The sequence below is a fragment of the Etheostoma spectabile genome, chromosome 11, assembly GCF_008692095.1.
Source record: "Etheostoma spectabile isolate EspeVRDwgs_2016 chromosome 11, UIUC_Espe_1.0, whole genome shotgun sequence".
Lineage (NCBI taxonomy): Eukaryota > Metazoa > Chordata > Actinopteri > Perciformes > Percidae > Etheostoma > Etheostoma spectabile.
In genome coordinates, this window is record NC_045743.1 from 4,077,190 (window position 1) to 4,149,278 (window position 72,089).

Below are 72,089 nucleotides of genomic sequence, written 5' to 3' on the forward strand. Positions count from 1 at the left end.
GGCCGCTGCAGATGGAAAATATATTGCTGGGGACACACCAGACCCAGCAGAGAAAAAAAAGAGAAGAGAAAAAAAGACTGAGGAGGGTGGGAAGCTTGGAGAAAACATTAACTAATTTTCCAGAGAAAAAGAGTGTGAGATGGAGAGTGAAAGAAAAAGAGAGCTGTGGGAGGGTAATGAGAGTGGGTGTGTCCAGCTCTGTCTGTTCCCGCCCTCCATCATAGAGAGGTATAGATGGTGCCCGGGCAGCTAGAAGTCCAGTCCGGTGAGCTGCACTAGTCCTGAGAGCCACAAGCTCAGAGAAGTAGTCCAGCAATCCCAGAAACACCCAGCCTGACTCCTGCAGCTACGGCACATATTAACTCAACCTGTTAGCAATTCAATCAGCGAGTTGACACTATTGACAGTAGCCTCCTATTTCTGTGTCTCACGCTGAACTGAGCTTATTTAGATCACGGCAGCTTGTTACACCTAAACTCAGAGCCGACCACAGCAGAGATGATGATTGGGATGCAGCAACACTCACACAGCTTTCTGGTCCTTTTCCTTGTGGTCTTCATTGCTGGGATAGTTCTCTCTGGCCCCTCAACTCCCCGCAGAAGCAGAGGTAGGTAATGTTTGCATCAGTTTTAATGTCTTTCACTGAGAAATTCACATCAGGAGACACTATTGAATGCATGTATTGTATTTGTTGTTCATCGTGGTCTTCTCCCTTTGTGGGTACCCTCCCACAGTCGAAAATCCATGCAAGTAAAAGTGAATTTTATGTGATTGTCTTTCTAGGTTAGCCATTTGATGCACTGATGGCTTTTCTATGGTATTTTTCTGCCTCCTGCCAAATGCATGCTGGGATATGCTTGGAATAACCATATCATATGTCCTAGTTAGGATGAGAAAGGAAGAAAAAGGGGTTTGTAACCATATTGAGACAAGCATTTACTGCAAAGTATGTTGATTGATGGATACAGTTTGACACATTGTTTGTGACATCTTAAAGAAAGTTGGGAGCTTCTGATGTGCAGAAATCCCCAAATACACACATACAGAGCAAAAGTGGCTGAAATATTCAGTTAATTAATATGTTTCAAGTGCTTATCCTTAGAGGAGATTCCTCCTTTTATGTTGATATCTGCTTAACATACCATCATTACTAGTGGCATGTGTTTATCATATTTGGCTTTTAATATAGAGAATGAGGGAGTTAGTTCCAGTTTCTGATTTTATTTTTAACTCCTGTTCCAAGGTTTTGTTTAAAGAGCAATGCAGAATATTTTTTTATTTTTGTCAGATTGTAAAGAAATTAACCCCATTATGTATTTTAATTCTATGAATGTCATTCTTATTGTTCTTAAGTATATTAAATTAGTCATATATTTTGACTTCAAGTTAGTGAAGCTATTTTGTTCCTGCACTGATGCAATAAAAGCAGTACACATTATACACATGGCACCTAAATAGATTCAGTAGGGGATTTGAAAGGGTTCATATTCAAATAAGTGGATTTGATTCTGACTATTAAACCTAAAACCTGAAAGGAAAACCAGCTTTCCTCTCTTGAGCCACCTGTCAGGCTTTCAAACTGCCTTGATTAGAAGCACTGTTATTATGATCCCTGTGGTTTATCCATATTTCCTTGAAATGAGCTGAGCAGACACGGTGAAATAGGTCAGTTACTGCTCAGGTTTTATAAAAGTGTTTCCAGGCTGGGAGTCGGAGGTTAGACTAGTAGACTACCTGATGGGATGGCTTTCTTGGAAATGTGCCCACCAAGCAGATGACCTGGGAATCATTTGTGTTCATTGCCTCAGGCATAAGTATTTTATTGTTTCTTTTTCCCCGCAAACTTATTACAGGTCTTTATTATGGGTGGTTGTAAAACCACCAGCAAAGATTATTTAAGATTAAACACAGACAGTGCAGTAGACACATCATTTCATTAGTCCAAAATGTACACTGTATCTCTGCAACTTTGTGTCATATAAAACATTAACAAACAAAACATGGTTTCAAGATTACCAATACCCGCATGTACAGTGTTTTCTTCTCCAACGTTCACAAAGGAAAGACACGCTCACTTCAATAAGTAGGTTCCATCATATTAAGCCTGTCTGATTACTATTCTCATGACATTCTTGAAAAACAGCGAATTTCCCCAATTGTTTTCCATAGTATCTCACTGCACACACACACACAACACACACACACACACACACACACACACACACACACACACACACACAACACACACACACACACACACACCCCACACACACACACACACACACACACACACACACCTTTGCATAGACACTGAACTCTGTCTTTCATTTCTGATTCTATGCTTCGCCACCATGCTCTATTTTGTGAGTTAAACTTGGGAATCCCTTTGAAGACCTTTTGATGGTATGAGGTGAGGTGATCAGACTGGAGTCGATACAAAGAGGTAAGCACAGTGGAGAAAAGACTGCTTGTAACTTGCTGGCTGAACTTGGCTTGCAGACAAATCTCAGTGTGCAGCTTTGGCAGCCAGATGAAAGGAAACTCTGTGTTTTTACTTTGGGAGGAAAGTTGAACGTCTGTATCTCTGTTCTTCTTGGACCAAGACCCTGGTTTTAGAGTAAAACATGTTATGCAACAAGGTGTGTTTTCTTTCTTGTATCATAGATACTATAGCAAAAGACACATGTGTCAGAATTGACAGCTCTAAGATTGTTAAATGATCTGTACTTCTCAAGGCTTTTAATTCCCATTTACAAGTACTCATACTCTTTATAATACAAGAAATTATTTGCTACCCCACTCAGGACAATATATGGCCTGGAAACTGCTGCTGAGCAAGACAAAACATGGCCACATGTCATGTACAGATTAATGAGACGGAAATATGGAACCAGAGAGAGATTAGAGGACGTTCAAAGCACTCTAGGAAATTGAACAAGGATCAGGTTTTTTGGAAAGATGGTCGGTGATGCAGTGGTGCTCATGAGTTTATGAACCCATGCTAAAGTTGACTAAAAAGAGGAATAAAATAAATCGTCTTTTGGAAATTGATCTTAATGCCTTAATTAAATTCAGCAATTAATGTGGGACAATTTTAATTCCAAAGGCCAAGGGAACTTTGTCAGGATGCATAGTATCCTGGATACATGAAATAACTGGCCTTTAAAAATAAAAATCTGCCTGCTTCTATGGGAATTTCATTTTTTGTATACTTTTGCCCCCTTTATTTTAAGGAAGAGTATTTATTCATTTACAACATATTATTCATTCACAAAGAAAATTGTTGTCCTTAAAGGTTGGATTTTTAATGAAGGCAGTACGATCAATTTCCAATAGATGATTTTTTTATTCCTCTTTTTAGTCAACTTTAGCCTGGGTTCATAAACTCATGAGCACAACTGCATAGGACGGCAAAGATTGAGTGAAGGAAGAGAAGGATGGGATGGAGCAGCGCCACAGAGGAGGGGAAAACAGCTGTTGCTCCATCGAATTTGACAGGTTGGATATATAGTGTGAGAGCGGAGGGACCAGCATGGTCTCTGCCAAGGTGGGAGGGAAATGACGGAATACGATCCAAGGCATGGCTGTCTCCTGCTGGGCTGCAATATGAGGCCAGAAAAGGACGGGATCAAAGAGGCTCCTGCTGAATGACAGTAGGCATTCAGAGGGCTGAGTAAACCCGGTCTTCAGACTTGGGATATTCCCATTAAAGCTAATATAGTATGTCATTTCAATCATTTGTTCACCAGCTAAATTATTTCAAACCCTCTGTGCTCTGGCTGGCACAGGGTTTAGAGACATTGTCACACTTCATTATCTTATCTGATCTCATCTTTAATAAAGTTGACTGTTTCACCAAGGGGCCATAAAACATCCGTCTTTGTCTATACGGAGCTGGAAGCAAAGTTTTCTCTCACACCTTTCCGGTTCCAGGACAAAACCTGAGAGGCTAAAATACTGTTCACCAGAACTGCGTAAATCACCCAGGAAGGGTATATCTACAGTTATTTTAATTGATTCTATAGACGTGAAAGTGTGTGATACATTTTTGTATAGCAAGTTGTATAGCAACATATATTGCACCAATATTAAGAGTATACCCTCATTTTGTCAGGGGTATTACCAGTCTCTAGCCCAGCTGTGATGTTCAGCTGCTCAAGACAAACTGACAAGACTTTTTGTGTTACTGCCATCCACATAAACTACCACATTTAATTATATAAGGAGCGGAAAAGTTCTTTTCCATAGCACGTTTTGAAAACAAAACAAGCGTTGTAGTCTTGATCCAATGTTTTTTTTCCCTCTTTTTTAGGCTTTCAGATATTCATAGTTCATTAGATCGAACATCGGAATTAGTGAGAAAGTCTTGAGATGACCTCAGTGTATTTCTTCTCTGAGTGTTTGCTTTAATGCAGTCCTCCTCATCTAGACCAAGAAAGGAGAGAGACAGTGGAGCACGAGAGAGCTGCCAATGGTGGAAATCTGTGGTTTGATAATCAGACAGTAAATCAGGACTCGTTGATGTCTAAACGTGTTTGCACATTCACAATGCACGTTATTTTCAAACCACCAAACACATATTGCTTATGTTGCACAGCAGTTCAAAGTAAAGTGAGTGTGTTATGATGAGTACCCCATTAAAATACTCCCTTTCCCGAAGGATGATCCATCACTGCTGATGATCCAAGATAGCAGCTCTGCTGAGACATGATTGAATTTCCAGTTTAAGGGTGTTTCTGCTTTTCAGGCCAGCAGGATTACATCCTCTGGCTATTAGTCCAAAACAGGATGAATACAACGATGAATTGTTTATTGCATAATCTGACATGTTTATTGGTGGACTTCCAGTGTTTTGATGGATTTCGATTATCGTTGATGAATTGGTTATGTTCTCTGCATGACTGTGGCAGACTGCTTATGTCATGAGTTTTAAATAACAGGATTAGTCTTCACTGTGAGATGTACAGTATATTATCTGAAAGGGTAACTATCTGTCTTTTTTAGCCTGGATTTTCCTACAGTTTTGTGTGTAAGTGACTGATAGGAACAACAATCTTTGAAATTGGTCCAGTATCAAGCGTGAGCGCTGTAACCGGCAGCCACAGACCGGCTGCAATGTAACCCTATTGGTCAAATGTTTGGAGTCCGTTCGGGGCACTAATAGTGCTGTTTTTTTGCCACTAAATGGCTCAGATTATCATTCTAAGTGTCTGACAACATTATGAAAGGTATCCCTACAGAGATAGACCTTTTTAAAACTTCTTTAAGACCTTTCCGTTTAACCAGAAACAGCTCTGAGGTCGCCAGCGCTAAACGTACCAGACTCCATTTCAAAAAAACATACTAAACACTATAAACTATGTTTTTATTTCAACCAAAACTAGAGTTGTGATGGTTGGTAAAATTTGAAAGATGACCCAAAACAGCTTTTCATATTTTTGTTTTGTTTCTGTCAACTTTGAGTGAAGTGCATTTTACGATGCTAAAATTACTGTTTATTTAGTCTGGTGGCTTTAGCCTGTCTGAGCCTGTCAATGGCAAAACTAACACTTTTGTGAAGATAAATACAAGCTAGCAATTGCCAGCAATTGCAATTACAATTGCCCTATTAACATTGTAGCTTGTTTTGCTGCTGCCAACTGCAGCGATCTCACTTAAAACTAGACCAATGTCAAAGATTGTTGTTCCCATCAGTCACTTAGGCACAAAAACACAGGAAACTAGGGTTTTAAAAAAAAACGGTATTTACCCTTTAAAGACCATGTAATTATGTGAGTGGAAATGACATTCAAGAAGCTGTCTCCAGAATCTGTCCCTATCTCTCCATGACATACATATTAAATTATTTTGAGACACAGATTCATTGTTGGCTATGTCATTGCATAGTTGGCATGTTTACTGCTCTAAGCATTTCCCTATAATTGGTTATGAACACAGACAGATTATGAGACGATTGGCCCCTGAGCATTGACATGTAAATGGGGACCTGCCCCTCCGACATAAGAGCAAGACCCATAGATTGAAATAGGTTGTTTTGCATCTGTTTGTGGTCATTTTGTGTATCTTTTTGGTTGTTTTTTGTTTTTCTTTGTGGTTGTTTTTTTTTGTCTAAGTGTGGTTGTTTACACCTCTTTGTGGTTTCTTTACATCTCTAAATGGTCATGTTGCGTCTCTTGGTGGTTGTTTCATCAAGTTTATGACAGAAATGTTAACAGTCACCTTAAACAGAGACTCTGTTTCTGTCTGGTAGCCGTGTTCAGTAATCCATCTATGGTTAGTGAGGGTAAGATTATGGATTCAATTATACTTTAGTTACATATCTTTTGATGAGGTTGTAAATCTTTAATGATCTAATGTATTTGACTGTGTCAGAGAGTCATTGGCAGAGCTGCGCTCTGGAATAATTTGGATTTAATTTTCCTCACTATTTATCCACACAAACACACACAAGATGGCTTCACAGATTCATTTTATTCTGGAAAGCTAAATGTCAATAGTTTTCCTTTGTACTGTAGTTGATTGATTATCAGGGCTGTGACTGGATTTGTTCCTAAAGCTTCATTCATTTTACTCTGGAAATACTGATAAGTCTTAACAGTTGCTTAACAGTGTGTGAGCCAAATGGCCAAGCTTTGGACGGGTTGTTGTAGGACCGAGCCAATGCTTGCTTGTACTGGAGTTTTAAATGTGCTGCCAGAAGTTTCCTAATGTTTCATACGCTCTGAGCGTCTCTCACTCTGAACCAATCTCCCTTGTGTTTTATTGGAAATATTGATGGAAGAAACAAAACAAATGCAGTTTTGATAGGAAACACATAGCTGGAAAAGCCTGAGGATATTTTTCACATCCAGGGCTTCCCCCTCTTTCACTGTCAGTGTCTGTTTTGTCCTCTGGCAGTTTTCCTCATGCAACGTTCCACTATTTCATGCTGAAATATTAGCCAAGGACATGCTGTGGAGACTATCAAGTACAAGCCATAATCCAGGCAGAAAGTTGAGTGTTTTAATCCTCAAAGACTAAGACGGGTGTAGGTTTAGGCCCCCATATACTCATTAGTGATTTTTACTGCATAAACATGATGTAAACAGAAAATGGAATATAATTGAATCTATGAATGTGACCTTAAATCTGTTTGGATTTAAAAAGGGCTTGTATTTATTAATGTATTAAATCTTGCTTTATATGATAAAAACAGAACTACCATGTAGTAAAAAAACAGCTTTTAATAAACAAAACTGTATATCTTTCTTTTACCACTGTTCACCATCTATCAGCCAAGTCTGCACTGATGTGGTTGTTGTTTCACATGTGCATTGGCCAACTGTCATTAATCAAACTTCTGGCCCAGCTACACTCATCTGAGTTTTGTGATGTTTATTAGCACACCTGTCAGAAACTGGCTATTTATTTAATGCCCCAGTTCTTGGATAATTCCAAAGACCATATAGCAGAGGCAAGTGATTAAAAAAAAGCATTTATTCTTTGTACTTGCAGAGTTAAAAGTTAATATAAGCAAGCAATACTGACAGACAATAATGTTTGAGTTTGTTTGGAAGGTGGCAATGTCTAATTACATTCAAAGTTTCTTCCAACTCGAATACACAGTTAATACATCCATCATATGCAACATAGAGTCTTTTTCATGGGATTTACAGACACTAAAAGGTGCCTCTACTGCACCATGCAAATACCTGACAATAATATACAAGCTTTATGTTTTATTAGGTTTCCCCACTATTATTTGCCTGAGTGTTCTCCTTGACCTTTGCACTTTCAGTGACCTCCGCAAGCTCACACTCTCCAATACGACCAGTAACTTAACATAGATTTTTAGACATGAGCTTTCTCTCTCTCTCTCTCTCTCTCTCTCTGTCTGTCTGTCCGTCTCTCTCTGGCTCACACACAACACACACACACACACACACACACACACACACACACACACACACACACACACACACACACACACACTTGTTCACAGATTTGGATTTACAATAACTGTATATATGTTTCAAAAGGCATTTCTGAGCACAGGCACATATTAAACACACTAACACCCCTAAAAGCTTCACTGTATGCCGCTTATGATGCTTGTAAGTGGCAGGTTGTTAATATGTATACTCACTTCAAAAATTTGAGCTTTTTGAGAATTTTCTTATCCAGTTATAAACCCATTGAAGAGTTTTTTATGTTCTTCTTCTTCAATTGTTGTGCTAGCTCATTAAAATCCCTATTATTAGCTTCCACTTAGCATCAACTTATACCGTAGCAGAATTTTAACCAGCAGCAAGTCTGCTTTGACTGCATGGACTCCCTGAGTGCACTTCTGAAGCGATGGAGGACAGAAGTGTTATAAACTAGACGTAACTCTGTGAAGTCTTCCTCACAAACTTTACATTCTGCTAAAAAATAAAATGGAAAGCAATTTTTTTAGGGTTGTCTGTACTGCAATTTCCCTATTTTTGTACTTTATTTATTTCCTGGTTGCCATCTGTATGGATTAAGTCTCACTTTTTGTGACATTCTTGTATTTGTGGCTGTTGATATACACTCACCGGCCACTTTATTAGGTACACCTGTCCAACTGCTCGTTAACACTTAATTTCTAAGCAGCCAATCACATGGCGGCAACTCAGTGCATTTAGGCATGTAGACATGGTCAAGAGAATCTCCTGCAGTTCAAACCGAGCATCAGTATGGGGAAGAAAGGTGATTTGAGTGACTTTGAACGTGGCATGATTGTTGGTGCCAGAAGGGCTGGTCTGAGTATTTCAGAAACTGCTAATCTACTGGGATTTTCACGCACAACCATCTCTAGGGTTTACAGAGAATGGTCCGAAAAAGAAAAAACATCCAGTGAGCGGCAGTTCTGTGGGCGGAAATGCCTTGTTGATGCCAGAGGTCAGAGGAGAATGGCCAGACTGGTTCGAGCTGATAGAAGGGCAACAGTGACTCAAATAACCACCCGTTACAACCAAGGTGGGCAGAAGAGCATCTCTGAATGCACAGTACGTCAAACTTTGAGGCAGATGGGCTACAGCAGCAGAAGACCACATCGGGTGCCACTCCTTTCAGCTAAGAACAGGAAACTGAGACTACAATTTGCACAAGCTCATCGAAATTGGACAATAGAAGATTGGAAAAACGTTGCCTGGTCTGATGAGTCTCGATTTCTGCTGCGACAGTCGGATGGTAGGGTCAGAATTTGGCGTCTACAACATGAAAGCATTGATCCATCCTGCCTTGTATTAACGGTTCAGGCTGGTGGTGGTGGTGTCATGGTGTGGGGAATATTTTCTTGGCACTCTTTGGGCCCCTTGGTACCAATTGAGCATCGTTGCAACGCCACAGCCTACCTGAGTATTGTTGCTGACCATGTCCATCCCTTTATGACCATAATGTACCCAACTTCTGATGGCTACTTTCAGCAGGATAATGCGCCATGTCATAAAGCTGAAATCATCACAGACTGGTTTCTTGAACATGACAATGAGTTGGCTGTACTCAAATGGCCTCCACAGTCACCAGATCTCAATCCAATAGAGCATCTTTGGGATGTGGTGGAACGGGAGATTCGCATCATGGATGTGCAGCCGACAAATCTGCGGCAACTGTGTGATGCCATCATGTCAATATGGACCAAACTCCCTGAGGAATGCTTCCAGCACCTTGTTGAATCTATGCCACGAAGAATTGAGGCAGTTCTGAAGGCAAAAGGGGGTCCAACCCGTTACTAGCATGGGGTACCTAATAGTATGTATATCATATAAGTTCTAAAATATAAACTCCATTTCCTATGCATACTTGCATGAAAAAGCACAGGTGTGCTCTATTTCATGTCATTAGAAGCGCTGAGACTCCTTTTGTAAAACGTTTGCCTTTGTCTATGATCTTGTAATGCTTTGTTCAATCTTAAAATACTTGCATTGGACTAAAGTGTGTAGAGACCTTTACAGGGCCTTCTTGCAACTTACTGTTTCCTATACAATGTGATGGGATAATTACAAAATCTGTATTTAATGGAACAGTGGTGTCTTCTCCTGTCTCCTCAGTGCGACGTCAGAACATGAAAGTGCGTATCAACGCCACAGGAGACACCATCGTGATGACGTTTTTGCGTCCCAACCCTGACACCAAGCTTGAGGGTTACATCCTGGGCTACGGCAGCAGCATGTTCTCCAAACAGTTCATTCAGCTGCCAGAGAACGGACAGCCGTATGAGACTGAGTTTGGTAAGAAAGGCTGTTGATATGTCCACCTAGAGATGAGGAACAGACTATTATGCACATGTGAATTGTATTTTGACCTTTTTAGTCATGCATAAACAAATGTATTTAGAAAACCAAGGAGATGTAATCATGTCTTGTTACTAGCTAGATACTAGCTAGCTACTAAGGTTAGCCTGCAGTCATTGACATCAACAGTCAACAGCAATGTCCATTATAACACTTAACTTTGGCATGTGATAATTAGTAATGCTCATCAAAATAAGCGTTGGATGTGTTTAGACAACCCAGAAGATGTAATCATGTCATGCTACTAGCTAGCTAGATACTTGCTATTGCACTATTGTTTGTTGGATTTGCAAGAACTTGCAAATAAAACTCAATATCTCACTAAACAAGGTCAAGATCTCGCAAAAGTGTTTGCCCCCAATACGTGTTTTTTTGTAATTTTTTTTCCCCTCCATGTCACCTTGGGGGTTTCGGGGGTTTCGTATATGACCTCCAGTTTTCTCCTCTGCTGTGTTTAGATGCTGAACCCAAGTACCTTATCGCGGTGCAGCCCATCCCAACCAATGAAGTGAAAAAGCAGTGCACAGGTAATTCTTCTACAGCAATGTTATGAAAAGAAATCATCATCAAGGTGACGTGATAAAAATTTGCACTTGGGATTGAGGTGAACATGGAGGTAAAAGTATTATTTGTTCCCAGGTAAAGTGGAACTGCAGAAGCCGCTACACCTAGTCATCGGGTCAGTGACCCCCACCTCAGTTATCTTGTCTTGGGGAACCCTTCTGAAAACTCCCTATGAAGGCAACATCATGAATGACTGTCTAGAGGATGGGTGAGATGCACTAACACATACATTTTAAGAACTTAATTGTCATGCAACAGAGCAGGGGTTTTTGTCTGACACTGTGGACCCCTTCCCCCCCCAGACAAAATTACAACAACTGCCATTGAGTCAGTTACAGGAGCTAGCTAGCTATAAGATACAACTGAGCCCTTGTATAGGTTTTATATTTTGGCAATTTACCACCATTAAAAGTAGGCTGAAGCTATTAGCTATTAATATGTCATGTTTTCAATGTATCCGTGTATGTACATACAACTATCAATCGATTACTGTGATACCAAAGAACATTTTAAAACGTGGTCCCAGCCCCGACTTGGATTCTCAGACAATTCTCTGAGAAGGAGTGACATTATTATGACGATTTTTTTGCGCCAATCTAATTTAGTATTTTTTCCATAATTTCTAATTGGATGTGACATTTATTTGAGATAGACCTGCGATAGGTTGGATGTTATAATATCCTGAAAAAGTGTAAGTTGCACTGAATGTAAAAATATGTATAAAGTTGTGTTAATGTTTGTGTGCATAGTTATGACTCAGAGCGGGAACAGGAATTTTGCTGCAGTTATTTTGCGGCAAACTGGGTGCTGAGGGTTTTAAAGGTTTGCCTCCACAATACAGAGTTAGCAGAATTGGAATGTTTCTGTGGCTTTAGCAGTCTTTTCATATGCATCTTTTCACCATTGTTGAACATACACTGAACTAAATACCTCTAATGCCACAGAGCAAAGATGGTGAGACAGTAGTCCAGCCTGTGTACACAGGTGTGCACCCACACAACATGTGAACCCAGTTTTTCCAATTTCGAATGATTTGATAAAAACAATTCCTAGTCTGCCTTTTGGAACAAATCTCTTCTTGATTTTATGTCTATGTCTATGTATTAGTTTCACATATGTCTTCTGAATAAAGGGATAGAAGCATGCATTTATTTTGTAGCCAGAATAGCAAATTTCTGTCATAGTATTAAAACACTGTATCCTGATTGTGCAGTTCATGCCAGAATATACAGTGTTAAACTGCACTGGAAAACTTGAGGTAGACATTTTTTTTGCAAGAAGTGCATAAATTTTTTTTAAATATGAGCTTAAACTAAGATCAGACCCTAGCAGTTGTTAACTTAAGTTCTACTGTGACATTTAAGTATTTATAGTACTAGATACTCTATAATCTGGATGTCTGAGTTTTGTAATAGATGGATTTACTGTTTTACCGTAGTTTTCTGTTTCTGCTCTGTCTTTGGCTCAGACACTACACAGTGCGTTATCGTGAGAGAAACAGGAAGTGGAATTACCAGACCTGCCCAACTAGCGACACGGTCATTGATAACCTGAGGCCCAACACGGTCTATGAATTTGGTGTCCAGCCCAACTCTAAGGATGGCACTGGAGTGTGGAGCAAACCAGTCATTCACAACAGCTCAGGGGGCATTGAGGGTATGTCTGATGTTGGTTTTTCACATGATGTTGTCGCTCACACCACAACTAAAACTGTTCTCTTGCTACGGCTGTTGCGAATAGAAAAAAAGTAATCCAATGCAATATTAGTCACCCAGAAATAGTTTTTGTGTTTAAATATGTATCTTCAAGTAAGAAAAAAGCCAGATGCTTCTTCAAGGATGTGCCTCTGGCCTTCATAATAAGTGGGAACATGTTAAGCAGAATTTGTCACCAGGATTTCTTTGGACAAAATTATAGTTGATTGATGTTTAATTTAGAAAAAACTGTTTTGTTGTTCAATGTTACACAGCCCCTAAGAAAGTATTTCTTCATGTTGTTTCTGTTCTTTTTTAGTCTTGATAGTCTAAACATTTGACACTTTGTGTATTAAATCTGTTTCATCATTATCTCATTTAGGAAACAGCTCTTTTGCTAATTTAGCAGTGTTTTCATGTGACTACGTGATGGCAGCAGGGGAAACAAACCAGTCTTACGAAATCAAAACCATCTTGTAGTTGTGAAGCATGTGGTTTTGTTTAGTTATTTCACTTTAGATTCCTTTTGTTGTGACTGCTTTCCGTACTGATTTTTATCTTGTGCCATATTTTCTAGAGAAGGCCATCAGGAGAATCTTTGAACGTCCTGTCAAGCCTGTGGTATGTACTGGACACACTTAATTTCTAAGCTAAGCATAACTAAAGCATTATAAATAATATTATGAAGCTGTATTGTTTAAGATTTTCTTACATGAATGTTGTATTGTAATAACATGTGAAACTAAATAAATATGAGTGTACTGAGACTGCATAGGTACACCTCCTCAGCGCAGAATAAATACTTTTGGGAACAGGGTGTATATTTGGAAACGGCAACAGGATTTAGAGTCTGTGTTGTGCACTTTAGTGAGCTTATGCTATTCTCAGGGTTGTTTGCCTCATAAGTTTTCCATCCAACTGCTGAATGGAAACGGCACCAGTGCAGCCAGAACCGGCCAAGCCAAGAGAGCAGTCTGTAGCTTGCTAACTTCTTGGGTGGAATAAAAAAAAGAGATGTGAAGGAAGGATAAAGGAGGAAGCATAACAGTGCAAAAAAATGAGTTGAAAGGAGAAGGGTGGCAATGATTTACTGACAGTGGAGGACGGATGTGTCACGTGGCCCTGCCTCTGCACTCGTAAAACATCACAGCTGTTGATAATCAGCCACTTGCCCTTCCAGAGGGAAACTTCAAATAACAAGCTTCTCAGCAGGGACTTTGCCAATTTGAGATGGAGTAGAGGGCCAAAGACTAATGAACCACAAGCCCATTTTCACTTGGTATTAAAGTGCTCACATTATGCTCATTTTCAAGTTTATCATTGTATTTAGTTGTATCAGAATAGGTTTACATGATTTAATTTAAAAAAAAACACCATATTTGTGTTGTAGCTCTTTCTTTTAGCTACCAAGTGAGACATCTCACTTCTGTTCCCTCTTTTTTGGGAATCGCACATGCGCAGTAGCTAGGGAAGTACGACTAGCCAGTCAGAAGCAGACTATGAGGGTGCATACCACGCTAGCAGCTTGGTAAGCATTATAACGTGTTACAAAGTGACACACGTTAGTCATGGAAGTAAAGTCTGGACTACATTAGAGCTGTTTGGAGCAGTTTGTGAGCAGTGTTTTCTGTCGGAGATGGTAAGTGCCTTTGAGCTGGACTTTGGGCTTTTTTAATTTGTAAACCCACAAATGAACAAAAAGATATATAACACAATAAAGGAAAGGAAAAAAGCCAAAAAGCATAATATGAGCACTTTAAAATCTGATGTGAGTGATCCAATCACAAGTGGACAGCCTTACGTAAATACCAGGTGGAAATACGGCTACAGAAAGATGCAGAGAAAGAGATTGAGGTCAAATACTATCACCAAGTCTTGTTTTGATTATTACAAAGATTAATGACCCCCCTTGTCTTTTTGTCTTTCCCCCTTCAGAAACCTTTAACGCCAGATCCACACTCCTTCCCCTTTCCTCCTCGTCATGGTAAGCCAATAGAGACATGCAGCTTTTGGGCTAACCCATAGAACCCTTTGTAACCCTTATAAATATAAGTAAATATATAGTATTTTAGGCTCAAAACTTTAACTATTATGATTTAAGCTGGATTTATGATTCTGCAGGAGCTCTACGCAGAGGTTTATACTTGGGCGCTGGTGTCTGGGTCGTTCTAGCGTATCTCTTTAAAAGAATAGTAGAGCCTGCATGTGTGTTGGGCAGTATGGGGAGATATGCAACGCTACCAAGCCACGGCCAAGCGGGCTGATCACAGTTGTCGAGGTCTGTGTCGCCGCAATGTGTTTTTATTTTTTGAGAGGTGCGCGTCAGGCTACGGCGTAGGGTCTGTATCAACATGTATCTAAACTTACCCATGGCGTAGATTGAACACATGACCATAAATTTGGCTTTACTCTGACTGTTCTCATCAGTGTAATTTTCAGCCACAACAGGCAGATCTTTTTATCCAAAAAAAGCCCCAAAAAGCCACTGTGTACAATACCTGCTCAGCAGCAAACTGCAGGCACATAAAGTTAGCAACTAGCTGGTGGAGTATTTAGCAGTTAAAGAGTCAGATGTTTTTCTCAGGAGTTGGGGAAGCCGAAACAATAGAGCTAAAATGAGAATGAATAATTTTAGACTTACATTCCCCAAGTTGCCAGAAACATGACTCATAATCATATCAGCTAAGGTGATAATATGTTAAAGTTGTATTTACAGTCTGTATCCACGGTCCCCATGTGGCCAAAGAACCTAAGATGCCAGGTTCAGATAGTTAGGAATAAACAACTGATTAACATTGCACATTTTGCTGATGGGTACAGTAAAAAAATGTAATGCAGGGGCATTGTTTCAAAACACATTTTGCTGTTGTGAAGTAGGTGCCTGAACATAATTCCTACGTTACTCTTTCTTTCAGGACTATGAGGACATTTTATGTGTGACTCCTTGACTTAAATCTCTCCTCCCCTGTCCTTGTCAGTTCTCCATAACAGGACCCAGGGCAGACTGCCCGTCTCCCGGAACATAGCCCCAAAGACAACTCTTGGTAATGACATTTCTGACCTAAAGTGTTCAGAGGTCAGAAAACCCTTTTGTTTGACCATTCTACCTTACTTCTCCCTCTATCCTGCAAATGGTTTACTGCACATACACAATTGTTTTACATTCTCCAGGACACATAGTACATAGATTTCTCCAAGGTCTACTAACATACAATATATTTCTCAGCTCCCACAACAACTACTATACAGGAATCTCTGCTGACCCCTGGACCCACCCTGCCTGTGGGCACCAAACGGCCAATCGGTAAACAGTTAATCATGGTACTTTCTGAAAAAGCTTTATGGCTCTCATTCAGGCTGTATGCAGTTATATACTTGACAGACTTTATTTAAAGAGGCTGTCAATGCTTTACACTGTCCTTTTGTTATTAGCTGCATGAGTAAGAGTAGCATGCTCTGAATGGGGAGAGTAGTTATACCTTTCCTGTGGGAACCGATGGTGTCAGCTGTTTAAGTTGTAATGACTGTAAAGTAGGTGGCCTTGGCTGCATGGCAATTTAGCAGCAACAAAGCTTGCAGGGATTCTTAATGACAGTTTCTAGGTTCTAGGTATGTCAAGTTATTTTTTAAAGTGACTAATCTTTATATATACCAAGATATCCCCACTATTTCATCTCAGAACCCTATTAGGTGCTGCTCAGTCAAACAATGCATTTCAGATCATTCATATCTCAAACATATAGACTGCATTTCTTAATTTTCTGTCTTCCTCTTGTTTCTTTGGCATTTGTAAACCCTTCATTGCCAACTCAATCTTGTATCAGTCCAATATACTATATGTGTTAATATGTCAGTTCTTTCTTTCAGTTTATTTACAGTATGATAAATTTATCACCATTTTTGTTGATGACACACCTGAGGCCTTTGTTTTTGATGCAGCGCAGGAGATGGTGTGAAATATGCATGACATAACTGCATGCACATGACATTCCTCTCTTTTGTGCAGGAATTTCTATCTTCTTTATTTTTTGTATTACCTTGTCCTTGTGTGTCCCTTTCTCCATCATTTACCTTGTATTATATTTGCAAGTAACCTTAATTTTTTTAATAAATAAAGCTAGAATGTTGTCATACAAATGCTAGGTTCCAATTCAGGGCCTGGATACATCTCAATACAACCACGACTTGTTCAATTTGCAAGGCTCTTTTAAATGCAGCCTGAATTTGAAAAGATGAAACTGTTATCCTTATTATTTGCAACCGTCATTATCCCACAATCAATTTTGCACCAGTCAGTTATTCAATGTAGCATTAATCGGTTGATTTGGACGATCCAGTCCCTGTATTGAGATGGCTATAGTTTAAATTTATTTTTGATATACAGAAGGCAATTCCAGCAAATAATCATTTGACCAATGTTCCCTGTTCTTGGTTGGTTGGCTAATTCAACTAAATTGGTCAACAACACCCAAAAACAGTGGCTGTTAAGTTGAGTAGAATGCCTCGAATGCCATGCTATCTATTGGTTTCTTTGCTTTCCTGCTGTTTCTCTCTTTCTCTTATTTTCTGACTTCCTCTTTTTACCTTCTCATTCTCTTTCCCTGAGGTGAACATCTGATTGAAGATGGATCAATAAATTAAGAATGGTCCATCAAAATCCCACAGCAAGGAATCAGTCAGCAACTATCAAACCCTCATGTGATATAACCTCTTAGAGGCTCAGCTAATGGATTTGGATGGTTGTTGCTGACAGGCGTCCTGGCCCTGGTAGCTGAGCCTTTCTGTAGTAACACGGCTGTTATATTTCAAATACCTCCATATGGTCGGCTTTTGAAATTGGGCCCTCCTCTATCTAACATGTGCCAGGTAGAAGTTATTGTGTAACATGTGCACAATTATTCCAAGATTAGCACTATGAGTTCTCAGGCCAGTAGCTGTTGATTTAAATTTCAGCTGTTCCCTAACTGTCTTTATGTCTTGCTTTTATTATTTTCTAAACAATAAAATAACAATTTTTTTATTTTAATTTGGAAAAGACTCTTTCCTACAGAATATTATATTTGACATTTTACAGCACAGTATTGTGGCTTCATGGCCATATTTTCTCTCTTTCACTCAACCCAGGAGGAGGAGACCTTTCCAGATTTGTCTTACCTCCTTTGATGGAGGGCCTTTTAGCTCCCAAGCCACATCCTCCACTTCATACAACCACCATGGCTTCTGTACCAGTTCCCCATACAGATGTAGAGAAACATCCTCTGAGACAACATCCCCAGCCACAACCTCATTCACAACCTCAACCAAACCCCCTGCTCCAGCCACAGTATCAGCCACCACCACAACCAAATCCCAAAAGACAAAAATATCCAAAGTGGGTGAAGGCTCATTCTCAAACACAACCCCAAGTCACATCCAAACCCATACTCCAGAGGCAACCACAACCCAAATCCCTGCCTTTACTCCAGACACAACCCCAACCAACATCAAAGCCCATTGTCCAGACCCAACCTAAACCTCAACCCCAACCAACATTCCAGCCCCAACCTCAATTACAACCCCCATCATCACCAAAGCCTAAAACCAGAACCCAAATCCAGGCTGAACCACAATCTCAAACAACACACCAGCCCAAACACAAGGCCCAACCTCAAACACAACCGCATACAAAGACCCAGCCTCAAATTCAAACACCTCTCCAGCCCACACCCATGGCACATCCTCAAACACCTCAAACAACACTACATAACATACAGCAGACCCAACAAGCACTGCCAAAACTTCAGTTCCAACCTCAACCACAATTTCAATCTACAACTGAGCTTCAAACCCAAACCCAAACTCAACCAAAGACCAACCCACCACCTCAGCCACAACCTCCACTAATAACCAATCCAAAGCCTCAACTAACCACCAAGCAGCAGTCTAAGGCCCAACCAACACTTAAACCAAAGATCATCCTTTTCCGACCCAATCTCAAAACACAGGCTCAACCAAAGAGTCAACCCAAGCCCCAGCCACCAACTCAAACAAAAAAACAGCCAAAGCCTCAACGACACCCTCAACCAAAAAAACTGCCCAAACCTCAACAAAAGCCCCAAAATAGGGACCAACAAGAACCTCACCCAAAGATTCAGCCGTGGCCCCAAACAAAACCTCCAACAAAGACCCAGGCCAAACCTTTATCTCATTCTCAACCCATTCCCCAACCACAACCTTCACCAAATGGCCAGACTCAATCCCGGCTTGAACCTCCTTCCAAGCCACAACCTCAACCTGGGCTTCAGTTTCAGACCAGGACCTACACTGATCCCACCAAGGTCACCCCAAGGCAGGCGGTCTCTACGGGTAAAGACCCTTATTTTTGCCATCAGCAATCCACACAATCAAGAATTAAGAGCTGATCTAAAGATGCATTTTAAAAGGGGCATATTCATTTAAAATATTTGTATTGAGTTTTAAGGAAATTTTGTCAAAACCAGAAGCTGGTAATAAATTCAGCAGATTTCAGGTAGTTTTGATGAGTTCCTACAAAAAACATATCCTTGCAATATATTTTGTATTTACAAACTCCAAATGGTTCCAAACCATGATTAAATGTTCTAAATTGGTAGTGAGAGACAAAGAGACGGAGAGTCCATAGTGTTTATGGACTATTACTTTGTTTTGCCAATGTGCTATCTAAATTGTCAGAGTCAGTCAGAGTTCAGCATTGTCTGACTACATGAAAGATTTTACTTTATTCATGGATATCATTGTCACAACAAATACCCTTACTAGCAGCATTGATTTAAAACCAACAATAATCCCCTTGTCCATTATATCAATTATGCCCCCTTTAAAAGTCAAAAATATATTCACAATATCTTAGATAAATAGTGAGTTTTCTTTCATACAGCTCCTAGTCGACCAGAAGAGGGCAAGCCTCTGCCAAGACCTGCCCTGGCTACAAAGAACGCTGGTAGTTACAATCAGGGTAAACACCATGACAAGTTTGTCCCATTACCATCTCTGCTTTCGTCAAGTCACATGGAACCCAGTGCTTTCAGATGTACTTTAAACCATTGGATGATGTCACCGCTTCCCCATTTCCATCTCCATCCTACCCCTCCACACACCCCACTCCATCATTACCCATGCCACCTTGTGTGCTTCCATTTTCAGCAAAGCACACTCACTTCACCACTGCCCACTCACAACCAGAACAACCTGGCTGACTTTCAATCTCATGTATGCCTCTCTGTCATTTCATTCATTGACCCCTCTTCCTTTTCACTTCCTGTATGTGTTCTGTCATTTATTCTATCTAGGTAACGATGTCAAGCTGTCAGAAGTGGACCATCTCTAACCTCCCAAATTGCCTTTCTGCTCATCTAGGTACTGGCATCCTTAGACCATCCATTGCTGAAGTTCCTCGTTCTCCTATTAGCTCTTCAGTCCCTCTAGCAAGAAGAAACACCACGCTGACCCGGACCAGGGTTCCTCCACATTCTACTCGTAATAGTGGCAGACCAGTTTCTCCATCCAAGACATTCACCTCCTCTCACAGCTCCAGCACACCTGGGGGTAATGGATAACTCACTTCCCTTCTTCTTATTCCCTCTTTCCAAGTGGCTACCTCAGGTTATCTTTACCTGTCAGCACTATCTCACGCTCTCCTCTGCAGCTGTGTATCTACAGAAGAAGGAAAACAAAACGCATTGCACTTGATTTAGCACATGATCTGTGTTCAAATCCATATAATATACATTTGGAAACTTGGGCTATTCTCCTTCTCCCGCTCAATCTTCAGCTACACCTCCTCTTACAGTCTATATGTTCTCCACGCTCTTTCACATGTGCTCGGTGTGTATTTCACAGTTTTACCATGAGCAGCAGTGGGGTCAAGATCGTTAACATGATTCACGGTCCTTCTTGCTGGCCGGATGGGAAGTCTGGCCACAGCGCTGGCCAGGGCCCACCACATTTTACACCAACCATGCCAAGCCAAGCACTGTGCAGACAGTCTCTTTTTCTTTCTTTCTCTGTATTTCTTCCTCTCTCAAACACACCCGCACACTCCCCAAAGGGGTATAGAAGAATAGAGTGAGAACTGTCTAAGGATAGAATTTATGTTTTAAAGTCATTGCAATTCCATTTATATGTCCAGAACATCTGTGAAATCAGGTTAAAGACACAAACAAGTCTCCAGCTTCATTTCTTACTGATCTGAGACAAGAAAATTGTCTGAAAGAAAGACGGAATCTTTTCTTTCTGACTTTCCTTGTATTTGGGATTTGTTTGTCACAGTGACAACATTTTTTTAAATATTTATAACAAACCTTTTTCTCCCTCCAACAGCCGATGGGGTGCATCATAGGGGCAATGCTCTTCCTAAACCTGTGGTGTGGTCCAGAGAGAAACCTGGTAAAGACAAACCAAGATAATCACCTTTAAGCACTCCTCACTCACTAACCTAAGAGGCCCTGCTATGTCCCATCCCACAGAGTGCTTTTGTCACAATTCTTGTCTTGGCTGTTGGTATGATGTTTTGTGTTTGGTTGTGGTCTGTGTTGTCCAATAGTCCCAGTAGCTTACATGACTGAGACTGAAGCCATATATAATTCTATTTTTGGCATATAACTGTCCTCTCCACATTCTTTAGTCTATCGCACATATAGACCTGTAATCAGAAAAATGGTTTGAATCAGTTTGAGAATGGCTTAAGCCTGCTTGTTGTGAAAGGTGAATGTGGTTTGCCCTTATTATTTGGTTAATCACATTGTTTCCATTCTGCCAGTCAGGCTCAGTTAATTAAAGTTATTGAATCTATCTCAAGTAGTAATACAAACCATGTCTGGACCACATGTATTAACAGTGACACCCGCTCACTCCTTGTTGTTTGGAGTTGTGAAGAGAGGTTGTGCTTCAGTCCCATGTCACAGCTGGTGCGTGTTATTTCTGGAAACCTTGAAAGTTTCAGAGGTCTTCAGGGAGTCACATGGCTCACTGGAAGTAACTCTACAGAAACAAATAGTCTTTATGCTTGCCACCCTGCGCACATATCCACGCACAAAGCTCCTAATGACTGTTTGTACCTTTTCTAAAAAGACATAACCTACACGTAGTTCACTTTTCTGGCCCCATGAAGTAAATGTAACGCAACTGTACATATTATCGTTATTGCTTTTTATACTACACAACACTCTACAACTGACATAGTATAAAACAGCTGGTACAGTGTTTGATTGGGCCGTGAATTAGGGCATGTCCTTGACAGTTTTATAGAGCTCAGTTTCACATTGGCATTCACATTGGAATTTGTTTCCAAGCTCAGCTTAGTGGACTGCAGGTGTGTAATGGACAGTGTCCAGAGTATGTGTTGCAAAATCAACAAACCCCAGTGATGTGAGACACTGGTATGTATTTCAGTGGGAATATATTTCTGGACTTAACGTAAATCTCTGTGTTTTGATTGCATCTATTTTCACATTTTTGAAGATGAAGTTCTCTGACAGAAACCAGCGCTCACACCACTACTGCTGTTTTACATCAACAAACTGTGTCAGAGGCCTTTAGAGACTCAGCTTGCTGTTTGAGGGGTGTATTGTGCAACTTCAAACCAAACACACCCGCTGTAGAAACTGTAGAACGGCAACCAGATTGTATTATATGCATTGTAGACATATTGTTGACATCGGTCTATAGGTGGTAGAAAATCTTATCACATTACATCACGTAGGCCCTGTTCTCATTTCCTATCTAGTTGACCATGACGTCACTTTTTTAAACTGGCAGTCCTTTGCTTTTATGTACCCCAGTCTTTTGTATTTATATATCTTGAGACTGGTATTTAAATAACTGCATCACCATAGTTGCTGCTTTTCTGTAAGAACATATGTTTGCCATTAGCTTTTAGTTAGACCATATGTGAGTAAGAGGCCCTTCTTGAATGTATTCTCAGTGTTAATCAGTGAGACTTGTAGGAAGATGTTGTTTTAGTTTGTCTTGATAGCCTTAACTTTTTTTTTGGAGAAGCAGGAGACCACTGATTAATGCAGAATCTGTAAGGTCAGCTCTAAGAGACGCAACTCGGATATGAAACTACACTACCTCTGGATGGATAGGTAGATACTTTATGAATCCCAGCATGAATTACAACAACAAAAACAAAGATAATGTGCAAAAAGCTTGTTTAACAACATTAAATCATTTTACAACCCTAATGTTAAAATATCTGAGATTGGCAGTTTATAGCTAAGGTGTTTTCATTACAAAGCCTTGCTCTTCCTTGGAATTATTAACCCAGTTCACTGAAGCTAATTAATTTCTTGCATTCATTAAAGCAGTTTAGAATGAAACTAAAGTCTTCATCTCATAGCTCAGCTTGATCTTTATTTTTCTCCATGGTGCAGGAATGTGGTGGAAAATTAGGTGGTCAAACAGCATCACATTCAAAGATTTTTTACAGAAGGGAGCCAATAGCCTCTTTCCGATCAAGTAGTTACAGTAACGTAGTTATAGGAACAGTCCATTTCTAAACAGTTCTACAAACTACACTCCCCCAAAACCGGTTTTGTCATTTGCATTTGCACATGCCAAGTGGCCATATAGGAACTGGTAGGAGGAGTAAAGAAGTGACGGTCTTTATAGCGCCATCACTTGGCTTTAGCACCACAAACAAACTCCCATTTGCAATAGCTCACTGGAAAATTTGACGGAAATGTTAATGTTTCTTGTGGATCCTTCCTGGTCCCTCTGCACCCTCTCAGTGGTAAACAAGGCCCGCAGCACAGGTCTGCACTACCTTGTCAGTCCACTTTTCAGATTTCAGCATTCCGTCCACTCTCTTAGTAATTCACGTAGTCAAGGAATTCAAGTATGTTTTGCTAACAAAGACGGCATGGATTTTACAGATGGCGCGCTGTGGGGGCGTGACTAGATCACAATTCGGAAAAGGGAAAAGACCCTGACCTGAAGTAGGAGCTAAAAGAGTTACATGAACTGTGGCCAGAGGAACTTAATAATCCCCAAATTGGTCTAGTCGGAAAACGAGAAAAAAGGGTTCTAGGAACGTTATATTCTAGGAACTGCAAAATCCCTACGGTCGGAAAGTCATAGAAAAAAGTTGTTGGACCTGCTACCTACTTGCCTGTTTAGGATTCACTATGGGTTTTTAAATTCCTCAGTTATTCTTTTGGGGAGTTTTGGGTGAATGGTTAAAACCCTGCTTTATAGTCTCAAGATTTTTAAACACTAACATGGTTTTCATTAGACAAAGACCATGGTGGTGCTCTGTGGCAGCACATCACAAAGTGACATTTCAGCATTTCACATGCAATCTGCTTGGCTTTTATGTGCTTTATTGTTGCTTGTATATTATGTCTGTGTTTGTACACTCAGTTTTTTAGCACACAGTATTTTGCCCTACTAAATGAATTTGAATCTATAAACTTGGCATTCTTTAATCATTATTGCACTATTAAAATAACCAACAACACTTGTTTTCAGATTTTTATCTCTTTTTTACTGCCGACCACCTGTCCTGTTTCAATGTGATTCTTAATCTGAAATGGACTCTTGTTTCCCTCAAGTCCCTGCAGTCCTGCGTCCCTCTATTCCTGTCAACAAGAGACCCAACCTGGTGGGAAAACCTAGTGACCACGGTGAGGGCAACAGTGATGGCTGCACTGACCACTAAACACTGCTGCACCCTTGTCCTGTATCCTACACACACAACAGCTTGCTGTCTTGCACAGCCCACTGGGACCGTTTGGTATTTATGGAATGGACCACGGGAGGAAAATAGGGGAGGGTCACATGTATTCTTTAGTGTTTCTTGAGGGGTGGATATCCCACTTTTTTAGTCTAGGGGGGAGGGTGACCCATTTTGTATTAATGAAAACAGCAAATTTCAAAGTGGCTTGTTTAGTGCATATTTTTCCATGTAACTCTTTCAGCCTCGGCCCCCCATCGCTAGCAGATGGGTCAAATTTGTAGCTTTGTAGAGACAATGTGATTTCCCAAACATAAACACAAAACTGCTTTGCTAGTTACATCGTGTTGTAACTAAGACATCTGCTAAAAAATCATTTTATTCATTAGCGTGTTTGCCATACTGTTTAGTTAAATAACATCAAAAATACCAACGCACAAAAACATAGCGGACCAGACGCGAGCTTGTAGCGGATAGCACCAGCCGGGAGGTCTCCAGGCTGCAGCCACACCTGACTCAAATATATTTTTGGTCCCGGTGATTATTTGTGAAATTGTGCAAACGACAGCCTTTTCAAGTCATTTGAGAAGGAAATAGTGGTAGCATGCAAGCTCCCAAATTGACGCTCGTCTGACAAATGGAGTTTTGGATAATGTTCAGCTTTGGCAGCCTTGCCTATGCTAAAATATACAATTACTGAGGAAGCCTAGTGATGAGTCCATGGCAACCAGTTCACATATTGAATTTGTCATTAGGCCTACCCAGTGTGCTTTGTTGAATAATCTCAATGTGTTATTGCTTTATTTCATGTGAATACAAGTTCAATAGAGGAGTAACTTTATTTGAAGTAATGCTATAATGCAGGAAGTGTACATTTAGGTACATACTTATTGTGTTTCCACAACAATGTTAGTGAGTAAATCTACAAAAATGGCCACCATAACAGTTGAGTGTGATTTAAAATACGAGAAGCCAAAGGTTAGTCGGGTACATCATGGATATATAAAACATATGGCTATCTGTATTTCTTTTCCAATCGCAAATCAGAACAGAAGGCATCAATAAATTGGTAAGGAGGGTCATGCCGTTCTTCCCAATCGTTTTGGAGGGTTATAGAAAAAACAAACATTCCCTACTCACTATATTGAAAGTGAACTTGAAACAAAATAAGCTTATTTTATTGACTTGACTTCTTTTGACATGATCACTTAATGAGCATCACTTATTTTCCCTTTCAACCCTGAAACCTGTCCATACTGAGTTTTACATGTTGTTTTGTTGCCTTATTAAGCTATACTCCATGTTTATAGCCTTGCTAGCGTGAAAGCACTCTTGTTTGTTTATCACTCCCACATGAATCTGATTTATTCAGCTTTAGTTCCAGTTCACATTTTTCCACAAGGCCAAGTAAGTCTCGGCTGCAATGCTAAGGCTTTCTTGGCTTTTTTCTGGACTTTCACACTGATCCCTCTGTCCTCACATTAGTGTAGTTATGTGCACAAAGTGTGTGTGTGTATGGTTATGCTTCTGACCATCTGGGCATCTTTGGTCTCAGCAGATGTATCCTGGCGGACCTTTTTCCTCTTTAAAAAGCACAAGAGATATTACTCAACAAGCAATCTCTGATCTTTCAGCAGCCAGGAAAAGGCCACTGAGTTTTTCAGTGAGGATGGCCAGAGCAGATGGATCACAACTGTGTATGACTATGAGTCAGATGATGAGGGTGAAGAACTGATCTATTCTCCTCCTCTTACTGCTCCCTGTCCTCAGATAAACCCATGGACCTAAAACAAGGAGAAAAGGAGTCCATCTTGAAGCCATTCCCTCCAGTCACAGCCAAGCCCAAGCAAGAGCGCAGACAGCAGCAGACAACCACCTCTGCCCCGGCAGTAAACAGTACGAGTAACCCAACTATGATGTATCTTAGGAGGAAATGCATGACTCATAGTCACAACTGCTTTCCTACCTGAAGGCAAATGAGTAGTTCCGTAAATGTTCAAAATTCAAATTGCCTACCTCCACAAATGTAAGAAAATGTGATTGAAAATGTTTTGTGAATTTGAGTCCATGATGCACTTGATAATAAGAGATATTGGTGATGCAGCTTGCAGTAAGGTAGGAAGAATGAAAGGAACATTAAGAGGCCAAAGCAGGTGCTGGGCTGGCCGGTCGTTGGCCTGTCCCAGAGCTGTAAAAAATGAGGACAGAGAGAGCTTCCAGGGACTGCTGGCACATCAAACTAATGTTTGATATGTGTGTATCTCCTTTCTTCTTTTTCGCTATTCAGCAACCCGTTTTGACATAAATGAAAACTCCTCCATATTTCGGCCCTTGCCTGCGTCAGAGGTAGACGTCATGGGCAAGAAGCGCTTTGTGGGTAAGACTTCTTAATGGCTGTTTTACATCTCCACTGCAGTTTTAAACGCTTCATCACTGAAATCATCAGCTCGCTCACTCTGTGCATAAATTAATACCTGCCATTTTTATTGTGCACGTCTACAGCTCCCCATGTGATCTACAAGACCGATAAGAAGCCAGATGAGCCGTGCTCCATCACCTCCTCCCTCACTTACTTCCCTGACGAGGAGGGAAGTGATCAGAATGTAACTGCTCCTCCCCGTGTACCTCCCTCCAACCTTACTGTGGTTACTGTGGAGGGCTGCCCGTCTTTTGTCATTCTTGACTGGCAGAAATCTGACAACGAAACCAGAGGTACGATGAATACTAATAAAATTAGCTGAAATTTAAGAAAAGGGGACAACACTGGGGATGAAAGACCCACACACATCAGAGACTTCAGTCAGTCTTTTACCCATTAGTGAAGCTAACATACAAACCCTACATATCATTATTATTCAGAGGTAACAGGTGAATCATGTTTGGATGCTTGAGAGGCCTTTCACATCTTAACCCTAAACCTCATATCCTGTTCTCACATCTCTCTCATTAAAATAGCTCATCATGTTGAACTCTCATGTTTAACTGGTTACAAATTTATGAGGTTGTGTGATTTGGATCTGTTCACAGTTGAAATGTAAAATCTGTGTTATCAAAAGCACACTGATATTTGTGCTCCTTTCATTAGAGTATGAAGTTGTATCCACCACTAAAGGACCAAATGGAGAGGAGGTGTCCATACTGACGACCAATCAGACACACACAGCCGTGGAGAATCTTAAACCAGAGAGCAGGTATATGACTCAGACTATATTACGTCAGACAGACAGTTTGCCTTTCTTTTTTCCCAAGCATCTCTGCATTATTGTATAGTAATGGCTTAGAGAGAGACAGGAAAGGGGGGTGAGAGAGAGGAGTTGACACACAGCAAAGGGGCCAGGCTTGAATCAAACCAGGGTCACTATGGTAAGGACTCAGCCTTGATCCATGCACTCTACCAGGCGAGCTACCAGTGCACCCCATAGCAACTCATAATGCAATAACTGGGAAAAATGTGATAAAAGCTCATAATGTAATAATCAGCACATACTGTAGGAAAACCCTGGAGGCATAATGTAATAACAGTTTTGTGCATAGTGGACTAGAAGGGTTCCTATGCTTTAGGAAAACAAGGGTTTCTTACATTATGTGATGGCTATTACATTATGAGCTTTTATTACATTTAAGTTATGCAGAGTTATTACATTACGCACAGTTAATAAATTATGAGATGCTACATGCCCCAATGAAGCAGTTTTAGAAGCAGTGTTAGAACTCAAGAATATACACAATCTGTTGGGTAGTAACACTGAATGTACACAGTACTTTTGTTTGTTTACAAGAAACCTCCATTGGGCACCTTTAACAAATACTGTATGCTTGAACTGCTGGCTGATTAAATTAGTAAGGTTCATTGTAGATCTCTTTAAAAAAAGAGTTTTAAATGGCACTGGAAGGCTATGGACCTTTTTCACAGCAGACATTTTGTCATAGCAGGAAAAGCACAGCTGAAATGATAACCTTAACGATGGCTCGATTCCATCAAGTGTCTCAGCAAGTTATTTCAATGAGTCAGCGTGCACAATACCAGGGCCTCTCCTAAGTGAAATGCAGCCATCATTAATAATTTTGAATACAAAAAAACATAACAAAACCACCTGTGCTTTTCCTACTATGACATGTCAAAACATGTCTGCCGTGAAAAAGGTCTATTAGTGTGCTGCTTTTAAAGGTATGTTCAGGTTGACTAGTACTTCTTATGGTAAATTATGTTTTGTTTTGCAAATACAAATTGGCCGAAGCTGAGGAAATCTGGGTGGAGAGGTTCAGTGAGTTTTTAATTAGATCTCAGCATCTGGAGTCTCAAAACTCACCAGAACCCTCCCCTAGGCTGGGTTTGCTGGCCCAACTATTGCCAGGACATCTGAATGCAGCAGATGGAATAACCATCAAGTGTGTGTGTGTGTGTGTGTGTGTGTGTGTGTGTGTGTGTGTGTGTGTGTGTGTGTGTGTGTGTGTGTGTGTGTGTGTGTGTGTGTGTGTGTGTGGGCGTGTGTGGGCGTGCGTGTGTGCGAGCCATTCTTAGTTGTCAAAGGCATACAAATATTATGCATCCCAGTTCTGGAGGTTGGGAGGAATTTAGGTTGAAAACTCCTCAAAGTGTAGATCATGCCTTTTATTCTCTTTTCTTCTATTTTATTTCAGTTATGAATTCACAGTAACACCAAAGAATGAGCTGGGAACAGGACCCTCCAGTGATCCTGTGTCTTTTAGCACAGAATCAGGCAAGTTTTACAAAACATATAATCAAATAAAGTCATATAGATGAAATTCTTGATAAACCCTTATGTGTTTGATCTGACAGAAGACACTTATTAGTTGCATGTTTATGCCACTGTATGTACGTTGCTAATCATTAGGCAGTGATTAGCATTGCTTTGAATCTCAGAATGTGGGCCATTAAGCAGTTGTTAGCATAATGATTTCAACATGGCACTGGGGTCTGATTGATTAAGACTCAAGGATGTTGTTAGCTCACCAGATGTCCTCCGAGGCTCTTTTCTAACGGAGGCCTATCATCCACCTGGACTGGAGAACTCTTAACAAAACTAAATGCGCTTTACTTGTAAAGCAGTTGAAGTGCAGCCCTTGGTTGTTCAAATGCTGTGTTTTTAAACTCACAATAACAACACTAAGAGGGGAATGCTGTACTTAAGCCCAGCCTGTTGGAGTTTACTGTAAATACCATGCCAACTGGGCACTGATACAAGTCTGGGTCTAGCGTAATGTCTAAAGATGTCTTATGACTCTGTTTATTCTAAGTTGTTTTGATGACGTTATTCATTGCAACTTTCTCTCATGTAGCGGATCCACGAGTGAGCGAACATGTTTCAGGTGAATATTGTCTTATAGTGTGTTCCAGCAAAATTAAGTTTTTTTGTTTAACCTTCATTGGTTTTTGCTTCCTATTTATACAGATAACAAACGCAAAAACAAAAGCCTTTTCCTTTTGCACAGGCAAAGATGCCATCTGGACTCAGTTTCCGTTTAAATCCGATGACTACTCTGAATGCAATGGAAAGCAGTATGTGAAGAGAACTTGGTACCGGAAATTTGTCGGCATTCAGCTCTGCAACTCCTTGAGATACAAGATTTACCTGAGTGACTCTCTGAATGGTAATTATATACGGAAATATTAGTGAACTAAACTGCTGCTTAGGGAACCCAGGGGCCATCAGCAAATTATAAATCTCTTTCAAACACATTGCATCTCCATAATGTCAGCTCTGTGGGAACTTGTTTTAGTTGGATAACAGCGCATACAGTACTTTGCATTATTATAAGGGTTTAAAATTGGCCTCAAACAGAGAGGAACATGCAGTTCTTGATTTATTTTATAGGGGTTTGCTAAAACCCCCCAAATGGTCGTGTGGTTCAGGATTAACTGCCTGTCCGTTAATACATTTGCAGTTATGTTATCTTAATAGGGTTAAGTTTGAAGACCTTGAATCCCCAGATTATACAAGAAAAATACATTGTCACAACAGTAGCAACACATATTCCAAGAGGACATTAGCCACCAAGCCACTAAATTAAAAACAATGTTTTTAACACAGTGTATTAATAAATAAATAAAAGGCCAAACATAAGTGATGCATGACAACACTAAGAGGGAAATACTCTACTAGCCCAGCCTGTTGGAATTTACTGTAAATACTATGCCAAATGAAACTGGGACCAATAAAACAAGTAGTAAATATGAACTGAAACTACAACCAATATCTTAGAAAACATGTATAACGTGACATGTTTATGATATAATATGTAAGGTTTTATGAAAGTTTGACTTTTTATGACATTTTTATGGCATACTGTACTATGATTGTTTTATTACATTTGTTATGGAATAATATATTATGACATTTTATAACATATTTATGACGTACTACAATATGACTTTTTCAACCCGGTCTCACGCTAGTTTGTGAAATGGTCACGTTATTTTGATGTATTGATTCGTGTACATGTCACGATTTTCTCATTTTCTCGTTTATTACGTGTACATGTCACGATTTTCAAACGTGGCCATTTCACAAACTGCCATGACACTGGGCTGCTCTGGGGGATGCGACACTGGGGAAATGAAACGCCACAAGCAGGGACGGTGACAACAACTTGCGCCGGGAGATGATTTGCGGTCTCTGGGGGACACAACAACGGGGAAATGAAACACCACACACCGGCCACAACAACGGGACAGTTGTGGTTATGAAAAACAGTACTGGGAAAGGAAGCGCAACACGTGGGACACGATCCCTGGTCTCCGGGGTGAAAGTCCTGTGTTGTTTGAGACGTTTACCAACCTCCCTGCGTGGATTGTTGGCTTTTCAATACTACTCGCTAGCGTAATCCTTCTGTGATCACGAAATAGGCTTCCCATTGAAACACATTACTTCAACATTTGTAATCAACAAACCAAAATAACGACATTAACGTGACCTGTACACAATCAATAGATTAAGTAACGTGACCATTTCACAAACGTATGAAAAATTACAGTATATTATGACATTACTACTAACATAAACAATTATAACATAGTATAGGCTACTATGACTTTTTAAGGCATATTAAACTAACGTTTTATGTTATATTATACTATTGCATTTTTAGGAAATTTTTATGGCATACTATACTGTAGTATTTTCATGACCTACTTTACTATGACATTTTTGCGACATTTTATGATATAGTATGCTACGACCTTTTATGACATTTTTATGACATTTTTTATGATACTGACATTCATGACATCTTAATGACATACTATACTATGACATTTTATGACTTTTAAAGACAGACTATACTATGACATTTTTTGACTTTTTATGGCATTTTCATGACACACTTTACTTTTACATTTTCATGACATTTTCATGACATATTACACTACAACATTTTATGAAATTGTGAGGACTTTTTATGACATCATAATGACATACTATACTATGATGTTTTTATGGCATTTGTTATGGCAAACTATACTATGACATTTTATGACCTTTTTATGACATACTATACTGTGACTTTTTAAGACCTTTTTATGACATACTATACTGTGACTTTTTATGACATTTTAATGACTTTTTCATGAGGTACTGTACTATGACATTTTTATGACATTGTTTTGGCATACTATATTACAACGTTTTTTATGGCATTTGTATGGCAAACTATACTATGACATTTTTTACCACATTCTCATCACATACTATGACACTTTCATGACATGCTATGACATTTTCATGACATTTGAATGAAATCTTCATGACATTTATATTTTATATTACATATTACATTATATTATATTTTCATGACATACTATGACATTTTTATGGCATACTATACTATGACAGTTTTATGACTTTTTATGGCATACTATGGCATTACTATTTTCATGAGATACTATACTATGACCTTTTGTTACTTTGTAATGTCCTGCGTAATTTTTATGAATTGTTTTGGCATACTATACTATGACATTTTTTCACAACGTTCTCATTATAATGAGAACATCGTCATGTCATGTCCTACTGTCCTGCCACATTTTAATGACATTTCTTTGGCATAGTATATTATGACATTTTCTAGGACATTCTCATGACATACTATACATATGACTATTTTATGACTTTTTATGGCATTTGTATGGCTATATTTTGACATTTTATGACATGATATTTTCATGAGATACTATACTATGACATTTTGTTTCTTTGTAATGTCCTGCGTAATTTTTATGAATTTTTTTGGCATACTACTATCACATTTTTTACGACATTCTTATCACATACTATGTCATTTTCATGACATACTATGACATTTTAGACTTGTTTATGACCTGTTCCTGTCAATAACGCTTTAAAATCGACCCACAACATCAGGAGACAAAACACTGACCACTTAAACATTTAGAAGAGTCCTAGTCACCTAGCACTATTTATGTGTCCTGAGAATAAAACTCAGGATAAACATTTTCTGACCAGTTCAATTTTGTGTCAATATGAACACTCAGATTGAAGATGGATTTTTTTCATAGCTTTCTCTGTATTCCATGTAGGGAAGTTTTACAACATTGGAGATCAGACGGGGCACGGTGAGGACCATTGTCAGTTTGTAGACTCCTTTCTGGATGGACGGACCGGCACCCAGATGTTTGCTGACCAGCTACCAAGCAGGCCAGGTATTTTGGTTAGCTATAACCATTAACAGATCATATTAAATCTTCATTATATAGACTCTTATCCCTCTTCTGTGTCCTTGCACCAGGGTTTTATAGAGCGATGAGACAGGAACCTGTCAACTTTGGAGAGATTGGAGGGAAGTCACATGTTACTTACGTAGGTTGGTACGAGTGTGGCACACCCATCCCTGGGAAGTGGTAAGACCCCACAGGGCTGTCCAGGAAGGATGACTTTCTTGGTCGGGAGGAAGAAGACGATGTCTCACTAGGCCCAAAGGGAGGTTGGCCTTTCTTTCATGTTACCATGGACACTGTACCATAGTACACACCATGGGTCTGTCTCTTTGAACTCAACCTATTCTTCCAGGTATGTAGGAATATTAGATGTCCCAAAATCCTATTGAGTGCATTTGTACCATTGGTCTTAATTTCTCTATTTATCAAAAATGCATTCAGCAAAGAAATGCAGGAGTTTGAGTGGTGAATATGCAGTAATCACAGAGAAAATGTTGGGAAGCTGGCTCCCAAAGTGTAATAACTTGTATGATATTATTTATCAAAGGGGATTGCTATTGAATATTCTGTGTGTGCTCGGGCTTTTGAGGTGAGAAAGTAAAACTCATTCACAATACTTTCATTTCATACACAAATTGTGTCATTTGTATGCAGAAAGGTGCTAATCGTACTTTCATTGTACATTTGGACTATGTAAAATACAAGTACACACAGACATGCAGAATTGACCTTCTGCTAGCCCTAAGGGATTATTAGCAGTTGCAGTTTGCACAGTATTAAACCTTTGTTTATATATGTATATGGTGTGAAATACAGTATGTATACCAGGGATCATATAGTTTGATACATTTTAGGTACAAGATAAAGCAGCTTTTAGCCAAATTGTGGATTTATTATAAGAAAAACAAAGCTTGAGTGTTTCTATGGGGTCACTTGGAAAGATTAATGTATTTTTAATGCTTGTGCAGACTTGTCATATATTTTATGAAATAATAAAATATATATTAAAAAAAACTGAGCTTCAATGTGGAAATGACATAATTTATGTTTTTGATTTCAAACCTACAACAAAGTGTACATAAAACTATAAATCATTGGAAAGAAATTGTTAGGTTTCTTCCATATCTGTCATGACTATGGTTGTTTTTGATACACCATGTATGTTTTCAGCAATAAATTGTTTTTATATTTACGGATATTTGTTTACATTTCACTTCAGTGACTTATGTTTAAGGTAAAGTAAGACATTTTGAATTGATTTTGTGGTAATTCTCTTTTTTTTTTGCCAAGAGTCAGATAAGATGATTGATATGTACCATGGATGTACTGTATTAGATATGCACTCTCTGAAGTTACTTTTAGCAGCCAGCTAACTTAGCTTAGCACAAAAACAGGAAACACAGGGAAAACAGCTAGCCATGCTGTTAACAAAATCACTCTACCAGCTCCTCTAAAGTTCACTAGTAAACACATCTCATTTGTTTAATCTGGACAAAACCCAAAGTGTAAAATTTCTAATTTTGCCATTTTTCGGGAGTTTTGTGCCAAAGCAAAACTATTGAGACCCGTTGCCAGGCAACCAGTAGGGACTCAAGCATACAAGCATACATGAGAACAGTATCAATCTCTCTTTGCATGAAAGCTAATAGACTAAGCACATTTCCCAAATGTCTGTGTTTTTGTGCTTAAATTTTGATCTGAATTGGATCAAACACATCAGGGTGATGGATGTAAGACGGACGTCAAGACCAGAGGTAGACATTAGCTAACCATAATACATTTTTAACATTGTGCCAACTGTAACAATATTACAGACTATTAACATCTAAAGAGAATGATTTCGGTTTGGCATAGACTAGGTGAAGAGCAATGCTAAACACACTTCTCTAAATTATTTTTAGTAAACCCTGTGCACTAAATTCTTCCCACTCAGTGACAGTTTGACATATAATACCAACATACTCCCATGCCACATGTCCTAACCAACCACAACCCACAGGCAGGAAAACAAAATGGGAATACCAGCATTACTAGAGTTTTCCAAAGCTGGATGGAAGAGCAGAGAAAGAAAGAAGCCAAACTTAACAGAGACTCAGAAACCACAAAGTGAGAAAGAGTGTTAAGAGAAAGACAGCAAAACAATGCGCAGGCCAAGAGCAAGGCAATATCAAAACAAAAGATAAAAGTCTTCAACTGGGTCTCAATCATTTATTAGGTTCAAGAAAAAAATGTTACAGTTTATACATAAACAACTAATCTCACTTGAGGGTGGAATTTGATTTATTAGTAAAAACAAGTGATAAGATACCGAGGAATACCAAGCTTTGCTGGAGATGATATAATTAGCTAAACAAAAGAAGCTTTATTTATGACATTGGGATCTACTTGTCCCATAAGCCATTACTTAGCTAGTGTTCCCAACATGGGGCAGTTTCATTGTCACATCATTAATACAGACATGGTGGTGAAATTGATAAAATCAAAAAAACAAAAACCAAACAAGACAAAATAAACAACAAAAGGGTAACTTTTCATTTAGATACTGTCTTACAAATGCATCTATTCAGAGTTAACTCAACACAAGCGGTTGAGATGTCTGTCATCGACATGTAAGACACAAATGCAGAATATGGATGGTGATCTCACAAAGCGTTACCATGAAAAGAACAATAAACAGTTTGTGCAACAGCCTGTTTTTGTCACCCAGGTGTGTGCATACAGACCGGTTACCTTTTTACAGATACAAAAGGGCAGAGTAAACATTGGTGATGTGACAGTAGAAGAGGGGGAAATAACATAAGAAACATACACCGGGGACAGAGTAGAGTGGTGTGTTGAAGAGACAGCATACAAACAATAACCATCAGATGGGTGGGGTTACTCGTTTCATATTTGGACTTGATATTTGTACGGGGGGGCAAGGGGGGAAGGGGAGGGTGCAGAGCAGTAAACCATGTTTACTGCACCCACTCCAAACAGTTGGAGCCCCACAGGGGAAGGGTTTGGGATGTGTATAAGGATTAGTAACATCCACTATCCTTTTTTACCGATACCCAGGGCCTGGCTGAGTGTAGCCCTGGCCGTAAGGGGGGCGGTTGCGAGCGTACGGGTTAGCAGCTCCTGGTGGAGGGGTGACAGTGTTGCCTGGAGGCGGGGTATATCCCGGGCGGGGTTGGTACCCTGATCCGGGCTGAGAACTGGGCGGCAGGCTGTAGTTGGCAGGCTGGGTGGCCTGGGATGTATAGTTTTGGGGAGGGAAGGCTCCTGCTTGATACTGCTGGGCTCCCTGAGTTGGATGGGGCTGCTGCTGGCCACCCTGGAAACCCGGAGCTGGAGCCGGAGCTGGACCGGAGGCTGGAGCCTGGGAGGAGGGAGGCGCGTAGTTCTGAAACTGCTGCTGCGGCTGCTGTGGCTGTGGTGGGCCAGGCTGAGGGGCACCGGGCTGAGTGCTGTATCCTGCAGAGAGAGAGCAAAGAGAGTCCCCTTACTTTACAACATAGCAGCTACCGTTTTACTCTTGAATCTTGACCATTTTCACTCTTACCAGAGTACTGCATATTATACTGTTGTTGCTGAGGTGGGGCACCTGGTTGCTGAGGCGGGTATCCACCTGGAGCCTGGTACTGCTGATACACCTGACCTGAAGAGACAGGGACAAGCATAATCAATACACAGAATAGAACCAAACAAATAAGATAGCCACCACTAATATGAGCCATTATCCATTATATCTTAATCTATGGTCCCATTTACGCTTTCAAGTATCTTGTATCCAGTTAAAATCCAGATGTGATTTAATACACTTCCATTCACACATGCGTCTCAGTTGGCCAGATCATGGTTTTTCCAGGCTACATGCAACTCAAGGTCACTCCAGGGTGGCAGTAATGCATGACAGCCTGTTTGGCAATTGGCAAATATACCAAAGGCATTTCTGCACGTAGGAAGTTACAATTAACAGTTGGCAATAACAGATGGCTAGCTGGCAAACAACTATCCACCACCGAGCCTTCTATATGATTGTGTTTAAATTCTGAGCAGCTTTTCCACTGCAACTTTTAGTGCCATGATCACAGGGAAGAGATTGTGTAGTCTCTCTTTCACAGACCACCTACTGACGTAGTTACAGTAGATTACGTATATATGTCTTGGGAAGCCAGATGTATTAAAACCTTTTTAACATCTGGCTACAATACAATCGGGTGGCAAATTCATTTTTGAAAGCTTCTTGGGTGCATTACTACTTTGCTTTTTTCCTATCACATTCAAGATGCACAAAGTTAATTATTAACCATTAATAACACCTATGTGTTGCTAAAAAAGCCCAGTAACCAGAGATGTCTCTATGGGGCGATACAGCAATATTGGCTTCAAGCTAGAGAACAGTATGCAGATACTCGAGAAGACAAACACACAAAGTAAAGGATGTAAAACCGAAGCTGAAATATACTCTAAGGTACTAAGGCACATTATAGACATCAATAACTCAGGCCATGAGTTGTTCTCTGCACCGCCACACACATTTGTTTGCAGACAGTGACTTCCTGCTGAACATTTATTCACTATGACTTCACTGGCCCACTGCATCCATGCACATGTGGAGGATGGCCACCATCATCTCTACAGTCATCTCATGTTCCCCTTATTAGCAACATTTAAATAGCATGATGAGTAATCAGGGATACCTTTCTTGACATTGATGCCGTTTTTATGTTTTAAAAACATGGAAACAATTTTTCCTTGTTATTTTAAATTTGCTCATTAAGTTTTCCATTGCCATGTCTGAATGTTCAGCAGACAAGCGAATACTTGGCAAACTGGTGTTCTCCCTTAACAAGGCCGAAATTTGACTCCCGAATCTCCTGCCTGGCATATAAATTGGGGGTAACGACACATGGAAATCAAAGCGAAAGAGAAGGCACAATAAAATAGGGCCGCCCCAGGGTTCACTGGTTTTTCAAGCGCTGGTAAAACTGGTGCTGATTTTCCACTCATTTGGGAGGGCTGAAATGACACTTTACAATTCTTGAGAGTCTGAACTAAGCATAGAAAAAGAGACTCCTATGAAATGATGTACTGTCAGAGAACTTCAATGCATTCCTTCTTGATGAATCCGTTTTTTTCATACTAATCATTTAAAACATTCAAAAGTAGCACAAAATTACAAATACAATAATTATACTAAAGGAAATTGACTTTGAAGCTCAGGCTCAACAAACCAGCAGTCAGAAAAGAAGTCATATTACCGTGCATTGGTCTGGGAGACACTTGACAACTTAATATTTAGCTAGAAACTGGGCACCTCTTTAGTGTCTTTAAATATCAGCATTGAAGTTGTATGGCAACCATCTGTTATTGCACAGACAGCACCTTTAACATGAACACCATGGTCTTTATTGTGTGACAAGGCATGTGTGTTAAATTGTCATCTTCTCTTGTTCCCCTCGGCCTGTAACCCATCATAAGTGTTATGTAAGAGTGATGAAAGGATGCATGGCTGTTAGACCCCTTTGGCTGGGGAGTTAATTTTACTCCAGTGTAGCCAAGAGGTCAACTATGTGCCTGCTGAGCGCTCACGGGACAAACGACTAGGGTCTCACTGAAGACAATGAGAGCTGCAATGCTTCAGAAGAAAACCCCCAAGTTGGGAAAATGATGTTTATTGGAACAGTGAAGCATTTGGCTGTGGTACTGCTGACCTTTAAACATGCCTCAAAAAGGAGTCTTGAGAATAAGGTCCTATATTTAAATAAACATTTCACACCAAACGCACTTCTGCCCATCTGATAAAGAGCCGTTGATACATACACGTGTTTAGAGTTTCTGCCTTTCTTGCACACATGTTGCCAAGGGTTTATCAACATCTGACAGACAACAAGTCTGAAATATTTACCATCTGCTTATGGATCTTGTTAGCAGCATTTTTATGGTAACAAGTAACCTAAGCTTGCATTGAAAGTGAGCTTAAGGCCAGCTTTAAAAAGGCCACATATGCTCAGTTGGCATCCGATCTCATTGCATTAGCTATTATAAATTCTTGTGCATTGACTGGCTGTTCTAATTTGCCTTGAGGCTGTTACACTGACAAACAGTCTGCAGCCACAGACAGGAATAATGTGAGGACATGGTCGAGTGGGAGATGAGGATGGACAGGATCTAGTTTAACGTCTTCATGTGCCAACCATCTGCAGCCTTGGAAGTAGGAAAAGAGATGAAGATGAGAAACGGTGAGGAGAGAACAAACAATTCATTGCTACGCTAGACTTGAAGATGTATTGATCTCTTTGTACCACTTGTTACAAGATTACAAGACGGTGTCTAGCAATGGCTGCCAATGTGTAGAATAACAATACTTAACTGTTCTCTGTGGGGAAATTATCTTTGTACATGGTACAGAAAAATTCCCTGGAGAAAGTACAAAGTAACAATGGGCATGATTAATGATTGATAATTGATCATTAATAATTTTGTCGATCAAGTTCATTTGTTATTGATTAAACTAATGCAGGTTACGTTGTGTAGCGTGAATCTTGAAGCGCAATGAAATTAATTTCACTGTGTAGCAGCAATTAAACATTTTACTACCCGGGGACAATATTTGACGCCATACTTAGTTACCTGGTTACTTTCTGTTTTGATTCCAAAAGTAATCATGAAGAGATCACGGCAAAGAGTGGCATGGGACCATTTTGATTTTTAAAAAATGGCTCAGTTTACGGCAAACACTGCGATGACGTGTATATCCCACAGCCTGGGGGAGACGAGGCTGCGTTGTCTGACACGGACGAGGGGAGCGGAGGTACCTGTCCATATTCCGGCAAAGTCAGTCCCCTCAGAGTGGGCGTTTTTGGCAGCTGGACTGATGGTCACCAGGTTGCGGTTGCGTCTGACCCCAGATCATGTCAACATGCTTATCTTTCTTTCTCAACCAAAATCAGCAGACTGGTGCAGAAGTTGTATGTGAGTTTTTTATTTTTTTATTTATTTTTATGCGGCTTTGTGAAGTAGCCTAATTTGTTAAGTGGACTAATTGTTAGGTAGGCTAATCGCTCTCACCCTCTTTCTCAACTCCGTGTCTTGTTAGTTTTGAGTTACATTTAACAAAACCTGGCTGATCTTAGTATTATGTTTTTTTGGTTAAGTTATTGTTTAACATGACATGATTCTTTTTTTAAATTATTATTTAGGAACAAACGGTCTCCGTTTAAAACACTAAGTCGCAGCTGCAGGTTCCGCTGCTTTAGAGCACCGCAGCGCATATATCTTTAAGTTTAGCCTAGCCAAATGTCCAGTTTAACTGCCACAAGTTGTTCTTGTGAAAAAGATCTCATTGACAAAAAACACGCTGTATTTTGGTATTTCATTGCATTTTTTTTATATAAAAAGTCAAATAAATAATTAATTTTAATATAAAAAGTATTAAAGATTAATTGATCGAAGAAAATTTTTATAAAATGGCCATCCCTAGTACAAAGGCTTAAGCAGGGTTAACGCCTGCCCACACAGGGGCTTTATTTTATTAATGGGCGCTCAGCCTTTTTAATACCACACATTGAGCAGCCTTGAAACAGCCATTTATCGCAACACTTGTCTTGTCCAAATGTGTTTGTTTGTTTGTTTGTATTATATAGAACTGGATTAAACATTAATTGTATTGTTATAATAACCTTTTCATACAGGACAGTGATCCTGGCATTCTCGGTGTCTACGCCTGTTCTCGGACAGACACACAGACAGACAGACACAGACACACACACATATATGTATATAAAAATATTGCATTAGGAACAACTCCTGAAATCAGCCTATCGGTTCAGGACATCCCTATTTATATCCCCACTACTTTTAATGATTTATCTGAACTTCTCATCCTGCTTCTGATTCACACACTCTTAATCGCATCACATTGTGTTACTGTTAAGACCTTACAAATGACTCAAGGTTTTTGCTGAGCTATTCCACAATCTTTTCACATACCATCTAGCACAGACATGATGAGAATGATAAAAAAGTAAGAGAAAATTACACGCGATGAGTGTTTGCACACAACCATCACAGCTCAGCAACTTAAAACTATTGCTCAACAATAACAATTCCACAAAAAACATGTCTCCGTGATAGCATCCCTGAATCAACACATCTATTTAAGTCTGGAAAACCAGTCAGAACCCCACATCAGATCAGCAAGAACAAGTTACTCATTAGAAAATCAGTTATGTTATCATGTTATGGAAGGTAAAGAAAGAACCATTAGATGCTTGCTGTTGAGCTGGCTAACTCAGTGACTGAATAAGTCTTCATCTGGATCAACTAAACTTAATAGAGCCCTACGGGTAGGGCCTGCAACGCCAACCAGGCCAAACCACAAACCACCAGTTGAATGGAAGTAGTCATACCACATGTGTGCAGAGAATTGGTGTTGCAGGTGTGGTCAGGAGTCAGCAGTGTGATCACTCTGAGAACGAGTTATGGCTCTCATAGGGTGCAACGAAAAGGCATGTTCTTTGCTCCAATGACCTCCTTATCTAGCGAGGCCAAACCACAAACCGAAACCAATCTGATCCACTGTCACAGAATTCCCTCATGTTAGGTTAGGTTAGATACTTGGATAAAGGAAATGGACATGCAAGATTGGCACAGAAGACCATTTCCCACAATGTTATCGTGGTGAGACAATCAAGTTAAATAAGTCGTGTTTGTTTTTGCCAACATACTGCCTGATCCTTTGTTCATTTATCTTCATTGAAGCCTTGGGTTTGGGTCCAACATGTCCGTGCTAAAGATTGCACACCGGGGTGAGCTATGATAAAGTCTCTGCTGAGTAAGATAAACCCTAAATCCATGGATACTCCTGTTTACAAAGATTTGATTAAAATTCCACAGTGGTGAGAGTCATAATTTCTCATTCAATGAAACTTCTGCTTCAACAGCAGAATGGATCTGATTACCTAAAAAAAAGGAACAAGCATTTGCTTAAAGTACATGCAGTCAATTCAGTTTCCTCTACTAATATGATAACGTTCTTCACTCTATTAACATTTCACCTAATCGAATAGTCTGTAATCCAATGGGAAATAAACAGGTAAATGGAATTTGATCAACAGAGCGAACTAAACAATGGTAGTGTAACGGGGTCTGGTGCTTTATTTGATCTTCTCGGTTTGTCATAGAAATACTAAATTACACTTGAATGAGCAATTGTTTTCAGAGTGGACACAGTCAAGCAAGGCATGAAATGACATCTCGCAATCAGTAGGACTACACTGACTGTGGCAGTGGCTGCACATGTTCTTGGAGTAAATCCTTTAGTCAGTTATGAAGAAAGGAAAGGCCGTCATTTTGCATAACAGGCCTGCCGTGTATGCCTTGTATTGTATACATGACCACGGTAAACAAAATAATACAAACTACAGTTTGTAGTGCCTATAATTTAGTATGTTTTACCGTCATAAATTTTGATTTATATGAAGGGTTTTTACTGCGGTGCTGTGTGTGGACCTGGACACTGAGACGATGCACAGCTTTTTAGGGGACTGTCTCTTCTGTTTTACATTTTGTATTGCTTCTATGTATTTTCCTTCTTTGGAAAGTAAAGTTACATTTGATGCAGATTAAAAAATATTGTAACCCTGACTAATTTATAAATTACAGCAACAACTTGAGATGAGAGAAACATTTGTGTGGTTGGTAGACTGTTATATCTACTGCAAGAATCCATACTACCACTGCAGAATGTTTTAAAGATGATTTTTTTGGCCTGTAAATCAAATCTTACCCTAACACCAACCGGCAGATGTATTTTTACCTTAAGATCCTAGGCAGAACTACAAAAAAAAAAGAGCCTGGATCAGTAGTTTAGACCAAAACATTTAAACTTGCACAACAGGGGGAGATATTTTTTAAGAGGCTACATTGGTGTTGATGTTGGAAAAACATCCAATATAACAGCACCACTGTAAAAGTAAATGTAAATTGCTTAACCATCCATACTCCCTGTGGTAATTGGGACATTATTCCATCATGCAATCTTTCTACACAACCGTGCCTCAGACTATGTGTCTGCTTGTGTGTTCACCAATTATTCTGTATTAAATTTGGGAAATTTCTTGGGAGACACAGTAGCTGTGTGTGCATGTGTCTCACCATCCATGCCAGCTGGGGGTCCCTGCTGTACTCCTGCATAGGGAGCCTGTGGTTGGGGGGGCACCACTGGCTGAGGGGCTGCAGACGAGGAGGAGGCAATGCTGTCAGGGGTTCCTGAGCGCTCCTCTGGTGCAACCGCTGGGGGAGCTACTTACAGGCACAGAGGAGATATGAATTTTTTACTCAACACCTATACACTGAAACAAAAAAAAAAAAAAAAAGGCGTTTTCTATTTTTTTACAGTTGGATAGGACGCAATACCTGGGGCCTGGTCCTCGCTCAGGCCAAAAGCGGAGATGACATTCTTGTTGACCTCATCCTGGTTTTTTAATGGGTCGAAGGCTGACATGCTGGCTGCACTGACTGGAGTGGCCTGTTTCACTGTGTGGTCTGCTGCCAAAACCTTGCCTTCACGTCCATCCACCGCTTCTAGAAACACAGCCACAAAAATGTTTAAAAACCGGCAGTGACAAAGACAAAATGTGGCAATAACTGGCATGTACGCAACATTTTGCATTCTCAGCATGGTGCCAGATTGCAAACTACAGGTGACCCCCGTTTACTTCATTCTTTGATTCCAGCCAAATCACATATGAACATGTACTTTTTCAGGAGAGTACAGAATTAAAAAAAAAGTTATAGCTAACAGAGAATAATAAATACGTTTTAATACAGCAGCCTCCAACCACACTGTATTAGGACAAAGCATGTTCCTCCCATAAATGCTTTGGTCACAGTTATGACGGAAGGTGATATTTCTGTTGTGTGAGATGTGTGTGAGTGACCACAATCAAACTGGACTGAACCAGTATGTATGCAGTTTATAACTAAAACTACAAATGTAGTGTGTAATGGCAAATTTTTTAATGAAAACAAGTCATTAAATTATTACAACAATGACTGAAACTTATAAATTGCCTTGATTTGGTGCCAGTATCCCTGTGGGATATAGATCTTACGATTTTGGCAGTGAGCATGTAGAATATATACAAGTGGTATTTGTTAAGGAGGCCGTGCAATCCCCATCATTGGGATTAAAGCGTAACTCTCGTGAAAAAACAACCTAGGGGCTTTTTGTGAACGTACCAGAGTCAAACTTTCGTTTAAAAGCATGTTTAAGACGGAAAAAGTTACTTTTAAGATTTACCATATTGTCCTTTTTCGGTAAAATAGCCTTTGGAATGGGAGTGCTTGTTTCCGCTTGCAGAAATCTTTGCAAGTCAAATGAGTTGATCTCCGAATGTGAATAAACGGACTCCATAGGAGGAAATGTCATTCTCCTTTTTCAATAGGTCAATATTATTTTTCTCTAACAACAAAAGAAGAAATTATCCGTGCATTTACATGGAACTAAGCTGTATAAGCTTTCCATCTTTACTCTCCTCCCTCAACTATTTTTGACTTGCAAGATTGACAGAGAACGGAAAAACCGACAGCTACAGTGACTTATTAAAACCTTTTTTAGTAAACTCTGTATACACAGAGTTCATGTGTAGAGACCCTGGTGATACTTGTAGCAAAATTTTGTGTTGAGCCTTTAGTGTATTAAAAATAGTGATAGTTGATGCTTTCATAGAAGAACTCCTAGCATTCCCATTCAAAAGGCCATTTGACTGAAAAACAATACAGTAAATCTTAAAAGTGGCGCTTCCATCATAATTATATTTTTAAACAAAACTTTGAATTGGGTACATTCACAAAATCACCCTAGATGGCATTTTGGCGGGAGTTACGCTTTAAGAGACCTAACAGGCAAGATTTGCTATCTTAATATAAAACACAAAGAAAAATCAAACCACCTGGATTGGTGTGTGTGTGTGTGTGTGTGTGTGTGTGTGGTGTGTGTGTGGTTGTGGTGTGTGTGTGTGTTGTGGTGTGTGTGTGTTGTGTGTGTGTGTGTGTGTAAATACATATGGCATTACCTAGTAGGCAGCAATGTTTCTTGTGGATCCAATATGTTTGTCTATAATACTTAAACACATGGTAGAGTTGTTGTGTTTCATGCCCAAGTATGAGTCTGTTTTTCATTAATAGACAGTTCCTATGCTACAACAATCCAAAGAGCAGTTTAACATACTAAGCAGGACATTTACAGCTGAAAATTCAACTCGGCAGTGCTCTCTGGTGGACAACTATGAAAATGTGACAGTTTCTAAATTACCTTAAACTGATTTAAACAAAATAATAGCAGTCCAACATCACTAACCATATAAATAATATTTTTTGGTAGAAGTAATATTTCTACATGGCAAATAATTTAATAGTAAGTAAGTAGTAAGAAAACCAACAGACCCAACAGTCATGACAGGCATGCTGCTCATTGTGTGTAATGAAATCTGTAATTGAAAGGGGCATGTTCAAAATAATCGCATTGTTGTGTTCAATTAGTGAGGTGATTGATTCTGTGAAGAAACAGGTGTCAATTATGGCCCACATTTAAGGAAGGAAGTAAATGTTGTGCATGCTGGTTATAATACATTTCACACAAAAATACTCAGCAAAATGGGTCGTTCCAGACATTGCTCTGAGGAACAGCAGACTTTGATTAAAAAACTGATTGGAGAGGAGAAAACATGTAAAGAAGTAAAGAAAATGATGGGCTGTTCAGCCAAATTGATTTCAAATGCCTTGAAATGGCATCCAAAGCCTGACGGATGTGGGGGAAAACGGTCAACTACCATTCGAATGGATCGAAGAATAGCCAAAATGGCAAAGACTCAACCAATGATCAGCTCTAGGAAATTCAAAGACTTGACTACCCGTGATCATAAGAAGGCTATGTGAAGCCCCCTTAGCTAGAAGCCCCCGCAAAGTCCCATTGTTGAAAAAAAAGACATGTACTGAAGAATAGGTTGAAATTTGCCAAAGGACACATTAACTGGCCGAAGGAGAAATGGCGCAACATTCTGTGGAATGAGGAGAGCAAAATTGTTATTTTTGGGTCTAGGGCCCGCAAACAGTTTGTCCGATGTCCCCCAAGCACTGAATTCAAGTCACAGTTCATTGAAGACATACCAGAGATCATGGATCAGTTTCAATACTTCTAAATACTTGAAAGGGTCATGTTGCCTAATGCTGAAGAGGAAATGCCTTTGAAGTTGGTCATTCAACAAGACAATGATTCAAAACACAGTAAGCGAGCAAAGTCTTGGTTCTAGACGATAAAGCTTGATGTTATGGGGTGGCCAGCCCAATCTCCGGACCTCAATCCCATAGAACACTTGTTGGGTGACATCAAAAATGCTGTTTCTGAGGCTAAACCCAGTAATGCAGAGGAATTGTGGAATGTAGTTCAATCGTCCTGGGCTGGAATACCTGTTCACAGGTGCCAGAAGTTGGTTGACTCCAAGCAACACAGATGTGAAGCAGTTCTAAGAAATAATGGTTATTCAACTAAATATTAGTGCAGTAATTCAACGTAAAGCAAACCCTTGAGACATTTTTTCAGTTTATACAGTAAATGTCTGAGTTTGAAAAGAAAAATGCAAATACTGCTATTTTTTTGAACGGCCTAGTCCTATTTTCTTCACTTTCTGTGAAGGTATAACACAAACTTGATCAATTGTGGTCATGTTTTGATTTTGAATTGAATGTGCAGTGTTTCCAATGCATTGATATCATGGAATTAAAAGCTATTCTAAGGATTGAGCATTATTGACTTTTTTTTTTTTTTTTTTTAAACACACTGCTATTATTCTGAACAATTGTACGTGGGTGTGCATGTGTGTGGGACTTCTTACCACTGTACGGTGCTGTAGCAGCCAGACCAGGCTCAGTGGGAGGCTCCAAGCTATCCAGGAGGTTGTTGACTTTATTCCTGAGCTCAATGAGCTCCCTGCGCAGATACTTCACCTGACTAGACTCCAAAGGCCGTGGCTGACCATTTACTGCAGGTAACAAGAGATGAAGAGAGTGGACATAAGTTAGAAAATTAATCAAATTGTTGTTAGATCTCAAGGAGGTTGATTAATAGAATTTCCCTCCCAATTCTGTTTGACCCCCCCCCCCCCCCCCCCCCTGTCTTCAGCTGTCTTAGTTAACAATGCCTAAAATGCCCAAAGAATAATCTCTAAAAAAACACAATGGATACTCATAATTCTGCAACTCATTAGATTATAAATGATGATCTGTCCCAGTTCTGTGTGCGCCACACTCTGACTACCTAGGATTACAGAGATCATCTATCACATGGTTGAATCCACAAAACCATTCACAATGGGAGCCAGGCTGACAGAGGGACTGAGAGCTTCATTATCACCACGTAACAATGGAGCGGTGGAATGCTGAGCAAAATGGTGCTGGTTTTCTGTGCTTACATTACTTAATGATATCAAATTAAAACATAGGTGCATTTTTACAATGTCAATCTACAGGGAACAGGACAAAGGTCTTCACAAACTTTGACCGTATGTGATGCACCACACGGGTCACTTTACTTTCCTTAAACCCTAATTTCCCACTAATAATTGACTGAGGAGGGAAATTTCCATTGAAAAAGAATGATTGTGAGAATGGAGATTGCCAGAGATTCCATTCTTACACAAGTTGTTCTGTATGAGTGGATAATGCTGAACAGAGATGCACAGGGTCATGAGGCACTACACAGGCTGCCATGAGATTCCAGCTACACTCTCTCCTTTTGAATCTTGACACGTCTGAGGATATCAGTTCTACGTGAGGTCATGCCATGTAATGATGTGACAGGACTCACATCATTGATTGGAAGTAAGAGAAATAAAAACCTTACAGCTTCCTGCCAATTATACAGCAGCATCAGTAGGACTGACTGACGTGGATCACAGCACAGGAAACAACATCAAGTGGTCATGAATGTCTAACTGTGTGAGCCATTTTGAGTTTCAAACATCGATAACATTGTTAGATGTAACATGCACATCCATGGTGTACTATGGTTTTGAGTATGTTTTTTTCAACAGCTGATAGCAATATTCTGTAGACTCGAAGTATTTCTAAATATCTAAGTTTAACTTTTATTTAGGCCTATATTCCTATACCACAACTTTATTTCCTGGCAGGATGGAACACAGCTTGGACTACCTAACAGCCAAACACTATGATATAGTTTTGACTTCAAATGAACAACACTTACATGAAATAGAATTCATGAAATTAGCAAACACACATAGTATATAGTTTACACATAGTATAAAATAAAGAAAAGGCCTGCAAGGAGACATAATCATGGAAAACATCAAGTTGTATTTTGACATATCATATATCATGATAACCGACTTACTAAATAACTGTGGATTTAACTGGGCTGGTACATAGTTAAGATAAAGATTACAAATCAGTATAACTGGCACAGAGGGCTTTTACATCCATCAACTGCCTGCCACTTTGTTTGCTGAACCAGCACTAAAACGCATAGAAATTCCACCCCAAATTCGTTGGGACGGAGTGTAGACAACTTTATTTCGGACAGAGAACAGCTGAGGTTTGTTGTATGAAACGGCCCTCCAGTGACTGTTTGTTGTAACAGCTGATGTGAAACATCTTGGTCTACAGTTTATCATTATGATGACGCTTGCACATGAATTAGACCTCAACTGGCTTGAGGTTTGGATTCCTCAAAGCAAGACTCTATGTAGGGGCAACAGAAAGGACATTATTTAATACCTTACCAAACAAAGTCAGTTTGAGTATTCTACTGCACTGGATGGCGAAAGAGAGGTCAGAGCTGTCAAAGATGGTGATGAGATCATCATCTAGAAAAAGAGAAAAGAGAGATCAGAGATTCACTGTAAGAAAAAAAAAAATAGCTCTACCAATGAAAAGATAAGATAGCTATGATACCAAAAAACCTTGGATTAGTATCAGTATGAAAAACTTAAATAAGCTGGCCTGAGGAAACATTGTCAACATTCACACTTTGACCCTTGAGACCAATTAGGGACAACAGGTCTATGTCCTGACTCACCTTCATCCTTGTATTTGATGGCAACCTCGTCATTACTCTGCAGCTTTCCCCTGAAGACACGCTGCATCATCAGCACTAGCTCGTCGTACGTAATGTCTTCATTATGAATCGGGATGCGTCTGATGTCATCACCCAACTGGGCTTTGATGATTAGCTTCCCACTCAGGTCCAGCTGGCCGTTCATGGTGCCGTCCAACCTCTTCTGCTCCCACCACTTAACAGGGTCAGTAGAGAGGTAGATTCAAAAATAACCAACAAGCCTGTTGTTCTAGCTTTCCTTCTCTCTTTCTCAATGCTAATTGGTTGATTATTGCAGAAGAAAAGTTATCATTTATCAAGACTCATGATTACATACTGAGTTGCTATGAATTTGGTAAAGTGTGCTTGTTACACAAAAACAGAAGACATTTATAGCAGGATAGTTGATACACATGGAAACATATATAGACATTACTAATATTTAATTGTATCTCTCAATCTTTAACAATGAAGCTTTCTCCCTGCAGGACATTGATGTGTTTTCTAATGTCTATTCATACGAATTATAATCTAGGGTGATTCAATAATGCCTAGGAAGCAACAGTATCACTCAGTTTGACTGGAACATAGGGTCTAAGGGTCAAACATCACCCTGTGAGGTGGCAAAGACAACTCTAAGATAGCACAGACTTTGAACCAAAATAGTTTGATAGCTTTCAACTATGTTTTTTGGATCTTTTAGACAAATAAAATTTAATCATTTGTATAACAGAAAGGTGAAACTCAGATTTTGTTTGCTTACTTATATCTGCAGTTAATTATACCTTATATACATTCGGTTAAGTTAGTCTCAACGGTATAAGATAAATTACCGTTGGAGCAGTTAGATTATCAATGGCATTACCTGCTTTTGTTCTAGGCTGGAAATTAAACAACTAAAATTTATTTTTCAAGAAATGCAACAGTCATGTGAAAACCCCTTTCCACCAATGTGAGGTTATCTCGAAATAATGAGTTAGTATCTCACAATAATGACATTTTCTCAAAATAATGACTTAGTATATTTTGAAATAAGGTCATCATTTTTAAGATACTCATTATTTTGAGGTTATCATAATTTTAAATGTAAATTTTAGGATACTAAGTCATTATTTTGAAATGCTAAGTCCTTGGTATGAGATACTACGCAATTGTTTTGAGATGCTGAGTCATTGTTTTTTGATATACTAAGTCCTTCTGTCGATACTATCTCATTTTTAGAGAAGGTTTCTCATTATGAAAGGATCTTTCCCATTGGCGGAAACGGGCTCCCATAGCTTTGACTGTCGACTAGCCAGATGAATAATTGGCTGGATGCTAGGGATTGTGTGGTAGCTAACAATTAGCATTCAATTTATATGTGAAATATAGACAAAAACAAACTGATATTCTACCGATATCAGCTATACCAAATGCTTGGTGACAAGATAGGTACATGGGAATCACACGTTTAAAATGTCACAGAAGTGTAGCTAACGCTGTTTGTAAAAGACGCTCAATCGCACAGTCATCTGTCAATGGCCCATAAACAGCTAGCTAACGTTGAGTTAGCTAGTAACTGCTAGGCCGTTTCATCCCTGCCCTGTCAACGGTGACACTATTAACCATAAATGTGAAGTCAAAAGCAATTATACAGACAATCTTCCATTGTATAATTCCATGAATAGCTCGCCTTAATTTCACTTTAAAGCAATCGGCCGGCTAAAAGCAGTTTCTTGAGTAACTTGTAACTGCTAACGTTACCTTTAATTGGCTTTCAGAGCTTTATAAGTAGAACAGCATATTTTTAACACAGTAATGCATCAACTTCGACTTCCTTTACACCAGAAAAGAATGGTATCGGTTCTTTTTGTAAATAACTTCCAAAGAATCAGTGACGACACTGTTTGGGCGAGCTAGCGTAGCGTTAGCTCCCTGCATAGCGAACGTAACATTAGTAGCTAGTTGCTAGCTACAAAATAACCACTTAAACAGTGAGATGATAGAAACTGTTGTGTGGTTAATAAATCATTATATACATGGACCCAAAACGAAAGAAAGTATTTTACCTCAATCAGACGACTTGACCACGCTGTGTTTCACAGGTTTTCCCAAACCGTGAAAATAAAATGTTAGCTAGCTTAGCTAGACCCGGGTGCCAGCATCAGGAAGTGTCCTCCAAGACTGTCAACGTCAACCAGTACGTGGCATTCATTCTGCGCAGCCGCAAACCATCAGGGACAAAGTGCGTTCTGACCATAGGGTGTATGTGTGCATATATATTTATATATATATATATATATATATATATATAAGTGAGTCAGTCACAACCTATCGTCATAACCATAGACAATTAAGTGAGTCTGTCTACAGACTGACTCACTTAATTGCAAAGATGACCAAACATCAAATGCAACACGTTGAAGAGCATCCATTTGATTTTTATTTGGTTGACAGGGCATTTATTTCATTCGTGTACACAGGCGTAATGAGCGGGCTTCTGACGCTTAATGAGAATACTTGAAAACATAACAATACAGGCAGATGTGTTGATCACCACCTTTCTTAATGGCTTGAATGCATTCTGAGAAAAAATTGTGAGAGGAAAAGTTTTAATGTAGGAGACAGCATCATATCTGTAGCTAAGGTAAACCTAGTTTGGTATATACGTGCAGTTTAGTGTCCCAAATTCCCTGTAATGTAACCCCATTTGTACAGGTCCTATCCCTTGACCAATCAGTTATCCTAACCTTAACCGCTCATGGTCAAATGCCTAACCCCAACCCAACAGCAGTTCTTGGCGTGGCTATTTGGGACACTAAACTGCAAGCAAACAATCTAGTTCATTAAAGACTGTAGTGATTTCTAAGCAAAATGTATATGTTAGAACAGTTCATGCCTTCACTGTTGTACTTTTATAAACACCTCTACATCTCTATTTTTAGAGAGATGGCAATGATGTCTTTATCTCAAATTACTTACTTCTCTGTTTGGAGAAAAACTGCATTCTAGACCCAGTGATGAAGAGGGAACATGTTTTAATGCAATGCAATGTTAATGGATGTTACTTTGATGCCACTCATGATTAAATAAATAATGATGTAAAAAAATCCAGGTTCCTGCATAAATTGTACACCTCACTCTGTTAATATATCTGTGTCAGAGAACACTGGTATTTAAGGTATGAGTTACATGATGATGACTGAACAAATATACATCAATGAGATAATAAGATGCATAACGTACTGTATGTATAAATTAAGATAAAGCAGTTTTGCCCAGTCACAGGTTTCTTCACTGCATTATTTCTTCTTCTTCTCCTGAGTGCCGTCAAACCATGAGTCTAACAGCTTCTTCATGTAATATAACTGCCAGGCGTGCACTTGAACAGCAACCACCATGATCAGGTACATAACTGTCACTGCAGAGAAGCCAAAAATGAAGCGGTAGGCCTTTCCATGGCGGTAGAGCTGCTGCGCTACAGGAAACATCTCCATTCCTCCATAAATCAGAGGTGCCACAGAGAACAGCCCTGCGCTGATCATAGATATGACCAGGTAACTGATATTGTTCTTTGGAAGTGACAAGCCACTGCAGAGCAGAGGGAGGACGCTGAGCAGGTAGGGATACTCCCACTGGTACGGCATGGACACTGTGTCGTGTGACACCAGGTCGAAGTGGCTGACAGTCACCTGTGCAGCCACCAGCAGCCAGAGGAGAAGGTGGACCAGGTTTAACTTCCTCACCTCTGACTTTAGGGCAGCACTGTAAAACACAAATGTTGTCAATATTCAGAGACAACATTCATATTCAATGACCAAAATCAGAAATACATAAAAGTTACTTGCCTCATTTGGTAATGCGGAGCTACCCTCTCTCTGTGTTTGAAGTCACTTCCATTGGTGCCAGCAGCTCTAAGACCAACCCGTGATGTCATATTGAGGGAATACTACTAACACACAAAACAAATCCTATTTCAGAAGCCAAAACTTGACAGAACAAGGGCTACAAGCCCACTACTACTACGAACTATTTTATTGATTTATTCATTTGGTCTATAATATGTTCAGAAATAGTTCAAAATGCCTATTACAATTTCCTAACCCCTAAATGTGATGTCTCTTTAAATGGCTTGTTTTGCAGCGGTCTGAAGTCAAAATGTATTTAAGACATTCAAATATGTTTAATTTACTATCTCATAAGGCAGACAAAAGCACCAAATCCTCACAACTGGGAGATGGAATTGTTTGATATTTGGGCTTTTTACCTGAAAATGACATTTTATCAAAATAGTTGCCAAATTCTTTATTTTGATCGAAAAAACACAAAACATTTGACACTTCCAGCCTGCTCATATATTGCAACACGAGAATAGACCCAAGGGGCAGGTGAAACAACACAAAAACGATTCTATCAGAGGATGTAGAAAATCAAGTAAATAAGGACATGAAATCAACCATAATAAACCAGACCATTGTCTAATTCTGATACCAAGGCGCTAACAACTCCTTAAACTGAAAATGACAATTTAATGCGTATTAGTTGGGCTGTTATAATGATTTGAAGCTGGCTAGCGCGTCAGCTGCTGTTGCTAGCTAACCTAATTAAGCAGTACATTTAGCCAAAAACATATAGCCAGTTACGTATTGCATGTTGGAGCTGGCGTCGTATAATTATTTGCCATTACACTAGAGCGTGGCACAATGTGAAATTACGATAACTAGCAAGGCTTACCGTCCGTAACGTTTAGCTGAGCTCCTGTTTGAATCTGTAACGTTACTAACAAAAGATGTGACAGATGTGGCAAAGGGCTCTGCGCATGCGCACAGTCTGAGTCGTCGAATGAAAGACCTCCCACCGCAGCATCAGCATCTCTCCTCAAGCTATTTGAACTGGAAGCGACGCCTTTATAATGTGAGTTGATTTTGTGGTGCATTTTTGTCTTCGTCGTCAAACATGATTAGCAAAAACGATGGCTTTCCAGGCATTCAAAATGTGTTATTACCATATGAATGATAACACGATTATCATGATGAGGACCTCTAACATTCATGGATCACAGTTACCAACCTAACATGAAATATTTTGTCCTTTATATTTCTTGGCCAATCAAAGCAGTCATCATAGAGCCAACGTTTTAAACGTGGCAAACAGAGCATCTACAGAGTAACTACTGTTGTACTCATAATGTTTCTGGTATCCAGTTCTTTTGCATCATCAACCAACCAGGATGCCAAATTACCCTAAACCTTCTGTCCTGTGTGTGTCTGCGTGTGTGTGTGTGTGTGCGTGCGTGTGTGTGTGTGTGTGTGTGTGTGTGTGTGTATGTGTGTGTGAATGTGTGTGTGTCAAAGGTTGTGTATGTAAAAAGGGCCAATATTTGTATCATGCTCCTTCATCCTTGATATTTTTATGTAATTGTCCTTTCCGCCCGTTTCTCGCGAATTATCTCCCACAGTGAATTTACCACACAGTTTTCAGTTTATACACTTCAGTTAAATTGGTTTGTTTTGCTTTCTGTGAGTTTAGAAATAAAAGTATCAGTTAGAATAACACTTATTTTTAATTAAACAATTTTTATTTAGAAAAAACAACATGGACGATAATAACAAACGTGAAACATTTAAACATAAATCTTTGGTTACAACAACAATATAAGCACCATGGTTAAAAGGAAAACTATACATTTATTTTCCTTTAAAAGTTATCATGCTTTATGTCCTTGTCATTGCATGTAGGTGCAGATAAAACAATAAATTATTGGCATAACTGTTGTTATGAATTGCAGCAACATTCAATACTTGCTTTGAGTCAATTGTAATACAATTTTGTTTTGTATTCTCTGTAAACCTGGCAGCAAGACATGCTCAATGTAGCTCACCAAGGATGCTGTGGAACTCAATTTGGTTTTCTCACTTTAAACAAATCCTACCAGAGGGACTGGATAACAACCCAGTCCCACTGTTAAAGTATTTCATTTCAAAATAACTCCATCCGCTAATGAATAATAATATTGCCATTACAATAAAAATGGATAAGGCTTACAAAACAGTTACAATATAGTTGGTTGAATTTTTGATTAAAAAGAGTAAGTAAGAATACATTTTATTAAAATTTATTTCTAAAATGATTTTGCTTTGAAATGAAGCTCCCCAGAAAAAGCTGTTTAACTGCAACAATACTTAATTCCTGTTGTGTATTATACTCTAGTTTCAACTGTACAACCGCACATGTTCACATGTTTTCTGTTAGTGACACAGAGATGTGGTGTCATGTCTAATATAGTGTATGGAGTGGTTTTTATAGTTCAGGGCAAAATAGTGTTTTTTGACCTTTGCATTTTTGTAAAAAAGAAAATTCTGAATCCCATAAACCTATAAGAAAACATTAAAACATAAAATTAACGTTATATTCTTCCTTTTTTAATCTCACTCATGTGAGCAATTGCCCGTCAGCAACATATATCATGCATGTGATTATTCATTTTGACCATCAGATTTTTCTGCACCTATAAGTGAGCATATTATTTGCAATTAATAGTTCAAAACCATCAGCAGTTGTTCCTTGTATTTGTAAGGCCTTCACACACCTGAAGTGAAAGTTTTTTAGGTTGCTCCCACATTGTATTTTGCTAATTTAATTATTTTTTAAATCCCCTTGGGACCTTGAGAAAGTAACAAAAACATTTCAATGCTGTTGTCAATCTCAGGATGTCATATTACATGGTTGCTGTTATCAATGGAGAGATGAAACTGTATTTATACAAAGGTATGCATGCAAAAAATAAATTGACTACCCAAATTAATGTATCCGTCATGATTTCTACTGTATTTCACATTCTTCACCTCATGGGGTAGCTGCCAGTTTTAAAGAGGTGCAGGAACAATATGTGGCTTTGTGTTACCAAAATTGTATGGTTTGTTTTATCTTTTTTTGCTGACACTTCCTGTGTTCCCTTCATATGTTTGTACAAATTGCACTCTTATAGGTTTTTGGCACTCTTCTGTATGAAAATACATCTGCAGCCATCTGAGTTCTTCTTTGAATGCCTTTTTACACATTACTTTATATTTTCTAAGCTGTAAAAGAAAACACATTTGCTTTCCCAATTATAAGGCTATGTAGTTTAAAAGCTGCTGTACATACAGACCGTCACACTTCCAATTTTTCCTTTCATCTCTGCTGACAAGATCAAGACTTTTGTTGACTTTACAATGAAAAAAATGCTAAGTCTAAGGTGGTTTATGAACATGTTTTTTATACAAAAAATGCTCCCACTTACTTTTCACTGAAGCTTCTCGCTTCCTGCAGTGTGTGGCTTTACATCGGATATAACAAATAACCAGAAAAGGAGGAGTGCACATACTGTCCAGCATAAAGTCCTGCGGCCTGATCTGAGGGCAACTGAATGTGCACAGTGTCCCCAGGTTGTAGAGGTAGTACCGCACTCCCTGATGCTTGATCTAAGAAACCCTTTTTGTATTCATCATATGTGTACATTACTGGCTCATTGTTCCTCATCAAAGCCACCCACACATTAGCTCCTTTGCAATGAACGTGGTAGGCAAAGTAATAAATGCCAGGCGTGTCACAGGTGAAGATACCTGTCTCGGGGTTGTAGTTTTGGCGACCATTGTACAAGAGCTTGTCAAAAACAACTGGGGTGCCCACAGGGGGAAAGGGAGATGTGACTATGGCTGTAAATGCTGGCATTTCCAACCCACTGGCACCCATTACTTCAGCCCCATTGCCTCCATACTTGCCCTTCTTACCATAACTACCAGCCTTAACACCATCTAGTCCAGGGCCCATCACAGAGAGCACAGCAGCCATGTCAGGAGACACACCAGGTGGACCTGGTGGTCCAGGAAGGCCAGGCTGCCCTGGTTGACCAGGGGGTCCTGATGGGCCCTCTTTCCCTGGGGGTCCTATGGGACCAGGAAGACCTGGATTTCCCTCACCTGCAATGCCTGGTTGACCAGGTAGTCCGCTATCTCCTTTTGGCCCCGGAAGACCAGGAGGTCCAATTGATCCTGCTTTCCCATCCATTCCAGGGATTCCTTTAGGTCCTTGAGGTCCCACTTCACCAGGTAATCCAAGTTGTCCTTTTGGCCCAGGAAGCCCCGGATTACCAGGTATACCAGGTAGACCTTTATGCCCACCATCTCCTTTGGCACCACTTGGTCCTGGTGGACCTCTCGGTCCTGGCTCTCCATTCTCTCCAGGCACACCATTCTTACCAGGTATCCCAGAGGGACCAGGGCTACCCTGGGCTCCGTCAAGCCCTTTAGGTCCTCCTTCTCCACAGTCTCCTTTAGGACCAGGTGCACCTAAACCTCCTGGGGTTCCCATAGGACCTGGAGGACCTGGTGGACCATTTGGCCCAGGGGGACCAAGCATACCAGGTAGTCCTCCATGGCCCTTATCTCCTTTTGGTCCTGGAAGTCCAGGTGACCCACCCACACCATCATCACCCTTTGGTCCTGGAAGTCCTGGCTTACCAAATCCTGGAAGTCCTGGCTTTCCTGGCAAACCTGGTGGTCCTGGATGACCTTTCCCACCTGGCATGCCTGGTTGCCCTGGCAGGCCATTTTGACCTGGCTTTCCTTGACCAGGTAAACCTGGTGGGCCAGGCTGTCCTCCTTCACCCGGTGGCCCAGCTGGTCCTAGTTCTCCAGGATGTCCTTTCTCTCCTGGTGGTCCTTGTGGCCCTGGTGCCCCATTCAAGCCAGGTTTTCCAAAACCAGGCAGCCCTCTGGGGCCAGCAGGTCCTGGGGTCCCTGGGAGCCCTTTGTGACCAGGTTGTCCTGGCTGGCCCATCCCTTTGTCTCCTTTGGGTCCTGGTAATCCTGGTAGTCCCGGCAGACCTTTGTGACCTGGCTCGCCTTTGGGCCCTGGTTGGCCTGGAAATCCCTGCACCCCTGGTTTACCTATTCCTGGTAGCCCAGGTGGTCCTGGGGGACCCTGAGGCCCTGGCTGCCCAGCTGGCCCTTCTTCACCCCTAAGGCCCATTTCTCCTTGTGGTCCATTCTCACCATTTCCTCCTGGCTTGCCTGGCAGTCCTGGTAAACCTGGTTTTCCCACTCCAGGCCCTCCTGGTGGACCTGGAGGTCCGGGTCGTCCCACAGGTCCAGGCTGTCCATTACCTGGAGGTCCAGGAGGTCCTGCAGGTCCCTCTGGTCCAGGTGACCCAGCTGGGCCTTGCTCTCCTTGAGGAATTCCCTCAGCACCACTAGGGATAGTCTGACCTGTGAGGAATGAGATAAATATTCAACCAGAAATAATGAATTTGTCACAAAATTTTGACGAGCACACAAATGCACAAATATTCAGTTGGTTGTAAAAATACTTCCCAATAATAACAAATAACTAACTATATGCCATAAATAAACACTGTGCACTTGTTGTGTTTTAGTGGGTATTGTCAAGATGGGAATGTGTATTTTTGGAAGAATGATTGTTATTGTTTGTTGTTGACTTTCTCACCTTTGTCCTGGCCACCGTCATAGCCACCCCCTTTACGAGCAATTTCTTTGCCCTTATGCATGGGCATCTGGGGTAGGTCCTTTCTGTAGTGGGGGTACTGCATATAGGGCGCCTCTTTGCCAAGGTACTGTTGTTGGGGAAAGCTTTCTTTGCCCATGTGTTGGATGTGCTGCATCGGCTGGTATGGCTGAGGATGTTGCTTGTGTCCATAGTACGCCCCAGAACTGACATAGGTAAGAACTGCAAGCTGTAGCAGTGTCAGGAAGAAGGGGACAGGGAGGGGAGTCATGGCCAAGGCCTGTATGGAAGGTAGAAGAGACAAGACATGAGGGAGTGGTCTGTTTTTAAAATCCAGTACATTAGTAATTAGAGCTAATATTGGTATGGAAGCAGTTTAGCATTTATTGAAATATCATGATACTTCAAGTGTATGAAACCACTGGACAACCTAGTTTTCAAAATGCAGTGGGAAGTCACGCTCTGTTTCCCTCTGCTAGATATACATTGGAACTACACAATGGTCTTCTGAAACGTATTTTTTTGTCAGATGCACAGTGTCTGAGTGTATCTAATCTTGTCATTGGCTGACAAGAACAAAAAAGTTGTCTACTTTTTCTGATCAACTTTGAAAAAAATGGGCTGGTTAAGTGTGGGCCTTTTCATTTTTTTTGTCTTTAACATTTAGCTACATTTCAAAATCACTGTTTCAACTGTTTCAGTCTAATTTATTTTAGGTTGAACTATGCAGCCCTTTTCTGAATATTTCTATGTACCCGGATATGTGTGCCTGGATAAATTTTACCCTATTATTTGGAATAGAACTTTAGAAAGCTCTATTTGCCTATGGTTTAAATCTAACACCCTTTAACTCCCAAACGTTGCAGATAAATGAATTGATTATATTTGTTCATTGACGCTTGTGTTTTATATCCATGATTCATATTTTGGTGATGTTATGACCTACTGCCAAAAGATTGTGCTTGTGAAGAATACATTAAAAAAGGCATGCATATAACTAGGTCTGCAGTTGAAAATTAGCCTGGATAACACTGGTTTATTTGCAGAAATGTTGATTAATGTGCATTATCCTAATGACTAAATCTTAAATGGCATGAAAGATATAAATGGGACAAATTATTAATTAATTATTATTATTGTGTCACTCTCACAGGCTGATCGGGGACACAAGTCACTTACTACAGCTGTCCACAAGAGGGAGCCACACCAAATGTCCTTTATTGCCCCAAGGGCAACTGGCTAAAGATGCTCACAGACTAGTGTCATGATTAATCAGTCCCACTGTCTGAGATGTGTGCTGACATTAGAATCAGAACATTTTTATGAACATGCATTCATTGCCTCACACTCTTTTTACAAGTGTGTGAAGTATTTCTGCCACCTTCTAGTTAACTCTCTAGTGTGCCCACACCACACCTGCTGGTGTTAGTAAGAGCATTCTTGTCATTCCTGCATTTTTGCAACACATTCACTCAGGCATTTGACTCAGAAAATAAATCCCAAAACAAAAAATCATAAATGACCAACTATTAAGTGAAAAGATGACTCAGGAAGGATTGGTATGACAGGGAACATTTAGCAAGACATATCTAAAGACATCTACAGGTTCCTGTCAAAAGTACCCCCCCCCCCCCCCCCCCCCCCTTCTGCTATACATTGTCAGTAACGGAGCAGGGCAAGTGGGGTTTTCTTTGGCGCTACATTGATTACTCAGTATAAGCTGCTTCTCTGAGTGTCGGCTTGTTTTATTCAGTCATTCTTTACAAGCGCCATTTCCATCCCAGTCTACTCATCTTCCACACTCATTGTATTGCAGCCAGCTCTGTAGTTTTTTTTTTTAATTCACATCCTAAACCACATCCTTAGTGTCTACCTCATCACTGGCTCTTTGGATCTTTTCCGCTCTTTGACCTTTTCTCAGTCGACTGGTGGTTTTGACATGGCCATGCCACTGTCTCCCTCAATGAGAGCAGGCCTTTGAAAGAACGACCCACCTTGTTTCCACGGCGAAAGAAGCCAGACATGCCAAAGACTGCAGAGGAATGCCACTAAGTTTTTCCCAATAAGAACTGGAACCTATTTTTGCTTGCTCGAGGGAAGCTGTGGTCTGTTCCCAGTATACTGATCAACAATGTGTAGATAATACACAGAAGTGCTAGAAACGGACAAGAATAAAGTTGGTCTCTGAGTGTAAGGTGTGACAACCTGAGCATCAAATCTTTTTTAGTATCTGTGTTTAAGTTCCCAAGCTGCTCAAATGGACTCTATTAAGACAAAATGTAATAATAAAGATATACTGATTGCAGAAATATACAGAGTCTAATGAGAGAAAGCTGAGAATGCATTTGTTCCAGAGAGATCCAAGAGATCCAAAAGATTGAAGCTCACTGGAGCACATTGGAACACATTGAAGTGCATGTTGTGGGGGGTTAGAAGAAAGATGTGCATTGAACCTAAGAAATTTGTCAGGTTAAAATATTCAGGAACACCTTTTCCAACAAATGCTCAGGCCCAAGAAATCCATCAAAAGAGTTTCAAGAGCCTTAACTGTTTTGAGAAATTGAAAAAAAAAGATACAAACTTCCACCCACTGTATAATGACTTGCCAGACATGACTTCTCCTACCTCATTAGGCAATTAAAAAAAAGCCTTAAACATTATACATATATTTAATTTAGATGTGATTAACTAATAATGGCACAGAAGAATAGCCCAGAGTAGTTGCACTTTTTACGCATTTTCAACAAAGATCACCTCATGAATACTTAAATATAGATATCAGTGATGTATAAAGTACGTATGTATTTCTCTCTCTCTCTCTCGCTCGCATGTCCCAGCACATTGTGTGTGTGTGTGTGTGTGTGTGTGTGTGTGTGTGGTGTGTGTGTATATGTGTGTGTGTGTGTGTGTGTGTGCATCTGTCCATGTGTGTGTGTGTGCATTGGTGTTTTAAAGGGTTGGAAATATTCTGACAAAACTTGTGACCACAGATCACAACGAGGGTCTGTTCAGTGTCACATAGCAACACAGAGCTGCAGAGTGATGGAAACACCTCCTGTCTTTGCCTGATGTGCTTTTCTCCAACACATTATTCTACATGATTCCTCCAGTGTTGCCTCCAGAGAGACTTGTTCACACACTCTGGCCTCTTTCAGACATCTGAAACAAACATTAACCAATGAGTGTCCATGATTTAACTGCAGGGAGTAGTTATAACAAAGTGACTATAAAGAAGTATATTATACCAACTAACTTTATATTAAAAAGCTATTGACATCCCTACAGATTTCAGACATGAAGTCACATATGAATGTGGCACAGCTGTGAAGTCATGAAGTGTGAGTAAGGTGTTGTTAGCTGTTTAATTTTCCACATGTTGGTGTAAAACAAACCTGCTCCCTCAATGACGACTCTCTGACAAGCAGTCAGTCTTAACAGTGAATACACATGAACAGCAACCATGTTTTATTTTTTTACATGTCCCCCTGTGTCATTTAGTGCACAATCTCTCCATACATGTTTGTCATGAGACAGGAAAAGACACATAAATACCACATGGTGGAATAAATTGTAGACAAAAGAAAAAAAGACATGCACAACATCATGTGCAATGGACACATCGTTGTGCAATTATGGATCACAACTGGAATACTTTTACTGAATAGTAATCAGGCATGTATTTCTAATCAGGTGACCTTCCCTGGATTGATGGTATATTTCTTATAATGTCTATTGTTTAGTAATTGCCTGTTTTGTATAATCACAATTCATATTTATATTCCACAATATAAGAGTCTACAACCATGCTATGTGAGCCAGTGTTGCTTTGAGCTAAATGCTAACATCAGCATGCTTACATGTTCAAAACAACAATCTTAATATACTGATGCTAAGTTATAATGTTTACCATTGTCACAACGCAAACCATAACCAAACCTGATCCATTTTTGACCCATCCCCTGACCAATGGGCTATCGTGACCCTAAACATTCAATGTCAGTGCCTAACCTCAATTATCCATGCACGTGCATAGATTTGATTGCGTTCACGGTAGGGATCAGGCAGCCCAAAACACCATCTTTTGTCAGTAGTGTGCTAACATTTGTTAAACACAAACAGCAGCTGAGGCTGATGGGAATGCCATTAGTTTTGCTGATAGTTAAAAACCAAAGTGTTGGACAAATTAACATTTTAACCTGATGATAGCACTAGTGGAAAATGATTAATCCTGTGGACCATGAATGTCAGTACAAACTTTTAATGGCAATCCATTCAAAAGTTATTGCGATATTTCATCCATACATTCTTCTAGCGTGGCAAAAAAAACAACCTATTTACAACTAATGCAAATGTGCTCGGGCTGTGTTACTGAATGCCACTATAAAAAATAACAACCATAGTGAAATAGTAAAAAGTCTGCAAAATTATTCCTTTACTTTTTTCACACTTGCACATCCATCACTTTCAGTGAGGTTTGTCACTCAAAATTAAGCCAATGAGCAAACAGCTCAGGGAGACAAGGCGGTACAAATATCTGTGGTCTGAACCCTAATTTTTCAACATCTGCTGCCAAAATCATTTGTAGCTGGTCATACGCCACTGAGCTCTCAGCATGTACTGCCCGGCCCAGACAGTCTCAAAAATAAGCAAACCTCAATGTAGTCTACATTGTATGTAACGTGTGTGCGCCTCTGTTTCCCCAACTACTTCCAGATGTCCATCTTTTTTGACATTTTACATAAACGAAACACAGTTAATTGTCCGTCAGGTGTGTGACGTGAGAGCACTCATGGGCATCATGTCTCTGTAAGATGTTGTTTTTGCTGAGTCAACCTTCGCCCAGCGGAAGCAGAGGTGTGGGCTACTGCATTTTATATAAGCTGCAATCTCCAGAATCTCCAGAATCTCATTAAAACCGCAGCAACCCCTTGAATAAATGTGTAAAGAAAAAATAAGGCTTTCAAAACAACAGTATGTGAAAATGAACCTCCCTCTCTACTTCTGATTTGGCATTACATGCTTGGAAGAAACTAAACAGAATTTACATTAGGAAGCCGGAAACATGATTGAGGAATGCATTTTCTTGTGGGCTCATTGCAAAATGTCAAACTTTAAATCTTTTAAAATCTGTTTTAGTGTTCAAAGTTATTGAAGTTAAAATGCTTTGAAAGTACCTGTTTATTATTTATCAATGTTCTTTGTAACACCAGTACTACCATTACACTAAAATTAAACTAATAAGGATGCCATTACAATGTGAAGGTATAACCAATTTTTTCAGTCTATGGATATAAAGTAACTCTAAATACACTACAGGTCTGTGTTTTACCAAACTCTAAAGTGTGATGTAATCAATGTAAAAGCTAGACAATTCTTTGTAGGTTGATAGTTGCAGTTGACAGTTGTAGTTTGCATTGTATCAACACCCAACAATGATGGACAGGAACCAAAGAATAGATAACACCAAACCATGAATAATCATTCATGGAATCACACCTGTCTTTAGTGTCCTGGATTCATATTGCTCATGCACACATGCACAAAATTCTGTACTTATACACAGTGCTCAGTCACAGATCTCAGCTGATGGGAAGGGACAGCCAACATTCTTTTTCAAAAGCCCTTTTTAATCTCTCCTCTCATGCATGGGACTGAGATGGAAATATAAACTCAGTTTCTACTATCCTCCTGTCTCCAGACACATCTGTCTATTCTCTCTCCTCTGTCAGATACAGACAACTTTTTCTCGCCGTCTCTTTTTCTTCCTGTGTCTCTGTGTGAACAGAGCAATGCCTGTTCTCACCGTCTTCACCCTCTGCCTCAGTTTTGTCTGTTTGCCCTAGCTGGCCCTTTTTCTCCCTTTGGAACCATCACATTTCAGTGACCTGAAGCCACTCGGTGACCTTGCAGACTGCAGTGGAGAACTGTGTGTCCCTTTAAACCTTGGTAACAGTGCAGGGACAGACACTACAGGAAAGTCCAGTGGTAAAAAGATGTGAGAGGTCAATTAGTAATAGTGATAGTAATCACATTCTGGGCAAAGATTGTTAAACTGCTCTTCATATATATATATATATATATATATATATATATATATATATATATATATACAGTATATATATATAGATCACTTATATGTATTTACTTTGCTCATGTTTTATCTTTGCATGTGCAGAAAGGAAGCATTAGATCTAACACTTAAAATATCCACTTATTTGGCCAAATTAGTCTTTGAGTTTCTCCTTCTGCAGCCCGACCAAAAGCTGGTGTTTAAATCCCACTAAACATGTTTGGCAAACCACTCTGCATTCCTCCTTGCACCACAAGCCATTTATTGATGTATACTTAAGCCAGCCATACACTTGCACTCAAACGTAGTAAGTGCACCAACGTTGTGGTTTTTCAGTGAAAGGGGAAAAAACATTTGCAGCTCCTTGGCTACCTAAACGCAGCATTTATCACAAAGCACACCTCGTAAAATTAACACCTCTTCAAGTCACGCTGCAAATGTCCATGTTCAAACAAAACGCTTACACAAACCAGAGGAATACAGCTACTCCACACACTGCCACAGCTGTGCAGCTAAAAGAGCAAAGTGTTTACTTCTGTCCCTATCCTTTACTCTACCATTATACTTGCTTTTCATTGGGTCCTTTTGTCCGCTTTGTCCGGTGCATTCCTCAAATTGCAGAATATTTACAGGAGGGTACAATGTTGTATGTGCAAACAGACACCTTATTTGAAAAGGTTACTTTTCCTGCACAGGACCAGCTACGTTTAAGGGTCACGTCTTCTGTAGCACTTTTCACACACTGAGGTCACTGCAGGGGCCATACATTGATTGCACACTATGATGCAATGCTATGATTAAAAGAAGTAAGAAAGAAAACAAATTGTAATTAGATGAGAAACACTTAAACCCATTAGAAACATGTTTTATGGTTTAATTTGCACACAATAAAATGTGTATTTTACCTGAGGTCCATGAACATCATGCAAAAAGATCAGTTCAGCAAAGACAAAATTACACATTAATAATCAAACAAGAGAAAAAAGACCAGATCTGCATCCTAACACAGAGCCAAGAAAACATTTGATTGTATCTTTCTGAGACCGGCAGAGCTGTGTGGATGCCACATGTTCACATAATCACACAATCCCATTTCCAAATGGATCAACAACAAAAAATGCAATGTAGCATCAAACTAACAGGCCTGAGGTGAAATGTGTCCTCGATCAGGTTCAACTTAAGCCTTCAAATATATTCCCCATTTTCTGAACTCCTTCTGAACATTTTGTTATCAGGAGGAAATCAGAATATATAGATATGAATACATATATTTTATACTTTAGCAGGTGAATCATTAAATAGTCACTGTGACTGACAAGAAACCAAATCAATGAGTAATGTGAAAGTATTACGAAGCAAATTAGGCCAGAGATACAGAGCTGCTCAGAGCCAAAGACGGTGCTTGCTCTGCAATCACTTCTCACCAAACTGCTGCCCTTACCCCCATCACATACATCTGACAGTTTGGCTTCAGTTAAACACACACACAACACATTTCTCTCACAGAGGGATGCACAGCAAATACTTCAGCTCTCTGGAGCCTAGAAGAAAACAGACAATAGGGATGCAACCGCCTGGGAAAGACCACGTTAGCTAAGTTTTGCCTGCTTTGCTGTATGATCATGATGAGCAGGAATGATGCTAACTCAATAGCTAAAGGCCATATTTATGAAGTCTTTCAGTTTCCAAGCAGCCCAAAACAGCTAACAATGACATTTAATCTCTGTCACTCAGAGATTGAAAACATTTTTACAATGATTTTGGACTAAATAACAAAGATATTGATTCATAAATATGTATATGTTGTGATGTATTTAGCATTCGTGGCAATGTATTTCAACTTTTGTTTAAAGCTTAAATTAGAGCTAAAGTCGAAGACATTCAAAGGAAATGTCACATTTTAAAAGTGAATGGAAAGAAAATAAACTATTAACACAATACAGTATTTTATTATTCCATGCGTTCCTGCTAAATTACAATGAAAGGAAGCTTCGAGTTAACTAGTTCGAAGATGTACTGGATGCATGGCATGTAATAAAACACTGGAACTCACAGAATGCACAAACACTTCCTTAAAGGCAATAAAACAATATTCATGCAGATGCACAAGATAATACTTGTATTAATGACACAAATAACTACTGATGGAGCTTCAAAAAAGCACATATAAAACACAGAATATGGTGAGAATAAGACAGTGCTTACCTTTGTGAGTGGACGTTTATGGGCAAATAATCACTGCAGTCAGACTATCAGACAGAATAGCAGGCAGACAGACAATCAAATAGAGGGAACCCTGGGATATGTGCTCATAACAGACGTACACCTTGTGGACACAGCTTATATCTGCTGGAGGGTGGAGCCCCTCGAGTGGGTGGGTGGGTGGGAGAGAGAATGAAGAAGGGAGGGAGGGGTGGAGACTTGACTGAGAGAAAATATAACCTCCCAAAATGTCATATTAATAATAATTTATAGTGGCAAAACATGCTCCCCCCGCTCAGCACCCACAGTGGATGACAATGATAAACAGGAATGTTTCCGCCATTAATGTTGTGATCTACAGGCCACTGTATGCTGTAAAAAGTAACTCATTATTCTCGTGTATGAGCTCAGACACACTGGAGCTGGTTATTAAAGATCACATGTCCTGGCACACACCTGGGAAACAACTTTTAAAACAGTCATGGATGCGCCACACACACCACACACACACACACACACACACACACCACACACACACACACACACACCACACACACACACACAAACACACACGTGACGCTTTGTTTTTTTGACAGTGCTTTGATAACCCTTGGTGTTCTCTCAATGAGCTTCATGAGGTAGTCACCTAAGATGGGTTTCACTTCACAGGTGGGCCTTGTCAGGGTTAATTAGGGAATTTCTTGCCTTATTAATGGGGTTGGGACCATCAGTTGTGTTGTGCAGAAGTCAGGTTGATACACAGCCAACAGCCTTATTGGACAACTGCTAGAATTCATATCATGGCAAGAACCAATCAGCTAAGTAAAGAGAAACAAGTGGCCATCATTACTTTAAAAAATGACGGTCAGTCAGTCCGGAAAATTGCCAAAACTTTGTGTTCCCAAGTGCAGTTGCAAAAACCATCAAGCGCTGCAATAATACTGGCTCACATGAGGACAGCCCCAGGAAAGGAAGACCAAGAGTCCCCTCTACTGCTGAGGATAAGTTCATCTGAGTCACCAGCCTCAGAAATTGCAAGTTAACAGCAGCTCAGATTAGAGACCAGATGAATGCCACACAGAGTTCTAGCAGCCGACACATCTCTAGAACAACTGTTAAGAGGAGACTGCGCCAATCAGGCCTTCATGGTCAAATAGCAGCTAGGAAACCAGGGCTGAGGAGAGGCAACGAGCAGAAGAGATTTGTTTGGGCCAAGAAACACAAGGAATGGACATTAGACCAGTGGAAATCTGTGCCTAGGTCTGATGAGTCCAAGTTTAAGATCTTTGGTTCCAACCGCCGTGTCTTTGTGCGTGTGAAAAGGTGACCGGATGGATTCTACATGCCTGGTTCCCACCGTGAAGCATGGAGGACGAGGTGTGATGGTGTGGGGGTGCTTTGCTGGTGACACTGTTGGGGATTTATTCAAAATTGAAGGCATACTGAACCAGCATGGCTACCACAGCATCCCTCAGCGACATGCCATCCCATCCGGTTTGCGTTTAGTTGGACCATCATTTATTTTTCAAGAGGACAATGATCCCAAACACACCTCCAGGCTGTGTAAGGGCTATTTGACCAAGAAGGAGAGTGTTGGAGTGCTGCACCTCCACAGTCACCGGACCTGAACCCTATCGAGATGGTTTGGGGTGAGCTGGGTCGCAGAGTGAAGGCAAAAGGGCCAACAAGTGCTGGGCATCTCTGGGAACTCCTTCGAGACTGTTGGGAAACCATTTCAGGGGATTACCTCTTGGAACTCATCAAGAGAATGCAAAGAGTGTGCAAAGCAGTAATCAGAGCAAAGGGGGGCTACTTTGAAGAAACTAGAATATAGGACATGTTTTTAGTTATTTCACAGTTTTTTGTTAAGTACATTATTCCACATGTGTTCATTCATAGTTGTGATGCCTTCAGTGATAATCTACAATGTAAATAGCCATAAAAATAAAGGAAACGCATTGAATGAGAAGGTGTGTCCAAACTTTTTGGCCTGACAGTCAGTGATATAGCATTAATTATTTCTGTTTTATGAGACTTTTTACTTTTACTCCATGAGAATTTTCTGTAAAACTCAGATTTAGCATTAAAATACGCACTAAACTAAAGAAACATGATGCTTTTCTGAAGTTAGTTATGTAAACAGTATAATGCATTCAGAGCAGGCACCAATTTGAACAACTGCAGAGTTAGTTTATTGATTATACTTTAATGCATCAATAGTGTTACTTTTGAGTACAGTTATTTCTGACATTTCTGTGATATTACTTCAGTAAAATTGGAATTTGGGTCTGTAACTAAAAATCAAAAATTAGATTTTCTATTGTTATTACTCTAAATAAAATATTTGAAAATGTCTTACATCACTGTGTTTACACTCAAACATAGAAGTAAAGTATATATATCTATATATATGTATATATAGATATATATACATATATAGATATATATATATTTTTTTAGCAATATGATCTTTTATTGTGAAAATTAAACTTCCTTGCATTTACCCCTGTATGAGCAACAGTGTGAAATATTTAGTCAACATGAAACGCGGTGAAAAGCATTCTGATGACAGACTAAAAATACTCTTTTCCTTAGAGGGTCTTTGTTGGTTGTGTGACATCAGACACTTTCCAGGGCAGGTTTGACACCTGTCTACAACAACCTAGTAACTCTGACGTGTCCAGCCACTACCTATTAAAGAGTATGTACATTTAGCATGCCCTGCACACTGTAACCTCAGCTATGTTTTCTCTTTTATTTGCCAATTTGTCAATCACTGTGTTCCTTGCTCCCATAATTTTAGAGACAGAACAGAGGCTACCAGTGTGTTCTGTGTGTGTATGAGGGATAGTGCGTGCATGCGGTCCCAAAGTGACACAGTGGTGTCAAAAGGGTGGATGTCCTGTTGCATCTCCACCAGCCAAGTGCCAGCTTAGTCTTCTCAGAGCTCGGCAGGACCCTGTAGCTGAGGACTGTCAGTCTTTTGTGATGAGATGATGATGTTCTCAGTGGTCTAAAAAGATTTTGTTTCCATGTTGAGTGTGTTTAACACAGTAAGAAACATTTGTCCATGTTTTGTATAGTCTTGTATCAGTGTGCTTTAAAAGAAATTCATTAATACGCCTTCTTTGGGTTATGAACTGATACTATAAAAAATAAACTGAATTGAATTGTTAGCTTCATTGGTATAATGTTTGTATATCTAATGTAACACTGAGATCTGAAACTATAATGCAGTTTATCTCTGGGGAGCATAGCTTGTACTGGTTCCCCACCCACCCACCCACTTAAACACAGAACTCATATAAATGCAATAAATGCACCACACACACCCACAGGCACACACTTAGAGTTATGGTGTGAAAGGTACACGATAGCCAGCGAGTAATGAGTTGTGTGTGTTTGCCCTCGTGCTTCAATTCTCTTCCTGTTTCATTAATGAAGCCTCAATGGGCCTCACAACTGCCTCTCACCATCCGGCCCGCATCTGTTGTACTGTATGCCGCTGCATATGAAAGTAGACCCTGTGTACTAACTCAGTATACTGTCTGTAAAACCCAACTCAGCAGTTTAAGCATTGCTTTGGTTTTACAGCAACTTTACTATTTTGGTTCAGTCTCACAACTCGCAGTAGCCTTACTTCCAGCTGCAGCAGGCCGCTGTTTTCAGAGAAAAAGCTCTTTGCTCCGTGTCTGCTGGATGTTAAAAACGGTTTCCTAACACGGTTGCTTCATCGGGTGATAATTTATCAATGTTGTGCATACAACTTGTTGAACTGCCCTCAAGTGACAAAAAAAATGTATATATCAATAATGCGATTTCGTTATCTCTTGTTGCATGGGGAAAATACTGACTGGCTTTAGTTTTAAATTAAAACAAGACAATTGAAACGATTATGGCTGTTTTCATCCAGATTTTGTACATTGTACAATACTTTATGTCGTATGCTACAGGTGATATACAGAACACACTGTATTAACCCTAAATGAGAACAAAATAAGGACATCTTTCCTAACATACAGTGAGCACAAATACTCCAGAATCCACACATAAATACACCTAAACAATCACCCACATATTTTGTGTGCTCTTACACAAACACAGAATTTCACGCAGTATATAAGTGTCTTTGTTTTCCCACCAGCTGGCATGCCTCCACTGTTCCCTGAGAAAGTTTATGATGCGTATTATGCATGACATTGTCCAGAGCCCCTTGATGAGAGTTACACTAGATATTTATATTTTTGCCTCAGCGTTCCCGTGGAGCACCACTTAGAGGCTGAACAAAAACAGTCATTTGGTTGTACTACAAATACTTTTTATTAATTGTTGAAACAAGTAGATGGCAGACATGGTGGCATTTAGACAGATGACACAGTATGCATGTGTATGGAAATGTGCTTAACAGATGTATGTCTAACTTAGAGAGCAATCTGTGTTCACTTCGTCATTTCTTACTGTCTATCTCTTGCTTTTAGTTTCAAACTGGTGTCCAACGGTGTACTCACTGTCCCTGCTTCAGGGCATCATGGCCACTGTAGATGCATCTTTTTTATATTTGCACAGCTGTGAGTTTACATTTTACAATCATAAAGCAGAAACAATCAGCCCATCACCACAGAAACTCACTGTTAAGAATCTGTTTTTTAACAGTTTAAGAGTTGCTAACCCATAGCCCCTGTCACATATTCAGATGAGTTTATGGCATCTGAGTTTGTGAGGCGGCTACATTCCTTACTCTTTCTCTTTTCACCATGAGGCAATCTTGGAATTTGCAGTGCAAACATGAGTAAACATCTGAATGTGTCTATGTCACCTCATCCACAGAGACAGAGAGCTGTGGAATTTAGACCTGCCAGAAAGGACTCAGAATTACAAGCAATCTATTAAACAATCAGTGTCACCAACATGAGAATGACAGGCTACATATCTACCTTGTCAGCAATGGAACCAGTGCTCTTGGTTTTGCTTTTGTAAAAAACAACATTCCCATACTGCATAATTACCTAAATATAGTATAATATAAAAATATTTGAATCCCTCTTGCCAGATTCTGATCTCACACTGAGTTAATATTTACCTCTTCGTGATGTCACCCACAGGCATCCAGCTGGGGTAAAACAAGTAAATCAGGGTTATACCTACAAGGCTTTTCAGCAAGTGTGTGATCAGCTTCTTTCATTTTAGACTTTTACTGGTTTGAACTTTTGCCCCAGTGCCCAGAATAGTGAATCTTGACCTTACTTTTCTTACCCAAAGGTCACACTGAACTAACCCAATACGTGAACAATG

General features: G+C 39.8%; 4 protein-coding genes across 14 annotated transcripts; 1 reads left to right on the forward strand and 3 right to left on the reverse strand.

Annotated features, from left to right (window-relative positions):
- Positions 1-233: 233 nt before the first annotated feature.
- Positions 234-34,133, forward strand: abi3bpa (ABI family, member 3 (NESH) binding protein a). Of its 8 annotated transcripts, XM_032529747.1 has the most exons (23): positions 234-607; positions 10,053-10,232; positions 10,754-10,822; positions 10,935-11,067; positions 12,328-12,515; positions 13,131-13,174; positions 14,489-14,537; positions 15,532-15,597; positions 15,780-15,857; positions 17,678-18,898; positions 19,449-19,526; positions 19,928-20,116; positions 20,891-20,956; positions 24,124-24,195; positions 26,016-26,141; positions 26,533-26,622; positions 26,748-26,957; positions 27,331-27,436; positions 28,887-28,966; positions 29,547-29,576; positions 29,700-29,858; positions 32,803-32,925; positions 33,012-34,133. In XM_032529747.1, the coding sequence occupies exons 1-23, from the start codon at positions 499-501 to the stop codon at positions 33,125-33,127; spliced, it is 3,582 nt and encodes a 1,193-aa protein (XP_032385638.1). In that variant the 5' UTR covers positions 234-498; the 3' UTR covers positions 33,128-34,133. The 8 variants fall into 8 exon arrangements, with proteins under 8 accessions (XP_032385638.1, XP_032385639.1, XP_032385640.1 ...); XM_032529748.1 differs by lacking the exon at positions 24,124-24,195; XM_032529749.1 differs by lacking the exon at positions 15,780-15,857.
- Positions 34,134-35,134: 1,001 nt separating this feature from the next.
- tfg (trafficking from ER to golgi regulator) lies at positions 35,135-51,350 on the reverse strand. Of its 4 annotated transcripts, none has more exons than XM_032529715.1 (8): positions 51,091-51,349; positions 49,025-49,238; positions 48,729-48,812; positions 46,824-46,970; positions 43,345-43,509; positions 43,084-43,230; positions 36,485-36,580; positions 35,135-36,396 (listed from the first exon to the last, which is right to left on the reverse strand). In XM_032529715.1, exons 2-8 carry the CDS (start codon positions 49,206-49,208, stop codon positions 35,984-35,986), a joined length of 1,236 nt encoding a protein of 411 aa, XP_032385606.1. In that variant the 5' UTR covers positions 49,209-49,238; positions 51,091-51,349; the 3' UTR covers positions 35,135-35,983. The 4 variants fall into 4 exon arrangements, with proteins under 4 accessions (XP_032385606.1, XP_032385605.1, XP_032385608.1 ...); XM_032529714.1 differs by having other exon boundaries at positions 43,345-43,512; positions 51,091-51,348; XM_032529717.1 differs by lacking the exon at positions 43,084-43,230 and having other exon boundaries at positions 51,091-51,350.
- Positions 51,351-51,446: 96 nt separating this feature from the next.
- jagn1a (jagunal homolog 1a) lies at positions 51,447-53,852 on the reverse strand. The gene is made up of 3 exons (XM_032529718.1): positions 53,756-53,852; positions 52,870-52,970; positions 51,447-52,786 (listed from the first exon to the last, which is right to left on the reverse strand). The coding sequence occupies exons 2-3, from the start codon at positions 52,956-52,958 to the stop codon at positions 52,324-52,326; spliced, it is 552 nt and encodes a 183-aa protein (XP_032385609.1). The 5' UTR covers positions 52,959-52,970; positions 53,756-53,852; the 3' UTR covers positions 51,447-52,323.
- A 1,431-nt stretch (positions 53,853-55,283) lies between these two features.
- col8a1a (collagen, type VIII, alpha 1a) lies at positions 55,284-66,928 on the reverse strand. The gene is made up of 3 exons (XM_032530176.1): positions 66,801-66,928; positions 58,508-58,805; positions 55,284-58,269 (listed from the first exon to the last, which is right to left on the reverse strand). The coding sequence occupies exons 2-3, from the start codon at positions 58,794-58,796 to the stop codon at positions 56,342-56,344; spliced, it is 2,217 nt and encodes a 738-aa protein (XP_032386067.1). The 5' UTR covers positions 58,797-58,805; positions 66,801-66,928; the 3' UTR covers positions 55,284-56,341.
- Between the last annotated feature and the right edge of the window lie 5,161 nt (positions 66,929-72,089).

What these genes read in the sequence shown, in the direction of transcription:
- abi3bpa (XM_032529747.1), top strand. Translation starts at nt 499, where the DNA reads ATGATGATTGGGATGCAGCAACACTCACACAGCTTTCTGGTCCTTTTC. An exon ending in AACTCCCCGCAGAAGCAGAG is followed by an intron (nt 608 to 10,052) that starts GTAGGTAATGTT and finishes CTGTCTCCTCAG; the next exon opens with TGCGACGTCAGAACATGAAA. An exon ending in GGGCAAGAAGCGCTTTGTGG is followed by an intron (nt 26,623 to 26,747) that starts GTAAGACTTCTT and finishes GCACGTCTACAG; the next exon opens with CTCCCCATGTGATCTACAAG.
- jagn1a (XM_032529718.1), bottom strand. Translation starts at nt 52,958, where the DNA reads ATGACATCACGGGTTGGTCTTAGAGCTGCTGGCACCAATGGAAGTGAC. An exon ending in GCTCCGCATTACCAAATGAG is followed by an intron (nt 52,787 to 52,869) that starts GCAAGTAACTTT and finishes TGTGTTTTACAG; the next exon opens with TGCTGCCCTAAAGTCAGAGG.
- col8a1a (XM_032530176.1), bottom strand. Translation starts at nt 58,796, where the DNA reads ATGACTCCCCTCCCTGTCCCCTTCTTCCTGACACTGCTACAGCTTGCA. An exon ending in TGACGGTGGCCAGGACAAAG is followed by an intron (nt 58,270 to 58,507) that starts GTGAGAAAGTCA and finishes CATTCCTCACAG; the next exon opens with GTCAGACTATCCCTAGTGGT.
- tfg (XM_032529714.1), bottom strand. Translation starts at nt 49,208, where the DNA reads ATGAACGGCCAGCTGGACCTGAGTGGGAAGCTAATCATCAAAGCCCAG. An exon ending in ACTCAAACTGACTTTGTTTG is followed by an intron (nt 46,971 to 48,728) that starts GTAAGGTATTAA and finishes TGTTACCTGCAG; the next exon opens with TAAATGGTCAGCCACGGCCT. An exon ending in TGCTACAGCACCGTACAGTG is followed by an intron (nt 43,513 to 46,823) that starts GTAAGAAGTCCC and finishes CTGTGTTTCTAG; the next exon opens with AAGCGGTGGATGGACGTGAA.